The 66,563-nt window shown below is 46.7% G+C and overlaps 2 protein-coding genes and 1 pseudogene across 4 annotated transcripts; 1 reads left to right on the top strand and 2 right to left on the bottom strand.

Moving 5' to 3' along the window:
* The first annotated feature begins 6,051 nt into the window (after positions 1-6,051).
* On the top strand, positions 6,052-28,408 carry Dhrs7b (dehydrogenase/reductase 7B). 2 transcript variants are annotated; one of them, XM_038326571.2, is made up of 7 exons: positions 6,052-6,170; positions 16,004-16,182; positions 19,515-19,620; positions 22,197-22,417; positions 22,834-22,926; positions 25,986-26,138; positions 27,984-28,408. In XM_038326571.2, the coding sequence occupies exons 1-7, from the start codon at positions 6,151-6,153 to the stop codon at positions 28,187-28,189; spliced, it is 978 nt and encodes a 325-aa protein (XP_038182499.1). In that variant the 5' UTR covers positions 6,052-6,150; the 3' UTR covers positions 28,190-28,408. The 2 variants fall into 2 exon arrangements, with proteins under 2 accessions (XP_038182499.1, XP_038182500.1); XM_038326572.2 differs by lacking the exon at positions 6,052-6,170 and adding an exon at positions 6,198-6,924.
* On the bottom strand, positions 6,913-7,384 carry LOC119812154 (annotated as a pseudogene).
* A 5,945-nt stretch (positions 28,409-34,353) lies between the features above and the next one.
* On the bottom strand, positions 34,354-48,552 carry Tmem11 (transmembrane protein 11). 2 transcript variants are annotated; one of them, XM_038329022.1, is made up of 3 exons: positions 48,468-48,552; positions 45,356-45,644; positions 34,354-35,244 (listed from the first exon to the last, which is right to left on the bottom strand). In XM_038329022.1, the coding sequence occupies exons 2-3, from the start codon at positions 45,367-45,369 to the stop codon at positions 34,728-34,730; spliced, it is 531 nt and encodes a 176-aa protein (XP_038184950.1). In that variant the 5' UTR covers positions 45,370-45,644; positions 48,468-48,552; the 3' UTR covers positions 34,354-34,727. The 2 variants fall into 2 exon arrangements, with proteins under 2 accessions (XP_038184950.1, XP_038184949.1); XM_038329021.1 differs by lacking the exon at positions 45,356-45,644 and having other exon boundaries at positions 48,468-48,548.
* Positions 48,553-66,563: the final 18,011 nt, after the last annotated feature.

Below are 66,563 nucleotides of genomic sequence, written 5' to 3'. Positions count from 1 at the left end.
AAAAAAAAAAAAAAAAAAAAAAAAAAAAAAAAAAAAAAAAAAAAAAAAAGAAAAGGGGGATATGTTGGGGACTGCAGACCACCAGACCCTGAATTTCCTGTAAACAACTTGTTTTCCTCTGTTCTGAGCGGATCTCTGTGAGTTCGAGGCCAGCTTGGTCTATAAGAGGTAGTTCCAGGACAGGCTCTAAAACTACAGCAAAACCCTGTCTTGAAAAACAAACAAAACAAAACAACAGGGGGCTGGAGAGATGGCTCAGAGGTTAAGAGCATTGCCTGTTCTTCCAAAGGTCCTGAGTTCAATTCCCAGCAACCACATGGTGGCTTACAACCATCTGTAAAGGGGTCTGGTGCCCTCTTTTGGCCTGCAGATATACACACAGACAGAATATTGTATACATAATAAATAAATAAATAAATAAATAAATATTAAAAACAACAACAAAAAATACCAGCCCACTTGGGTGTGGTCTCCTGTACTATATAAATGTAGTCGTAAAACTTGTGCAGATGAAACACCTGGATAAATTCAGGTCTCCCCAAAGAAAGCCCTGGATAAATCCAGGTTTCCCCCACCCCACCCCCAGCAGGAAGAAAATAGCCAAAAATCTAAGCAGGAAGAGAAGAATCAGAAATCTAGGATTAGCCAGTTCAGTGACTGTGTTTGAGGAACTAGCTGAAGATAAAGTTAGATTGTAATCGAGAATAATCTTGAGAAACAGGGAGTTTCCCCCTTGTGATTATCATTGATATTTTGGAATACTGTGTTTCAGGAACTAGCTGATTATGACCCTGAGAGTGATCTTTTTTTTTGGGGGGGGGGTTTCGAGACAGAGTTTCTCTCTGGCTTTGGAGCCTGTCCTGGAACTAGCTCTTGTAGGCCAGGCTGGCCTCGAACTCACAGAGATCCGTCTGCCTCGAGAGTGATCTTGAGAGGCAGGGAGTTGCCCCCCTTGTGATCATCACTGGTATATTCAGAATTTTCTACACCCTCCCTGCCCCCTTTGGATCACCGGGCTATGGTTTCTTCCCTTAAAAACTCGTTCTACCCATCACTCGGGGTCGAACTCTTCCCCTGCGTGGGTTATGAGTCTCAGCCCCAGTGCACTGGTTCCCATCTCATCTCATCATTAAAACCTCATGTGATTGCAGCAAGGACAGTCTCTCATGAGTTACTGGGGGGGGGGGTCATGTTATCCCAAGACTTGAGTGAGAGTCTCCCCACACTGGGGGTCTTTCACAGCCTCTGTCTCTCGGCTGCTGGATTCTGTTCCTGTTTTTCACTCATGCAGAGGAGTGTGATCTGTGAGTCTTTCCCTAAATAAAGAACCCTTTATTATACTCAATTCTAAGCGAGTGTGGGACAACTTTATAGCATCCATCTATATCTACGTATACAGTGTTCTGCCTGCATGTATCCCTGCCCACCAGAAGATGGCACCAGATCTCGTTATGGATGGTTGTGAACCACCATGTGGTTGTTGGGAATTGAACTCAGGACCTTTGGAAGAGCAGCCAGTGTTCTTAACCTCTTAACCATCTCTCAAGGGGTTCTTCTAGGTTGTTTTGATTGGGTTTCATTGTCTAGTCTTTCAAGGTACAAAGTATCTTGAGTACAAAGGGTGTCTGATTTTGAGGGGCTTTGATTCAATGTAAGACCTTGGCAGAGACACATCTTCACAGTGTACAAAAAGATTACCTCACAACGAGTTTTCTACGTGTTTGGTGCCATAAACTTCCCTTTTGCACTGTCTTTGCTACATCTAAGAGTTCTGTTTCTTGGGAGTCTAAATAATGGCTCAGTAGTTAAGAGCACTGGCTGCTCTTCCAGAGGACCCAGTTTCAATTCCTGGCACCCACATGGCAGCTCACACTCATCTGTAACTCCAGTCTCAGGAAATCCGATGCCTTCTTCTGGAGACCCTGGGCACCTAGCATAGACATATAGGCCGGTGAGACAACCATACACACAGACATTTGAAAAAGAAAGGGTTCAGTTTCTTGATTAAAAAAAAGTATGCTTTTTAATTTTCTTTCTCATGTTGTGGATAAAACTCAGGGCATTGCCCATGCTTACAAGAGCTCCACCATTGTGCTATATCTCTGGCCTAAAGGGAGTGGGTTTTTGACAGAAACCTGGCCTTCTGAGTTTATAAATTCTGAATCCTAGTTCCACTTTGCATTTAAGCTGGACATTACTTTGGAAGGGGAATTTTATGCCTTTTTACTATTGGCAGAAGGGAGTGGAAGTCTATATGTTCCACATTACTGACACCTAGAGGAACTCTTTATTACTGTTTTGTACAAATAGAAGTCCAAGCTCCCAATAGACCTCCACTGACACCTCGTTGGCTGGGAGGGGAGAAGAAAGAATACTTAGTTATTGCTTCTTGCTTGCCTCTTCCCATATGTGGGAAGTGGGCTTGTTGCCAGTAGGGAGTGATCGAAGTCATGACTCTTTACTTGGCTACTGCTGACGTCACACTGAGAGAAGGGGGAGGGGTGACTCCTTACATCTCCCTTGTTGGTCCACTGACACCTTGGATACAGTCTACTGGGAATGGAAGTCCCAGCCTGCCACCTGTCCTTCCCTGAGACTGTACCAGTGGAAAAGGTGGCATGGGAGGTACTCTAGGCTTTCTTCTGAGCAAGCGTGGAGGAGGGCTGAGGCATTTTTCATGGTTTTGGAAAGCACTGAATTGTCATTGTCTGCAAGTTGTTTTCCTTTCTAAGCTGCTGTTTTCCTGGTCCTTTGGCAGAGAGAACAGGCTTTTTCCTGGGACTTTGTGCTTGCCGGCCTCTCTAGGTGGTCTATTCCCTGAGTATCTCGTCTGGGATACATGAAACCACCATGTTATATAGGGGCCCAAGATCCTAGTTGGTCTATCTTTTCCCTCCCTTTTAGTTCTGGTGGTGTTCAGGGGTGTGATTTATGCATAATGGGATAAATAGAAAAAAATGTATTTTGTCCAGCTTCTTGGAAATAAAAGTCCCCTGTCCTGTTTCTACAGAAGGTTATGTTGATCCCTCACCAGAGAGGTCTATTTGTGTAACATCCTGGCTGGAAATTTCAAATTCTTATTCTTGCATATGATAAATCCAATTCAAATGGGCTGCAAAGTACACTGAAATTTATTGTTTTGCTTCTAGAACAGTATTTATAGGAATGAAATGTGGTTTTACAGGAATGAAATGTGGGTTCACTAAGGTTTGGTAGACAGAATCAATCTTTCAGAATGATTATGGATCATTCTGAACTGGCAAACAGGCATATAGAGTTTTCAAAGCTGTGAAGAGAAGCCATGAGGTCACATGAACTTCTGTGGCTATGTCAAAGGGAAAGATACGGAATATATTTGAAAATGTAGCTAACATATATTTGAAAATAGATTTTTCCAGGTGCTCATAGTGATATATAGATGTGTGTATAATATTATATATAATGTATCTCTATCTATCTATCTATCTATCTATCTATCTATCTATCTCCAACTATTCAGGAGGCTGAGGCAGGAGGATGGCTTGAGTTCACTGAGTACAGCCTAGGCAACTTGGAAGATCCTATCTCTCAAAATAAAACTAATAAAACAAACAATATCAACATAAGTATACTACTACATTTCCAGATTTTGTGGATAATTGTAAGGATTTTAATTTAAACATAATTGATTAATTAGAAATAACAGCTGTGGAAAGGCATACGCAGTTAACTGCATTGTGATAGGGAGATAAGAAAGGGCAGGGCACAGAGAATGGAGGGGAATATATTGAAAGTACATTTGTTGGGAACAGGCAAATGCATTTTGTCCTGAGCCCTGCCTCATTTTGCTTGCAGGGGGAAAACAAAATTCAAGTTTCCCAACCCTGGGGGAGCCAAGGACTCCCCGATAACTAACCAGCCCCTCCTTCAACAACAGAAATAACCTGCTACACATTCTTTGTTCTCTAGAAACATGACTCTTCCTAACAACAAAAAGAACAAATGGATCTGATTGGTTGGATTGAAAAGCTTGCATTGTGTGTCAGCTGACAATGATGGAACACGTAAGGAAAGCCTCTAATCTTTCAATTCTGATTGGTGAAAAATTGTAATTGTAGCTTGGCACTAATGTTTGTGACTTTTTGTGCTTAAATACTTGCTTCAGCTGGCATTTGGGGTCATAGGTCAGCTCCTGAGTCTGTTTTGTGCCCCTGATTGATCACTTTTCTTGTTTTGTTTTGCACTGCCCTGTATTAAATCTTTTTGCTGTTGTTGTTTTGTTTTTCGAGACATTGCCCCTGTATTAAATCTTGCCTTGCAGAAACCTCATGTGTCTGCTTATGTTGATTTGGAGTCTTGGACCCACCACACATCATAAACTTGTATAAAAATATCTTCATGTAGCCGGACATTGGTGGCGCATGCCTTTAATCCCAGCACTTGGGAGGCAGAGGCAGGCAGATCTCTGTGAGTTCGAGGCCAGCCTGGTTAGTTCGAGGACAGGCTCCAAAGCTACAGAGAAACCCTGTCTCGAAAAACAAACAAACAAACAAACAAACAAACAAATATCTTTGTGTAACCTCATCTCTTAAATAATGAATATGCAACAATGGAAATGAAATAATTTATTTGCAAGCTTTGTATCTTTCTAAATAAAATTTATTTCCAGATATATTATAAATCTTTTTGCATTCTTATGTATTATTATTTTAAATTAATTTATTTTTATTTCATGTGTACTCATTTGCCTGCTTGTATATCTGAGTGAAGGTGTCAGATCATCTGGAACTGGAGTTTCAGATAATGAGTGATGAGCTGCCTTACGGGTGCTGGGAACTGAACCCAGGTCCTCTTAACTGCTAAGCCACCTCTCCAGCCCCAATTGTTTATTATTACATTTTGTGGCAGGGTCTCTCTGTGGCCCTGGCTGTCCTGAAACTCCCTAAGTAGTCCAAACTAGTCTCAAACTCACAGAGGTTGCCTGCCTCTTTATAGTCCTCTATGTTAATTTTTATCAGTTTTTTCCTTTAGAGTTGGTATTTGTGTCCCACCGTGAACTCCTTTTCCTTTCTATGGCCAAGTTAGTTCGCTATTAGAGTTGTACTTTTTTGTTTTCAGAGTTGTACATTTTACATTTAGGTGTGCACTTTGTCGAGAATTCTTTTGCCTGAGGTAAAAGAGTCAAAGTCACTGCTCTTGCTAGGTGTGATGGTGTGAACCTTGTGACCCCGGCTATTAGGAGGTCGAGGCAGGAGCGTTGAGGAGGATCAGGACAGTCTGAACTACATACATAGTAAAACCCTATCTAAAAAGAAAGTTCCCATCCAAAATTTAAAAAAAAAAACCCTAAACTAAATAAACAAACAAAAACCCAAAACCAAATTCCATCCCTAGTCTCTAAGTCCCCAGTTGATAGACCTAGCACTATTGGTAAAATAGTAGGTTCCTAGTTGTGTTAACTGTGGTTACTAGTTGGTTGGCAGAGTAACTAGCTATGTGTAGGTCTCTCTCTCTCTCTCTCTCTCTCTCTCTCTCTCTCTCTCTCTCTCTCTCTCTCTCTCTCTCTCTCTCTCTCAAAAACTGATAACTGCTCCCCTTCATCTTCTTGTCTTCTTGTGTGTGTGTGTGTGTGTGTGTGTGTGTGTGTGTGTTTGAGACAGGGTTTCTCTGAAGCTTTGGAGCCTGTCCTGGAACTAGCTTTTTGCAGACCAGTCTGGCCTTGAACTCACAGAGATCCGCCTGCCTCTGCCTCCCGAGTGCTGGGATTGTACCAACATCACATCGCTCTTTATGATACTCTAGAGAGTTGTAGCATTTATTTTTGTTTTTTGAGAAAGTGTCACGTAGCTCGCAGGTGACCTTGAATTCCTGAGCTTCCTCCCTCCACCTCCCTAGAGCTGGGATAACAGGGACATGCCAGGACACCCAGCTTTGCAGAGTAAATTAAGATTTTCTGAAAACCAATGGAACCCAAGTCACTACTCAGAATTTCCCTCCGGAAGACTTAAAGTAAAGGACTTAAGCAGGAAGATTTCATTCAGAACTCAAAGGTTAAATTACCCTACGCCTGGCGGCGAATCTCCAAAGCGCATGTGCTCCCCAAGCGTTGTGATTGGGCAGAGCCAGCTGCATTACGTCAATTCCGAGGCGGGAGGATGAAGTTGATTAACCATGATCTCTTCGTTCACTAGGTAAAGGCTGAGGATGTAGGAGCCCCTTTGTGAGAATGAATGAGGGCAGTGTCCTGTCTATAGCTGAGGCGCGCGGTGCATCCGTTTCGAGTGACTCCTAGTCAGGGCGAGGTAGACCAAGCTGCGGGAGGCCGTGGGCCCCAATGGCTTCCGGTTACCCGCGGCGCCCCACTTTGAAGGGAGCTGGGTTCTGGCGCCGAGACGAATGCTGGCCCCGTGTGCTCATCGCGAAGGTCACTGGGTCTGCTTGTCGGGGAGGTCCGGGTCTACGAACGGCACCTGCGCCTGAAACGTGCCTAGGTCGCGTGCGCACAGCTACTGCGGCGTGTGTGGATGCGTGACCCCGGGCTGGAGCGCTCGGGCTTGTGGCTCCCCAGTCCTGGCAGGGTTAGCATTAGCGAAGATCTGGGTTTTCGGAAGGGCGGGCAAGAGACTGACCCTGGAACATCCACGGGAATGACTTTCTTAGATTCGACACTCTTTCAGCCCTAGGTCTGCCGCTTAGCGGGTGCAACTTTGGGCAGATGTCTTAAACATTCAGCGACCGTTTCTTCAGTTAAAACTTTAGGAGTACGGCAGTAGTGAAGTGTAAATGAGATTTCGCTTGCAAGGGCTTAGCTAGTCGCTGCGCGTAGTAGGTAGTCAACACATGGTACACATCCACTTCTCTTCAGATCATAAGCCTTCAGTATAATGATTTGAAAGTTGATACACATTCCTTTCCACACGAACACGACCTTGCACTATCTCTCAGGTGAGTATCTAATTTTATTATTTTTGTCTTTGTGCAATATTTTATTAAATGGCTTTATAGGGCGACTTCCAGCCTCTAGATGCAGCTACCAAGACCCTGTAGGCACTGGCTGGGGCATGGCAGGTGGCTCTGGCTTCCCACTCTTTTGTTCTGAGATGGGGTTGGGGTGGGGTGTGCAGGATCTCATCTTTAGGTTCTAGGATGGTCAGGCAGAGGCTTCTTTGGTTGATCTTACCTCTTGGGTCCCAGGGCAGCATTATCTTTTCCTTTGATGTCCAGCACACTCTGTCTGAGCAACACATGGTACAGACAATGTTAATATAGTAGTTAATAGGGTGGATCTCCACTGTGGATATCCACAAGCTTCATGGCTTTGGCCCTCTCTCCTCAGAGCTTCCCAGACACTACACACAACCTGGAAGCCCTTGGCCCCACTCTTCATAATGAAGCCTAGCACACCATAGCAGCCCCTTGGATCAACCAGTCTTCCTAGAAGTTTGTAACCTAGAGATTCCAGGGGGGTGTCTTTGTGCCCCAAATGTACATGTCCATGCTACTTTTGATGGAAATGCCTATAAGGGCTTTTCTGTCTTTTAACTCTGGAGGGGTGGAGGAAAGCTCTAGAGAAGTAGCAGTTGGGAAGGGGATCTCTTAGTGATACAGTTGGAGTTAGCCATCAAGGGGAGGGGACCTTACTGGAGCATCCATCATGGCGGCTGTTATAGATAGATGCCCATGGTCCTCATTGAAACAGAGTAAAGTCAGTGGTATCGCCTTGTTTCAGAAGTCATAGAAGCTAAGCTGTAGCACGCTAGTGAGGGAGGCAGGCTCTTAGACACATGCCTCTAGGCGAAAGCTGTGCCCATTCAGGGAAGAAGATGGGCTTTGGGTTGGTCATTGTAAATGAGATTGAAAGATTGTTACAAGTGTGTATCTCAGTGCTGTTCACTGGCTTAATATGGAGGCCAGATTCCTCCTCATACCCAGTGTCAGGCACTTGGGGATGCCTGAAGTTCCAGTTCCTCTGAGTCAGGGGATCACAAGGCCAGGACTGGAGGCCAGACCCCAGTGGAGTTACTCTTTCTGGAGACACAAAAATGGCTATTCATTCCAGATAGAGAGCAATGAAGACTAAGAGAATGATCCCACCCACGTCAGGCCTGGGAAACTGGTGAGCCCATGAGGGTGACTTACAGGAGCCTGGGGAACAGGAACACAAAGGCAGCATCATTACTGAAATACCCATCCCAGAATGGCAGGTACATTATTGGCTTCTGTTCAGCTAGTAGGCAGCTGCACCGCTGAGCAGCCTCCTCTCCCCCACAGTTGTTTGCTCAGTGCTTTCAGGACAGGCGTTACTGAGTCCTGAGAATTTCATGAACTTTCAGACTTAGAAGTTTTTATTTCATGAGCTGGACAGCCCCTCTTTGCTTGCTTAGTGTTTCCAACATTTAGAGCTTGTTTGGGATCATTTATTTTTATTCTAGTACTTTGATTAACAGGATAGTAGGAATTTCTTTTTATTAGAGAACAGGCTCTGGAAAACTACTTGCTATATTGGAAAGGATCTTTGCTCACATTTTTTTTCTGAGCTACAGGTTGACTGGGGATTTGGTAAGAGCAGAGAAACAAAAGTTAGCGTGTGCTAATAACACATCCTATGCTTATCTAAGAGGAAATAGCTTAGTTCCTTTTTCTTTTCCTCCTTATTTGACAGTCTCATTATGGAGCAACCAGATTTCTGAGAAATTCCTCTCCCTTCCTATATCTCTGTTCTGCCCCAGGCTTTCTTCCCTCTGTGGTCCATAGTTGTGTAAATTCTTGCTATGGCTCTCTGGTTTCTCATCCCTAATTAACTGGAAGAAGGAAAGAAATATGAGGAGCCTAATGTTTTGAATGGACAGAATGTAACTGGAAAAAGTATGGATCCAGAGCCGGGCGATGGTGGCGCACGCCTTTAATCCCAGCACTCGGGAGGCAGAGGCAGGCGGATCTCTGTGAGTTCGAGACCAGCCTGGTCTACAGAGCTAGTTCTAGGACAGGCTTCAAAGCCACAGAGAAACCCTGTCTCGAAAAACCAAAAAAAAAAAAAAAAAAAAAGTATGGATCCAATTTTTATCTTTCAGTTGTCAATGCAGGAAACACAGTGGGAATAAGAAAGAGTTTATTCTGGAGCCAGATATGATCCAGCATGGTAACAGTTGCATGGTTTTACAGTAACAACAAAGGAAACCATAATTCCAGTCGCTTTGCAAATCCATTGGTGGAAACATCTGGTAGTCGGGTTCTGTAAATGTGGGGAAATCTCAGTTCCAAGCCACAGATGCTATCTGAAGCATTCTTAGCCTTGTGGTTTTTGGAAGCTAGGAGTTTGTACATTCCAAAGCATTTATCTCATGTTCACCAAGACGTTAGGTTCCATACTGAGATGGGGAATAAATGATTGCTATGACCCAAGATAATTTAAACTCTGGACTTGCAACATTCCAACCTTTCCACATCATCAAAGTTCTCACAGTCGGTCAGTCTTTCCAGCCACAGCTTTGTTTCAGGAAGTCTGGACTTGTAGACACTTCCTTTAGGTTTTTCAGCAAATATCACTTCCTATTGTTCTGCTGGCTTTACCCTTAGCTGCTCAGCATGTTATATGTGTGAATAATATATTTTATTTATCTTTTCTGTCTCTCCGAATGCTGTGACATTTCTATGAGGACAGTTTGTTTTGTTCTGACACCAGGCAGCACTTGAAGTTCTTGATGAGTATTGAATGAAGGTCTTCTGCAGCAGCCCTGTCTGGGACAGATGTCCAGCCGACATCTTAGAGTTGATTTGCTTTATTTCTATCCATTTCTGAAACTGATGTCTGTGAGAAGTTCCTGTCTGGATACCTGGCCTAATTTCTAATTAAAATGTCTGTCTGTCATATTGTTCTCTCTCTCTCTCTCTCTCTCTCTCTCTCTCGCTCTCCCCACCCCTCTTCCCCCCTTTCCCCCTTTCTCCTTCCCTCACCTCCCCTCCTCCCTCCCTCCCTCCCTCCCTCCCTCCCTCCCTTCCTTTTTCTTTCTTTCTTGGTGTTTTGGAGGTAGAGTTTCTCTGTGTAACAGTCCTCGCTGTCCTGGAACTCACTCTGTAGAGCAGGCCGTCCTGGAACTCACAGAGATCCTCTTGCCTTTGCCTTCCTGAGTGCTGGGATCACGGTGTGCACCACTACTGCCTGGCTTGTGTCCTTCTTTTAAAAGTAACTAGCCTCCAGGGGCCACAAAACACGGTGGCTCTGGGTCAGATGCGTTAGTCGTTGCGACTGAGCAGTCCTGGCAGTTTGCGTCTTTGTCAGCCCACTCCCAGTGGTTTTACACATGGCTTCTTTAGGCCCACCCTTCCTGGGTGACCACTTCGGAAATTGCATCCTGGGAGCTCTCCGAGGAGCCTGCAGGCAGCTGGGCACTCAGGACGTCTTTCCTTCCACAGTCTATCCAACAGAGTCTCGACCACAGCAGTTCTGTGTTTGTACCGCTTGATAGGGAGTAGCCTTTGAGAGTCATCCAAGTTTCCCTCCTCTTCCTAATGCTCCCGAGTCTCCCGTTCTTTTCTGGGAGGGGGTGGCGGGGAGGGAATGTTTTATTTAGACGGAGTGTGGTAATTTGGAGGGAAATGCCATACAACACATTGAGATCTCAGTTTTCGCCTATGTCGGAGTGTGTAGTAGGCATAGTCTGCCCTGGATTAAAGGTGACCGACCAGCTGAGAGTTTGGACTGTAATGAATGGTCAGGCTCCATGTGGCGCTCCGCCACGATGTGGCGCTCTTTCTCCTTGTGCTCTGCCTCCTCATGGCACTGCCTACTGATCGCTGCTTGATGGCTGCCTCCCAGTGGCCACATTGCAGCGGCTGGCGCCTAACCCTCTTTGGACCCTGTTTGCAGGGTTGCTGAGGGTATGTGCTTCCTGGAGAGCAGATGCTCAGTGTGCTTGCTTTCCAGGACTGGCATGAAGTGCCCTCTAGCCTTGCTTCTTATATTTGCTGTTACTGATGCGGGTCTGCATTCCTCAGATGTGGGGCCCTCAGGCTGACAGCCCCCAAATACAATATACTGTAGTTTGTTCCAGCAAAGTCCTGCTGACCTGAAGGTGTTCCCTGCTCCCTGATCGTAAGCACTGGCACTGGTGTGAGGAGATGTCTTGCTGGATGCTGCTTCTCAGACATGAGCTGGGAAAGAGTGGGTGCCTTTATTCCATTTTTTAAAAAAGATTATACTTTTGGGGGGTGGGGCCAGAGAGAGGGCTCTTCTGAGTTCAGTTTTAGCACCTTCCTTGGCAGCTCACAACTGCCTTAACTGTAGCTCCAGGGATCCAGTGTTTAGTTTTTAAGCTCTTTGTATATTCTAGGCACTAATCTTCTGTCAGATGGATAGATGGCAAAGACATTCCCCTATTCTGTAGGCTGCCTCTTCACACAGTGAACAATTTTCTTTGTAGAACACATTTTCCATTACGTCTTGCTTGCTGCTTGTTGGCCCATTGCCCAAGTGTCTAGAATCCAAGTAAAGTCCTGTGTGTGCCTATGTCTTTAAGTATATACCCAACTTTAAATTGAGGTCTTTGATCCATTTGGAATTGATTTTTGTGTAAGGTAAGAGGTGAAGATCAAGTTTCATTTTTCTAAATGTAAACAGTTTTCCCAGCACCATTTGTTGAAAATGCTTTCCTTTTCATCTTTTTTTTGGGAGTGGGGTGGGATAGGGTTTGAGACAGGGTTTCTCTGTATAGCCATGGGTGTCCTGGAACTTGCTTTGTAGACCAGGCTGGCCTCGAACTCATAGATCTGCCTGCCTTTGCCTCCTGAGTACTGGGATTAAAGGCATGCTCTACCATCCAGCGATTTACAGTTTTTTTTTAAAAAGTATTTATTTTATGTGTATATGTGTTGGAGAATATTATTTTAAGGTGTGTTACTTTTGTTTATGCTGCATTTGATTAACTGTGAAGCTGTGATTCTTTGCCTGTCTAAAACACCTGATGGTCCTAATAAAGAACTTAGTGGCCAATAGCGAGGCCTATGGGGGGCATTCTCATTAAAACCACCACAGACGGCGTCACTCTTCTGGCTCCGCTGCCTGCAACATACTTCTCTCTCTCGGGCTGGTCCCCTTTCTACTTTAGTGGGGGTGTTGGCAGGGTTCAGGAAAGGCTATTGTGGAGGCTGAGGTGATGCAAGGCACCAGGCTCTCTCCCCAGTGGTGGCCCAGCAGTAAGTCATCAGGAAAGTGGAGTGCCAGTTGTCTGTGAAACAGTCGTTTTCTCCCTTAGCGTTATCCTAAAGAGACACCAGCAGTGTAGTATGTTTGTTGTGGTGGTTATGAGTAGAGAAAAAGAAAATAGAAATCACGGTGAGATCAGTGATCGGTAACAGGTTGCCATGTAGAGGAGGGGGCGTATCCACGGGAGGAGTGGCAGATGAAAAGAAAGAAGATGGGGTGGAGATGTAGGAGTTTTGGTTAAAAGGAGACTAAGAAGAGAAGGTTAAAGATGTGCATGAAAACAACGGGGCAGCCTTTTCTCTTTGGAGCTGGGTCACAGAGACGCTAGGGCAGCCAGGATGCTAGGATATAGAGAGAAAAGAAAACACTAACGCCTTTAATTCTAGTACTGGGGAAGCAGAGGCAGGTGGATCTCTGTGAGTTCGAGGCCAGCCTAGTCTACAAAGAGAGTTCCAGGACAGCCAGGGCTGTTACACAGAGAAACCCTATCTCAAAAACAAAACAAAACAGAAGAATATTAAGAAAAAAGGAATAAAACCAACATTGAGGGACTATGATGGCCTGCTACATTGGCTGGGTGTATTTTATAAAGAAAAAAGAGCTGTAGAAGGAAACAAGAGTTAGGAGGAGCCTGGGTGTGAGGCCAAATACTCTACTGACTCCCTGACCTAGTAGGAGACTTCGGATTCGGGCCAAAGTCTCAGTGTGTTCAACTCCAAAGGTGCCTGGGAGCGGAGAGCAGGTGGGCTCGCTAGCTTCAGACGGTGATGCAGGACAGGTGGGCTCTCTAATTGCTAGCGGTTCACAGAGCTGGGGCTGAAGACTGGGCAGGCGGCTGTCGTGGTCTCTCCCTCCCCACTCCTCTTCTCTGCTTGAAGTCCAGTGGGGTCTGCTCTGCTATAAGCTGGTGGCTAATCCTCCCGCTTTTGCCTGAGTACCAGAACTACATTGTGCGCCATTAACCTGCCACTGTTCAGACTTTCGGAAAATAGGTAGAAAGTTTCAATTTTCTTTAGATAAATTCTTGTCTTCCGTTCAGAACCCTGTCTGCCCTTTGGCCCAGTTTGCTTGTAATGAGGCACAGTATCGCATGGTTCCCTTCTTACAGACCTGGACCGATTCCCTCCGAAGCTCTGGAGAGTTCTTAGGTCCTGTCTTGTGGTTTTCAGACTTATGTGTTTAATTTCTGTGCATAGTTTCTGATACAGTTGCCCGTTTTGACTGATGATTTGATGAGAGAATAAAAGGAGTCTTCCGGACAGACTCTATCCCTGACATAAAATGGTGAACTTTGGCCCAAGTGATTGAAAGGAACAATATCATCACGGGTGACATGGTTTCATATCAGAGTTGGTATTCTAGAAGCCATTGCCAAAATACCTCTTGGTGGAAGAGAAAGAGAGCAGCTGACCGTGAGAGCTGGCCCGAGGAACACCTTAAAGGGGTACCCAGGCATGCTTTCCGTGAGTCTAGGATTCGCTAATCTTGTACAAGCAGGTGGCCTTAGCCTGTGAGCCCTTGGCTCTGTCACTTTGTTGTGCCGGCTTATGTGGCTCATTAGTGCTTCCTGGTGGTTCAGAATGGCTGTGACCGGAGTGCTTACTGCCTGGTGGCCTGCACATCCTTCTGGGTGGTCTGTGCACGGTGCTTTCTGTGGAGGAAGCCTTCCTCTTGATTTCTCTCCATTTCCTGCTATAGCCCTGGGAAGACTCGATCCCTTTTTTCTGCCAGTTGATATCTGGAAAATTTCAACAAAGTAAGTTGTGCCCCGCCTCCTTTTGGGTTTTGGTTTTTCTTTTTTTTAAAATATATTTATTTATTTTATGTATATGAGTGCTCTGTCTGTACGCATACCAGCACACAGAAGAGGGCATCTGATCTCACTACAAATGGTTGTGAGCCACCATGTGGTTGCTGGGAATTGAACTCAGGACCTCTGGAAGAGCAGCCAGTGCTCTTAACCTCTGAGCCATCTCTCTAGCCCTTGTTTTTCTTTTTGATTTTCTGAAACAGGGGTTCTTTGTGTAGCCCTGGCTGTCCTGGGGCTCACTCTGTAGACCAGGCTGGCCACAAACTCACCTGCCTCTGTGTCCCAATAGCTAGGTTTAAGGTGTACACCACCCTGCCTGGCAGGTTTTTTGTTTTGTTTTTTTCTTTGAGCAGGGTTTCACAATGTAGACCAGACTGGCCTCAAATTCACTGCCTCTGCTTCCTACTGAGATCCCACTCTTTTTTTGTTTGTTTGTATTTTGTTTTGTTTTGTTTTTTGGTTTTTGAGATAGGTTTTTCTGTGTAGCTTTGAAACCTGTCCTGGTACTTGCTCTGTAGGCCATACTGACCTCAAACTCACAGCGGCCTGCCTGCCTCCGCCTCCCAAGTGCAGGAATTAAAGGTGTGCACCACCCCCCACTTCTTTCTATACTGTCACCCTTGCCTTCCTGGTTTGTGATTTGGCTACATCTTGAACTAGAAGCTAATAAACATTTGGATGTAAAACGTTCATTTTATAAATGTACTAAAGCCCTCTCGTGAGCTACTTTGAAAGGAAACAGCCTTGGTTTTGACCTTGCGTTATCGAGAAGATTTATTTCTTAATCTGGAAATATGACTGCCCAAGACAAAAATTCGGTTTTACTTTTTTCAGCGAGGTTTCCCATACTCTCCGGGCCATCTTCGTCTAGCTATTTCAGAGAGGCCAGGAAGGCCCAAGCAGTCTGGGGACTCATCGGTGTGGTTATGTGCACTGTAGTGTAGAATAGGCTGATGGCTATTTAAATATCTGAAAAATGATCGTGTCTTAGGGTTATCATCGCTGTGATGAAACACCATGACCAAAGCCAAGCTGGGAAGGAAAGGGTTTATTTGGCTTACCCCTCCACATCATGAAGGAAGTCAGGATGTATGCATTTAGACGTGGGATGCAAACTTTTTTTGTGTATATGACAAATTTTGTTCTCTTTGTTCATTTATGATTTATGCAGGTAAAAAAATTAAACTTCATTGAACCCTATTTAGTGAGTTTCTTTGATTTGGAAAGAGCGAGCGTTTCCCAGGTCTCTTTGAGACTCTGCTGTGAAGCGACTTTGAGGTCTGAGATTGCTCTGCCTGAGGCTGCCACTGCTTCCGGCAGCTGCACCCCATGCACGTGCAGCGGCACCATGCGCGCACAAAGGTAGTTAGTTCATCACACCCTCATCACACCCGTGAACAGACCCCAGCGAAGGGGACAGAGGCCTAAGCCGGAGTGACAGTGGGATTGCATCCGCCATGTTAGGGGAAGATGGGTCTTTAGGGCCCTGTGCTGCTGTGGCTGAACCACGTTTAGTGTCTATAAGATGCTGGAGCCTCTAGGTAACTCTTGTTGCTTTGCCCTTGTGGCCTTGGTGTAGCTGTGGTTCAGTCCATGTTGTGGGTCTAGAATGGGGCTGAGACTCTGCTGGTTGTGGGTGTGAGGGGCCCATGAGTGTGCAGTGTGGTCTGCAGCTAACAAGCCTAGCAAGGCTCTGGTCCTTGTCCCAGAGGCTCAGCTCTGCTGTTCTTCCCTGAATAGGGGTCCTCTCCAACCATCTTCTCGTTATCTGGGTAGTGACCAGCTCCTGGGCCATTTTGGACTAGGCAGGGCCATTCCACACTTGCTTGGTACAAGGAGCTGAGATTGTAGTGAGAAAAAAATTTCTCCAAGTTCTCAACTCTGCGGGGTCGAGCCTCAGTCTCCTCCCACCCTTGTCTATACATGGAAAGGCTGGAGTGGAGGCTGCATAGCTTCGACTAATCCCCGGTTCTCCTGTGTTGTCTCTGACTGATTTGGTTTGGTTCTTCCAGGAAGAGCATGCTGAAGGAGAGGGTCATGGACTTGGTCACCCAGACGGCTATCCTGCCCCTGCTGTTTGGCTGCCTGGGGATTTTCAGCCTCTTCCGGGTGCTACAGCGGATCCGCTCAAGGGCTCACCTGAGGGATGCTGTGGTGGTGGTTACAGGTGCCACGTCAGGGCTCGGCAGAGGTAAGCCACGGATCTGTGATGCTAGGAGAGGGATCAGCAGGCTTCCTGGGCATCACAGGACATGCAGAAGGGATCTGCCCTTTGTGGTTCAGTTGGAAAAGAAGGGCGTGTAAGCAATGGAAAAGGCCCAAACCTCAGTGTCGGGGGTGAAAGTGAGCAAAGAGGTGCTGCTGGAAGCAGTGGCCTCCCTTAGCTTGACTGCTTATTCAGAGGGCTCTTCAGATATGGGGAACTCGGTGGATAGGTGTGTTTACCTTTTCCTGGGTTTGGTGATACACTGGCCTTGGTTTTTGGGCTTGGTGCTGGCTTTCATGCTTTCCCCTCCGAGGTCAGGTCCATTAGGCCCATGCTTTCTAAACCCAGGCCTTCCAGCTCAGTGCCCTTGCCCTTCAGTGACACATCTGAGTCTGGGGGAAAAGGTGCTGGATGAAGCTCTGTCAATGACTCCAGCAGCCCAGGCAGAGGCTTACGACAGACTTGCCATGTAGAGCGGCCGCCGGCCCTCTTTCCTCAGCCTCTGTCCCCCAATAGCAGCTCCTTGTGGCTCCAGTGCCATTTCAGGGAGGACGTTGGGGAGCCCTGGGATTGGGCACAACTCTTGCCTCAGTACAGTGCGGCCTCAGCAGCGTGTTCCCATCAGGTGTGGTGGGAGGGACAGTTATCCGTGCTCTCCCTGTGCTCTCACCGCAGAGATTCCGGACACCGTCACTAGAGCTAGGACCTGCAGCAGTAGCTGCAGTGCTAGTAGCCAAAGCCAAGTCTGACTCAGAGCTCAATCCTTAAACCTCAGCTCCCTTCAAAGAATGTGTGGGTCATAGGGGTCATCCAGATGCCCCATCGGTGGGAGCAGAGGGTGAGAAAAGGTGTGGATGGAAGGTGGGTGTTACAAGAACACACAGGAGCAGACAGGCCTGTAGTGTGCGGGGGTGGGGGCGGCTAGGGAAGGCTCTTGGGCTCACTTGTACACCCGATGCTATGGCTGAGGGTGACCCCCCGTGTTTGCCTTTAGATCTTTAGACTTTTTTTTTTTCTTTCCCCCTGAGACAGGGTTTTTCTGTGTAACAGCCCTGGTTGTCTTGAAACTAGCTTTGTAGACCAGGCTGACCTCAGACTCAGAGATCTGTCTGCCTCTGCCTCTGCTGGGATTAAAGGCGTGTGCCACCACCGCCCGGTGATCTTTAGACATTGTAGGGTACAGTGTTCTAGGCCTTATGCCATTGGTCAGGCCACTGACTTACTCAGCTACTATAAATAGGGTAGTCAGCAGCTGCTTCTTGGATCTCAGTGAGAAGGAGCAATTTGGGTCTCTTTTTTGAGACAGGGTCTTACTGTAAAGCCCTAGCTGGATAAGAATTGGTTATAATAGACCAAGTTGGCCTTGAACTTGTGATGGTCTTCTGGCCTCTGCTTCCCTGGTACTGAGATTCCCTATTCCCATGCTCAGCCTGAGAAGAATAAATTTTAAAATCCTTGGAGAACCAAAAGCAATCTACAGATTCAACGCAATGCCCATCAAAATCCCAGCAAAATTCTTCAAAGTTCTCTAAAGAACAGTACTCAACTTCATTTGGAAAAGCAAAAAACCCAGGATAGCCAAAACAATCCTGTACAATAAAAGAACTTCTGGAGGCATCACAACCCCTGACTTCAAACTCCACTACAGAGCTACAGTACTGAAAACAACCTGGTATTGGCATAAGAACAGACAGGAGGACCAGTGGAACTGAATAGAAGACCCGGATATCAATCCACACATCTTCAAACACCTGATCTTTGATAAAGAAGCAAAAAAAAAAAAAAAAAAAAAAAAACAAATGGAAAAAAGAAAGCATATTTAACAAGTTCTGGCACAACTGGATATCAACATGTAGAAGAATGAAAATAGATCCATATCTATCACTATGGACAAAACTCAAGTCCAAATGGATCAAAGACCTCGACATAAAGCCAGCCACACTGAACCTCATAGAAGAGAAAGTGGGAAGTACACTTGAATGCACTGACACAGGAGACCGCTTCCTAAATAAAACCCCAGCAGCACAGACACTGAGAGAAACAATTAATAAATGGGACCTCCTGAAACTGAAAAGCTTCTGTAAAGCAAAGGACACGGTCAACAAGACAAAACGACAGCCTGCAGAATGGGTATTATTACTTATATCTTACAGAGGGGAAATGGAGAAATTGTAATGTAGGTGGCTATCACAGAACCTATAAGCAAAGAAAGTCTAGAGTTGTACACAGACCTAACACAAGTCCCTTCTCCGGAGCACTGGGCTCCACTCTGTCCAAAAAGGCAGATGTTGGGGTACTGAGAGTTAGCTAGGACATGTTTGGGGGAAGGTAAACAAGGAGCAAAAAGCATTCTTCTGCTTTACCTTACTTAATCTTGCTGCCTGAGCCAGGCAGTGGTGGTGCATGCCTTTGATCCTAGCACTTGGGAGGCAGAGGCAGGCAGATCTCTGTGAGTTCGAGGCCAGCTGGTGTACAGAGGGAATTCCAGGACAGACTCCAAAGCTACCGAGAAACACTGTCTGGAAAAACAACAACAGCAACAACAGTATTTGCTTCCTGGACCTCTTCTCCAGCCCAGCAAGGCTATAGGCCCAGCAGCACCCTCCATGGCTTCTCAGATGCTTTAGGTACCAGTTCCCTCTTCCAGCATTTCCTAGGCACTTACCCTTTGGGGTCAGGACTCCCAAAGGGCCCTGGCCTCTCTGCTTTGATTTTCCAAAGAACTGTGCATGTGTATCTGCCAGTTCCATTAGTGATCTGGGGAGCAGCATTGGTGCTGGAACATGAGGGCTAGCACTACTTGTGGAAGCGGCTTGAATTTATTGGGACAGGTCTCGAACTCTGATTAGCCTTGCCGGGCTTCATCAATAACAAATGAGTTGACCACAGGGTTACATAAGAACGCCGTGGAAAGTTCTGAGCATTATACTCACAAACCCGTCCACCTTCCTGGCTTTTCTCTGCCTTATAAATGTATGTCACAGCCCAGCGTTGGTGGCGCACACCTTTAATCCCAGCATTCTGGAGGCAGAGACAGGCAGATCTCTGTGAGTTGGACGCCAGCCTGGTCTACAGAGTGTGTTCCACGCAGCTAGGACTGTTACACAGAGAAACCTTGTCTCGAAAAAACAAAAAAACAAACAAAATGTATGCCACACCTCTGCTGGAAACCCTCCACTGGTCTACTCCAAGCTCCACACTGGTCGCACATAGGTGTCATTGTGTGAGAAGCACTACTTGTGCGGCACTGGGCGACCTTGCACTGCTGGAGGGAAGTGGCACTAGATAATTTCAGCTGTCTTTTCTTTTTCCCTTAGAATGTGCCAGAGTCTTCCATGCTGCGGGGGCAAAGCTGGTGCTCTGTGGTCGAAACTTAGAAGCCCTTGAAGCCCTCACCAGTGAACTTGCTGGTTCTCGTACTCCCAGGTGAGCCTAGCAAGGTTTACTGATGGGGAAGGAAGTTTGAGAACCATCCACATTTTATACCCAACATCGCCACCCGATGCCAGCCGCCACTGCCTAGTCCTCCATACTCATCTAGTAGGGTGGTGGACTAGAGAGGTGATGACTTTATTTTTTAAAAAATTATCTTATGGGCTGGAGAGATGGAACAGATGTTAAGCAGCATTGGCTGCTCTTCCAGAGATCCTGAGTACAATTCCAGCAACCACATGTTGGCTCACAAATGAGTTCTGGTGCCCTCTTCTGGCCTGAAGCATATAATAAAATAACTAAGTTGGCATCAAACTCAAAGAAATCTGTCTGCCTCTGTCTTCCAGGTGCTAGGAGTAGAGGTCATGTGCCACCACCACCAGCCAGTGCTGATCATTTTTAACCTAAGGTGGGTTTTATTCTTTGAGAAATTCACACATGCATACAATGTATTTCAGTCTTATTTGCCACCTACTCTCTTCCAGCTCCTTCCAAATGCCCCTACTCCACCTCACTCCTTTAAAAAATAACCCCACCAATTCCGGGCAGTGGTGGTGCATGCCTTTAATACCCAGCACTTTGGAGGCAGAGGCAGGCAGATCTCTGTGAGTTCGAGGCCAGCATGGTCTACAGAGTAATTTCCTAGGATAGCCAAGACTGTTTACACAGAAAAAACCCTGTCTCAAAACAAACAAACAAAATAACCACCAAGTCCATTTTATGCTGCTTTTTCCTATCAACTGCATGAAGACCCCTTAGGGCTGGCCCCTGCATTCCTTGCAGGGCAGGCTCATGGGCCCTGGGAATGCTTATCCCCTTTCACTTTTGAAGGGCTGTCATGCTATATGATGACTTAGTGCTTCTTGTAATTTAGATCTATCAGCCTGCTTTTGTTAGCCTTCAGGGTTTCTGGTGAAATGAAAATGAGGTGTGCTCTATGTGAGGAGTCGCTTCTGTTATTCTCAAGACTCCTGTTGACGTTCAATGACCATTTGTCCCGTTGTGGGTCACTGGTTCATCTGGTTAGTGTGGAACGTCTGAGGTGGCGTCGAGTCATGTCTTTGGTGGGCCATTTCGTTGTTGAAATAACTTCTCAGAGCTCCACATTTCCTACGCTGGCTTGCTTGATAGAATACTATAGATTTCTTAGGCTCTGTCTCGCTTTTTTTGTTTAGATTTATTAATTTAAATGATAATGTTTTAGGTTCATAGATTTCTTCTTTCCTCACCTGCTTTTAAACGCTAGTGTATTTACCTCTTCACTTATTGTACTTAAGCTCTAGAATTTTTTTTTTTTTTTTTTTTTTTTTTTTTTTCAAGACATGGTTTCTCTCTGTAGCACTGGCTAGCCTCAAACTCACTCTGTTAGACCAGTTGTCCTCAAACTTAGAGATCTGCCTGCCTCTGCCTCCCCAGTGCTGGGATTAAAGGTGTACACTACCACTGTCTGACTAGAATTTCTTTTTGTAATTTCCCCTTTATTGAAATACTTTTTAAATTCATCTATATCCTGTTGCTGCCAGTGTCTTCCTTCATTCTTCCAGCATTGCAGAGATAGTTGTTTTAATGCCTTTGTTATTAAATCTAGCATCTCAGCCGCCCGGGGATTCTTTTTGGAGATTTATTTGTAGTTTTGATGTTCCAAAGCAGCCTGCTAGCAGCTGTTTTCAGTGGCGGCTGTTGAAACAGAGCCCCCTGCACCTGTCAGCCGTGAGTGGAGGCAGAGTTCCTGCTTGCCCGCTCTGGGTGCCCCAGGCTGCACCAGAAATACAGTCTGCCACAGTCGCATGCCAGGTTTTGGTGGCAGCAGCTACCTGGTGGCTGCAACCCGCCCCTGTTAGCTGTGACTTGCCAGCCAAGCATTCCCTTGGTAGTTACATTCAGGTACCTGGAGCTTCAGGTCGCTTCACGGGGTTTCCGCTAGGATAGCTGTCCAGATGGCGATGGGTCCCTGAGCTTCCGGCTCTTGCTGAGCTGTGCGGCAGAACCATGCTGGGCCCGATCCTCTAGCACCTGGGACTTACTCTGCAGCAGTTTTGTGACTGTAGAGGTGAACTGCCCTCCCCTTCAGACTTGGTCAGCAGCCATGTCTGGCCCCCTTTCTGTGTCCCAGGGCCAGGCCTTCCGGGAACACATGGGTAACATGTCATAAACAGATGAGCAGACGCAACAGCCAGGGATGGACGGCACCTGTGACTGTTGAGTGTCATAATGTACAGTGTGGAGCAGCAAAGGCAGCTCTTGTTAATAACTCGTGCGGTAACGTACACGCCATACATGTATGTTCACACCATACATGATCCTGACCTGTGGCTGGATCTCTAAGTTTGGCTGATGAAGGTAAGAGGGGCCCTTGGTCACATCTGGTAGAGTATAATAGTCACCTTCAATCTAGGAGACATTTGCCCAGATAGATGTGAACACCCCAGGCTGGAAACTTCACAGGCCACGTCTTTGGAAGAGGGCTGCCACAATTTACAGCATTTGTCCCAGCTGGACCTGTCCCAAAACTGAAAAGCAGGAACATGGCTGCCACTCATGAAGTACACTTTGTGTTTTTTATTTGGCCAGGGACAGACGTACAAACCTTACACGGTGACCTTCGACCTCACAGATCCTGGGGCTATTGCTGCAGCAGCAACTAAGATCCTACAGTGCTTTGGCTATGTGGACATCCTCATCAATAATGCTGGGGTCAGCTACCGCGGTAGCATCAGTGATACCATAGTGGACGTGGACAGGAAGGTGATGGAGATAAACTACTTTGGCCCTGTTGCACTAACGAAAGGTAGGGGCATCTTGGGGTAGGACGTGTGAACACCAGTCATTAGAATGCCTGTTAATCTTGCTTGTTTTCTTTTTAATGAGACACTGTCCCTGTCCATTCTGCCCCTTGCAGTTGGTGTGGTCATTAGAGTCTGGGTGTTTTGCTTTTTCTGGGTTTACATTTGCATTGCATTTGTTTTGCGTCCTCATGTAAGTGTTGGTCTCATTGATGCAGCTCTGCATTTCTGCTCCACGGTACCTGCACCCCACAATGTATTGATGTACAGATACAGACTTCAGGTCAGAGGTTAAGCTCCCGGTAGGACAGGGAACTGTGCTGTTTGTATGGTTCTCCGTGGAGAACTATAGCGCCTCCTCCAGCAACACCAGGCACAGTGATTAGGAGACGCTGTTTAACTTTCCACCCTGTCCCCTCAGCACTCCTGCCCTCCATGGTCAAGAGGAAGCAAGGCCACATCGTCGCCATCAGCAGCGTCCAGGGCAAGATCAGCATTCCTTTTCGATCAGCGTGTAAGTACTTTGGCCTTCCTTTCCCAGAGCATTTTATTTTATTTCTGATTATAAAAATGATGTGTTCAAGCCGGGCGGTGGTGGCGCACGCCTTTAATCCCAGCACTCGGGAGGCAGAGGCAGGCGGATCTCTGTGAGTTCGAGACCAGCCTGGTCTACAAGAGCTAGTTCCAGGACAGGCTCCAAAGCTACAGAGAAACCCTGTCTCGAAAAACAAAAAAAAACAAAAAACAAAAAAAAATGATGTGTTCATTAGCTAGATTCATATACTGTAGAAATGCCCTACATATACATGAGTAACTTCATCAGAATGTTCTTTCTGGGTTTTTGTTTTGTTTTGTTTTATTTTGGGACACAGTTTTTCTACTTAGCCTTGGCTGTCTGGGAACTCACGCTGTAGGTCAGGCTGTGCCTCAGCCTCCCAAGTGTTAGGGCCAAAGGTGTGCGCCACCACACCCACCAATGACCAGAGTGTTTTAAGCAGTCACAGACGCCAGTCTAAATCCTAGCCTATTCCTTATCCCTTAGGTGACCTTGGGCAGGTGTCCCTCCCTACGCTCACCCTTACTCACTGTTGGACACAGTTCAGCCTGAAGGCTGTTAAGACCAGCAGTGGCCCTGGACTGAAACCCTTCCAGTACGTTGGGGCATATGGCTCCAATTTTTTTCTACTTAAAATGAAACATCCAAAATGGGATTACATTTTATATAGCATTTCTGACTTGTTCAGTCCACTAGATAAGCATATAGGTTCTTTTAAGTAGATATAATTCAGTAATGGCTATGACATAATTAATTTAGTCATTTTCATAGACGCTGGGGAATCCCCCTATCCCCACCTCAGACTTTGGCCCTCAGTAGTGATTTATGACAGAATATTCTTGACTATTAATATCTCTAGTAGCTCACAGAGAGATTAAGATAAGCCCTAAGAAGTAGAAACATCAGGTAACATCCCAACATTAAAACCACCTAGATGGCGTCTAGTTCACAATCTGACTTCTTCCTTCGAGAGTGGCGTGCTCCAGCCTCGGGTGTCTTTCCACCTGTCTGTCCTCTGTCACACATGCAGACACACACAGAATGTAGCTTCTAGTTTGGGCGGGGACGGGCTGCTTAAAAGACTTGACAGGTAATCTCACAAACTCTGTACTTATCTTCGTCCATGTGTCATTCTCTGAAAGGAAACACTGACTTGGTGCCAGCCTTTGCCCGTCCACCTCCAAGGACCGGTGCGATCTGGCTAGCCTGGCGAAGAAGGGGCTGGGCTGTCTCAGCACTTGGAAAGGACAGTGACAACAGAGGGTAGCTGACCATGAAAAGCATTTTCCTCCTCCCAGGTCCTGGACCTCAGTTCTGCCTTTTGGCTCTCCATGTGTGTCCACAGTCCTTCACAAACTTCCGACCCTAAGCTTTCTACGCCACTCACAGTCGTCCTCTCGTACGCGCCTCCCGGGCTGGCTCCGGGATGCAGCGAGATGTGCTCTGTAATTGAAGACCGTGCAGCCTGATGTTTCTATGACGATTTCTCTGTTGTCTCGTCTTTGTTTTAATTCTGACAGCATTGGACAGTCACCTAAGGCTGCTCAGATGACTGCAGAAAACCAAAACCAAAATGCCATAATCAGGAATGACTAAGCAACTAAGGCCCAGTGTTATAATGGGTAAATTGGAGTAGAGGTTTAGAGAGTATGTAATGAGTTATACTCCACATTTGACTTATTCCCACTAGCCTTCTCTACTTGCCCACTGACTGCAGCAGGTATACACAGTGGTCTGGAAGTGGTCTGGTAGGGTTAACCCAGTGATGAACAGCCTTTTAGCAGTGGAGTGGGAGAAATGGCCTTATCCCCTTCTGCTGTTAGACTTCTGGGAAGTTCACAGCAGAGTACATATATTGGGGAGTGGCACTTTGTGTGCCCACAGGAGGGGCCAGCTTATTTTTTTTTCTTTTCTCTTTTCTTTTTTTAAAAAATATTTATTTATTATGTATACAATATTCTGTCTGTGTGTATGCCTACAGGCCAGAAGAGGACACCAGACCCCATTACAGATGGTTGTGAGCCACCACTCCAGCCCCCTTTCTTTTTTCTTTTTCTTTTCTTTTTTCTTTCTTTTTTTTTTTTTTTTTTTTTTTAAGCTAAGGCCTGAACCTAGGGCCTTGTGAACCTGGGGCCTTGTGAACCCGGGGCCTTGCTAGGCAAGTGCTCTACCACTGAGCTAAATGCCCAGCTCCACGGAGGGGCCAGCTTTAACTGGCAGTACTGTGGGCTTGGTGTGCAATGCTAAAAGCCCATGGCCTGGGAGCTCTGGAGTGACCCCAGCTATCAATATGGGCTTCTGCTTTGAAGACCCAGAATGGCTGCTCTCCTCAACCCTTGAGCTGCCTCCCGGAGTCACAGGCCCTGTCTGCTCATCCCTGCCAGCTCCACTACTCATACTGCCCCGCTGCCTCCTTGAGTCTGCTGTGACGCCTTCTTTGCCCTTCCAGTCTGCCTGGCTGATGGGAGCTCCTGTTGACTCTGGACTAGAGGAGACAGGTTTTCTGTGGAGGCGATGGCTTGTTTCCTGAGAGCTTCACTTAGGGTTTCAGAGTCCCTGAGCACCTGACCCTGGACTGGGGAGCTGCTGCTGGGGAGCAGAGGAGCATGTCTCCTAGGCAGAACAGGCTTAGTTCCTCCATATGGAAGCAGGCTTGAGTCTGAATAGCCCTCCATGAGGGAGGCTCCCTGAGGCCATCAGCAGCGACAAAGAGTGGAAACAGCTTGCTAAGGCTCCTGTGGGGTCCAGTCTGTCACTGGGGGATCCCCTCCCCACACAGGACTTAGACCCACTTGGCAGAGTTAAATATGTGAATATGTATATACACACCATACACATCATACACACACACACACACACACACACACACACACAATGTTTTTATGAACCATTTGAGGATGCTTAAGGGATGGCAGCACTTTATTCCAGGACAAAGCAGACTTGTCAGAATCAGGACATGAACATGGCTGTAGTGCTGTAATCACCAGCACCCTTTCTGCCTCTGTCCACACCTACAGATGCAGCCTCCAAGCATGCCACCCAGGCATTCTTTGACTGTCTGCGTGCTGAGATGGAGCAGGATGGCGTCGAGGTGACTGTGATAAGCCCTGGCTACATTCATACCAATCTCTCTGTAAATGCTGTCACTGCCGATGGCTCCAGATACGGAGGTAGGTCTGGCTTCTCTCCTTCATCAGGAAAGGGACAGACTGACTGTAATGCAGTGAGCGCTCTGCTGGCCTGAGTGTTGGCTGCAGATGTGGACTGCTGTGGATCTGGCATTTCCCCACCCAGACCTCCTTGGCCTTATCACAAATTCAGCTTTTAGAACAAGATCCCCCATAGGTAGAGAATTGGGACATAAAATCCTTCACCAAATTTCCACTAACTCATCTGCAGATCCCAAGGCCTAAGGAATATTATAATTAAGACTAAGTAAATTGAACTCAGAGCTAGTAGGGGCGGGGGGGGGGGGGTCAGAGGAAGAAAGGAGCACTTGGCATGATCAGCTCCTGCCCAGGGTGTTGGAGAAATGACTAGGGAGAGTGTTCAGGTGAGACTAGATGAGGTGGGGCAGTATCAGTCCCTAACCTACTCAGCCAGAAGCTGTGCTGAGCTGACCTCAGGTGCTGCCCATGGGTTGAGCAGCCTGACCCCTGCTTATACATACAGGAGCAGACAAAGAACAGTTGCCTTCCATCTTGGGTCAACTATTAGAGCCAGCCTTACCTTCCCGAGCTTGGAGCAGGCCTGCTATCTGTCTGTCTAGCAGACTAACACTAAGCCCTGCCCCTAGGCTGTGATCTGTGTTCTGTGGTCTACACTGCTGCTGTTGTCCAGGTCCTGAGGGTCTCGCATCCATCTGGGCAGGCCTGAATCAAGACCACCCCAATCCGGTGGCTGCTTTGCCACACACAGCAGTCTCCTCACAGAAAGCCACAGTGGTAGGAGCCAGACAGCTGCAAACCTGTTCATCCTAGAAAATTCACCTCAAGCTGTTCTTTCTCTATTTCCCATTCTCCTGTATTGAGCACACAGAAGGGACAGATCCCCGTGGGAGCTCGGGTTATGGGTGGCGTGTGCAAATGGCCTCTTCTGTCTGTCAACTGGTTCTGCTCCGTCAGTAAGATGGATGAGTGACCAGCAAAGAAGGAACATTAGATGCTGTTACCCTACACCCGCCTAACTGTCCCAGCTGTTCCTCCTCCAGCCCTTGCATGCCACCGGGAACTGGGACAGCTGTTTATTCCTGTCTCAGTGCACAGGGGTGCACATGGGGTCAGATGGTCTCTACCATCTCTCTCCTCTTCTGCTGACAACCTTGTGAACCAGCCAGGACAGAGCAGATAATATACCATCCCCTAGTCACTGCTTTTGCCCAGATGCAGAATATCCAAGGTCAAGAAAACTCTCAGGCCATTAAATGGCTCATGGTTAACACTGCCACCAAGCCTGACCCTTCTCTCTCTCTCTCAGGTTTCTGTATGTATGTATGTATATATATATATATATATATATATATATATATATATATACACACACACACACACACACACACACACACACACACACACACACACACGAATGCTCTGTCTTCATGCAGGCCAAAAGAGGGAATCAGATCCTGTTATAGATGTTGTGAGCTACTATGTGGAGGCTGGGAATTGAACTCAGGACCTATGGAAGAGCAACCAGTGCTCTTAACTACCGTGCCATCTCTCCAGTCTTAGCAATCTTGAGATATGGGGTGGGGTCCACTCTGAGACCTGTCTATGCTGGCTTTTGGCATCTGTCACAGACCACCAAGCAGGCACTCTCTCTAGTTAGTTGGTACCACACACTAACTGGTATACCGTCTGCCATCCTGTCTGTATCTCTGCAGCCCCCATTTACCTGCTTTGAACCATGAACAGTTCATTCTCTCAGTGTTAATCGTCTACTTCCAGGAGGGGCTCTGGGAAGCTGGCCTCATGACTCTTACTTATCCTCATGTTCTTTCCTTTCGTTTGCTGTAGCTCTAGACAAGAACACAGCCCAGGGCAGAAGCCCTGCAGAGGTGGCCCAGGATGTCCTTGCTGCCGTGGGTAAGAAGAAAAAGGATGTGATCTTGACTGACTTACTGCCATTCTTGGCCGTCTATCTCAGAACTCTGGCTCCTGGGATTTTCTTCAGAATCATGGCCTCTAGGGCCAGAAAAGAGCAAAAATCCAAGAACTCGTGATGTTGGTCAGAGCTGCTAGCCTGGATCAGCCTGAGTACCACCCCTTCCTGGGCTGGGATTGTTCTGCAAAGGATTCATGGCTGAGACCTGACAGGCTGTCTTGCACTCTAGGGTGGACAGAAGCACTTCTGTTCTCTCTGGGGGTGGGTTAGCCTGTAAGAACTAAAATGTGGAGTTGGGCTGGGACTCTACAGATGTAAAATAAATGATTGAACAGTAGATCAGAGTTCTCTGTAGAAGAGCCGCATGTCCTCTGAGGCCTGGACCTGCCAGATTCCAGAAGTTGTTCTGGAGGTTTGGGATCTAGGTCTCCTCATTGCACCAACTCCATATCTGTTTTTTTGATTTGTTGTTGTTTTCTGAGATAGGGTTTCTCTTGTGTAGCCCCGGCTGTCCTGGAATGCCCTCTGTAGGCAAGGCTGGCCTCAAACTCAGAGATCAGCCTGCTTCTGCCTCCAAAGTGCTGGGATTAAAGGCATGCACCATCACCGTCCAGCCACCTCTGACTTATTGAAAATGGATTCACTGAGCATGTCAACTTCATTTCCAAGTTTAGAAAGAGATTTTTCCTGTTACAGAAACTGAAAGCTGAAATCATAGGAAGTCCATTGGACATTTTCCCAAATCAAAGTAAATCTCCCACAAAATGCTGTCATCTTCACTCAGCTCTGGGCCTGCCAAACTGCCTTTTAAGGTCACTTAATAGATATAGGTCTGCTCTTAGCTCACTCCTGCTCTCACCCATCAGCCACCTTAGGTCCCCATCCCTTTCATTTCTATTTTAATGCATATCATTTTAAGTAGCTGTATGAAATTTAAGAACCACAAACTAGGAAACATGTGATACTTATTTTCGGAGACTGGTTAATTCATGATATTGTCTCCTGTTGGGTTCATTTTTCCACAGATGTACAAAACTTCATTCTTTATGGCTGAAGAAAACCCAGTGTATGTGAGATTTTCCTTATTATCCCTGTTTCGTGTCTGATGCTGGAGACAGGCTGGTGGCATAACTCAGCTACTGTGAACAGTGCTGCAGTGCACACTGTTCACAGGTGTCACAGTGCTGCAGTGCACACTGTTCACAGGTGTCACAGTGCTGCAGTGCACACTGTTCACAGGTGTCACAGTCTGACTACGTCCTTGAGGTAAACATCAAGGGGTGGTATAGTATGTGACAGATCTAGAGTGTTGCTTGTTTTTGTTTGCATGTTTTTTTGAGACCAGGTTTCTCTGTAGCTTTGGAGCCTATCCTGGAACTAGCTCTTCCATGCTGGCCCCAAACTCACAGAGATCCACCTGCCTCTACCTCCATGTGCTGGAACTAAAGGCGTGCGCCACCACTACCTGGCAGATCTATAGTGTTATGAGAAACTTCCATACTGGTTTCTGTGAGGTCACAGTAGTTTAGATTCTATTCAGCAGTGCATGAGGGTTCCCTTTTATCTACATCCAAGCCAGCATTTGCTGTTTTTTTTCTTAGTTTTTAGAGACGGAGTCTCTATGTAACCCCTGGCTGTCCTGGAACTCCCTTTGTAGACCAAGTTGGCCTTGAACCCAGAGATCCCTGAGTGCTGGGATTAAAGTTGTACACCACCACTGCCCAGTGCATTTGCTGTTTTGTTATCCTTTCCTCTCCCCCCCCCCCTTTTTCTTAACAGTTTCGCATCTTACATGGAGGTATCTCATTTGGAATTGACTTGTGCAGGGTGAGTTGAAAATCTGGTTTCATTGACCATGTGGATGCTCAGGCCTCAAAACACCATTTGTGCATTTTTGGCATCTTCGTAAAAAATGGTTTTTAATCTGTCTTTTATTTTGTTCCATTAATCTATGTCTGTGTTCAATGCCAATACTGTGCCGTTTTTGTTACTATGACTCTGTAATATAACTTGAAATCAGGGGCTAGAGAGATGGCTCAGAGGTTAAGATCACTGGTTGTTCTTCCAGAGATCTTGAGTTCAATTCTCAGCAACCACATGGTGGCTCACAACCATCTATAATGAGATCTGGCGCCCTCTTCTGGCACGTAGGCAGAACATTGTATACTGAAGTCATTTATGGTGATAACTGCCCACATTTTTTTTTCCTTCCTTCCTTCCTTCCTTCCTTCCTTCCTTCCTTCCTTCCTTCCTTTCTCTCTTTTTTTTTTGTGCTTCCAAGGTTAGTTTTTCTAGTTTTTATTTTAGTATTTTTTAAGAACGGCTTTTGAATTTTGGTGCAATTGCATTGACTCTGTAGCTATCATTTGATATGGTGGCCAGTTTCCTTTCCTCCCTCCCAGACTGTATCTCAATCTGGTCTCAAACTCACTGCGGTAAGGATGGCTTTTAACTCCCCCCTTTATTTATTTATTTGTTTGTTTATTTATTTATTTGGTTTTTCAGGGCAAGGTTTCTCTGTAGTCTTAGACCCTGTCCTGGAACTAACTGTTGTAGACCAGGCTGGCCTTGAACTCAGAGATCTACCTGCCTCTGCCTCCCCAAGTGCTGGGATTAAAGGTGTTCACCACTGCCTGGTGGCTTTTAACTCCCAATCCTCCCACCCCTCCTTCTCAAGTACTGGGTTTCCATGCATGTGTCACTATGCCAGTTTATGGAATGGTTAAGATCAGACCTAGGGCCTCATGCATGCTAGGCAGTCACTTACAAACTGAGCTACATCCATTACCCCAAAACAGTCATTTTTACAACATTAATTCTCCCAGCCCATTAAGAATGGAGATCCTAGCTGGGCAGTGGTGGCGCCCACCTTTAATCCCAGCACTCGGGAGGCAGAGGCATGGAAGATCTCTGTGAGTTCGAGGCCAGCCTGGTCTAGAAGAGCTAGTTCCAGGACAGGTACCAAAACTAGAGAAACCTTGTCCTGAAAAACCAAAAAAATAAATAAATAAATAATGGAGGCCCTTTCCTTGTTTACTGTCTTCGCTTTTTTTTTTTTCTTCAAGACAGACTGTGGAACAGTCTATTTGTAGATCAGGCGGCCTTGGACTTGGCTGTCCTGGAACTCCCTCTGTAGACCAAGTTGGCCTTGAACCCAGAGATCCACTTGCCTCTACCTCCTGATTACTGGTATTAAAGGTGTTCATCACCACCCCAGTCAGTTTCTTTCTGGAATGTTTTAATGTTCTTTGTAGAGGTTTTTAACCTCTCATACTGAGGATGCTTTTCAGTTACTTTTCTGGTGGTGTCTTTAGAGTCATGTAGAAGCCAAATTTGCAAACAAGGATACTTTCCTCCTTTCCTGTTTAATTTGCCTCTTATTGAGCTGTATGGGTGTTTTGTCTGCATGTGTATCTATGTACCATGTGCAATGCCTGCTGCCTGTGGCGGCCAGAGATGGTACATCAGATTTTCTGGGACTGGAGTTACTGCCAGGTTTTAAGCTGCCATGTGGTGCTAGGAATGGAATGGATCCTCTGGAAGAACAGCCAGTACCCTGAGCCGTCTCTCCAGTGACTTGTGCTTCTCTCTCAATCATGATAGGTGATTAAAATGGCTGCAGATAGCTAGGGTCAGTATTGGAGGCTTTCAAATTCCCCAGGAGAAGGAAGTCGAGTGGGTGATTAGATCTGTGGCTTATTTACCCTGGCTCACACATTGTCCTGAATGGTTCAACAGCTGTGGGTGAAATGTGGATACAGATCATAGGTGGCCTCCCATCTTCCACAGGTGCCTTCCACCCTCCTGCCAGGGAGGATGCCAGCAGCAACTGTACCAGGGCTGCAGCCTAGTCCCTGGTAGCGTGAAGCTACAAAGCACCCTGCATATTCCTAGTGAATTGCAGCAAGAACACTTTCTCTGACACTTGTTGGCTGGCACTTTGAGAAGGGTCACGTCCAGCTACCATTCTTTCCACTAAATAAAGTGGTAAGCCATAGCAACAGCACACTCGGTCATCAGAGGACAGACATCAAACTGGCTGAGGGAGGTTAGTTTAGGAGACACTGTGGTAGGCAGTTTAGAACCACTGAGTCCTCACTCACAAGTGAGGGTACCAAGGATCCGAGTAACCTGCGCATTCATGGACAATAGCCATGTCCTTTGTTTCCCATGCAAGATGATGATCTAAGCCCTAGGCCTGAGGGCAAGAGCACCACTAGCAGCAAGGTTACATAATACATGACTATTCCAGCCAAGCTGAGTCCCCTCTTCCTACCTGCTGCCACCCAGGAAGCTGGACGCTTAGAAGCCATTGCCTGCCTTCAACTCGTGCTCTCTTGGACGAACTTTATTCCTGACATTTCTGCCCAGTAGCTGAATGTGAGAGCAGCTGCCACCCAAGGTTGCAGTGCTGCAGCTGTCCTGACTTACTGTTCTCTGGAAAAGTGTCCCCTATCCTGAAATTCCTTAAGGTATCCTGGTGGTATCCAAGTTCAATCTTGTTCTTTAAACCTTGTGGTGTCTGGTCACTGGTGCTTCTCGACCCAGCTGCTGACCACCCTATAGGGCAAGAGAGGGGGTAAGCTCATGCCTCATGGGCTCCAGGGCAGTCACTGAACCAGATGTGTAATCAGGGTGAGACCCAGTGGAAGAAGCTCCCCACGATCTGCCGCTCCATGTTTCCTGTTAACTGCTCCTTTACAGAGCTTTTTGCTCCTCAAAGTGGATTAAGTGGGTAGACAGTTAAGACTAAATTGGTTTGTTAGATTCATTCCATGACCCATGCCTTAAAAGGGCCACACAGAACTGCATCCGGTGGCTTTCCAACAGGGTCTAAGCCATGCAGCTTTTCTTTCTTCTCAACAGAGAAAGCTTTTGTGAAAATATTGTGACTATCACCAGAAATGAGGTTCACAGGCTGCCCCTCTCAGAGCCCAGCCCAGGCACACCCAACCCTACCCTGCTACTAGGGGCCAAACCAAGATGGCATTTCAGAATCTGGGTTAGTCCGCTCAACAAGAGTCACTTTGTTCAGTACAGCTTGGGAAATAGGAAGGAGCTGTTTGTACCTGGTTTCTATTTTGGGCAAGGGCATCTGCTCAGCTGAAATGAGGTTCCCAGCCCACAGTCACCCCCCCCCCCACACACACACCATGCAATCAGATGTGCAGAAAGAACACAGCCAGACCAGGTGATGCTTGTTACAAAAACCCCTCCCAGGCTATGCATGCCCGTCAGGCTCAGAGCCAACCTTCAGGCACTCGGTGCTCTCAGAGGCCCCAGATACAGCTGGGATTGCTTGTGGCTAAGGCAGCTACCTCTTCACCATCCTGATCCAGCACACTGCCACACAACAATACTCTTTGTGTAGATAACATCATCTCATCACTGAGTACTCACTGAGCCAGCAGGATTTCTACAGTACGTGGAATGAAGTCAAAGTTTCTTGTACTTCTGGGCTTTTGAAAACAATGCCCAAACTCTGATCTCTTCTATCACAAATGTCCGGATTGCCCCGGGAGTTCTCGAAAACCTCGTTTCCCTTACCTCCAGGTTAGGACCCCTTCCTAAGGCTGGGTGTCAGAACTTCCTGTGGAGAAGCCAGCTTGGCTATTTACTAAAGACCACAGAAGCGTTATGCCTCAGCCTTTGTGCAGGGGATCATTTTCCACTTACTGAAAGCCTTAGAAAAAAGACACAAAACTGGGCGTGGTGGCACATGCTTTAATCCCAGCACCCAGGATCCAGACAAAGGATCTCTGAGTTCCAGGCCCAGCTGGTCTACACAGCAAGTTTTAGGACAGCAAGAAAGACTGCCTCAGAAAAACCAAAACCAAAAAACAATAAAAACCAAACAAACAAACAAAAAAAACCCACACTGTAAGACTCATTGCCCTCAACAGAGGCATCCTCCACAGCCTGGGGCACTGGGGGAACTCAGGGGTACATAGGAAGAGCAGATTTGTGCTTCCTGTGTTCTCCTAAGTCCGTCTTTAGAGAAGGGCTTCTGGGCTTGGCATCCCCAGGTGAACTGAAGGAAGACCAAGGCCATCTTAGCCTACTGTGTCTGGCAAACAGCCAACTGAGGCCATGACTAGACTAGACCAGCAGGCCAGAACCATGGTAGCTAGTCCTACTATGGTGTGCATTCTCTTTCTGGCAGGATGACAGCTCTAGTGCCACTGTGCTGCAACAAGCTGCAGCAGCAGGGTGTCTGCAGCATGTGCCTGTCCCAGATACAGCAGCAGCTGCAGGCAAAGGCATATAAAGAGAGAACAGAAGTTGAAATTCTCATAATTTTAATGGTCAATAGCTTCCGGTTGGCTTCTGAATGGTATAGTTAAACAATATACTTAAGACACCCCCACAGCAAGTTCACACCCCTCAGTAAGTAGCGTTGGCTCCATCCATATTCCACTGCCCAGTCAGACTTCCACAGTCTGGGACCCACTCCTGGGTTATGGAAATAGACTTCTTATTGTAATGAGCTGAATAAACCCATACCCATGATCTGTTATTTCTGTTTAAAAATAACAAGTATTAAACCAAACACTTTCCCAGGTGCTGTTGCCTCACGGAGAAAACCCAAGGTGTTGCTGTAGGGGTCTGAGTCCTGTAGGCCCTGTGGTTCTGCTTCGCGTCCCACTCTCCTGCAGTCATACAGCGTAGAGCTCATAAATCTTCTTTACACAGTACACCAGGGCAGCCAGTGCTATTGTGTTGTGCAATCTCTTTCTGTGCAGGTCGTCCTTCCGAACCAGCACCACTGGTGTGGAGGAGGTGAGCGTATGCAGAGGCAGGCGGGACAGTTTATAGGCATCATACTCCACCTGGTACTTGCAGCAAGGGTCAAACTGCCAGGAGATCCCATAGAGGGTACAGCAGGTCAGGCTCAGCACACCAGCGGGCAGGGAGATGTAGTGGGAGTAATCCAGGGGCAGTGCCAATGGGGTGAAGAGGCAGGCAGTGCCAGCCAACACGGCCGTCTTGTGTAGGCAATTGCCCACAGTGATCCAACGTGCTGTCTCATCTCCAATTCGAGTGGGCTCTATCACAATGTACTTGTACTGGGCTTCCAGCGCCTGCTCCAGCTCATACTCAAACTGGTCCTGGGCATTCTCCCCACTGTAGATTTCATGCACTATGTAGCAGTCTGTGGCTGACAGGCTAACCCTTTAGTGGAGGGAAAAAGACAAGGAGGTTAGGTTGAACAGTCTAGCTTATTTGGACACGTGGGGTTTGGACAAGTGTTTGCCTCAGCCTCAAGGATATCCCACTTACAGGTTCATTTGCTTCAGAACCCAACCCACAAGACAGCAATTTTCCCCCCTGAAAGAAACAGGTGAAACAAAAAGGTCACAAAGGTGGCCTGGCATGGTTTTTTGATCCCAATACTTGTGAGGCAGAGGCAGGCATATCTCTGAGTTCAAAGCCAGTCTGGTCAACACAATGAGTTCCACACAGCCAGAACTACACAGTTACAATACTTTGTCTCGAAAATACCTCCCCCTCAGGCTGTACTCCCTGTACAGGGTAGAGTGTTGGGGGGGAACCCCATACCCAGACCAGCACCCCTTAATTAAAAAAAAGAGCACTGACTTGGATTCAGGCAATGCAAATGCTTTACCCCAAAACAGTGACTGTAATTAAACTGGGCTCAGGTAAGGATTAATTAAATCATATGCCCCTAGTCAGCTGTGCACCAGGGAGAAAGCTATTCTCTGGGGTGGAACTAAAAGCCTCAGCATGGGGAATGGAAATGGCTCAGAGGCAGAGCTTGCCTAATCTGCACAGGGCCCTGGCCTCCCCTATCACCACAAAAATAAAAAGCCACAACATGGGACATGGCCAAAGCAGCCAGCCCACTGGCATGCTATACTGTGTGCTGCCTGAGACCTCCCAGGGTGCTGAAGATCCCAACTGGAGAGCAGTATTTCCCCATTAAGGTCTTCTGTAGGATGTCTCCATCTAGAGCACATTCCAAGGGGAGGAAGGTGAGCAGGAAGCCTGCAGTTTGTTCACAACATGACACACTTATTTTCAGACACTTTAGCAAATAAGTAAGCTTGAGGAAGGGGTCAAAGAGTCGAGACCAGACAAGGTGGCACAAGCTTGCAATACCAACACTCAGGAGCCTGAGTCAGGAGGGTAAGAGGTCTACGTTATCTTGAGCTGCACAGGGAAACCCTGCCTCAAAACAACAACAGGTAGGTTTGTTTTGTTTTGTTTTTTAACACAGGGTTTCTCTGTGTACTAGCTCTTATAGACCACGCTGGCCTATAAGACAGAGATCTGCCTGCCTCTGCCTCCCTAGTGCTGGGATTTAAAGGTGCGCGCCAACACCACCCAGCCTGGTAAGAGATTCTTTAAGCGGGTGCACTCCTGGTCAAGAGATTCCCTTTGTGATCTCATGGCCATAAGCCAATAAAAGTCAAAGTGCCAATTTATATGTCCATCTGTGAAACCATGACTCTAGCCAGAGCTACGTCCAAGTCATCCACAAGTCCTGCCGCTTTCAAAGTGGACACAGGGCACATTCCTGTGCACAGAGAATCTGAGGCAAGCCCTCTCCCCTGTGGAACACTCAAGACAAAATGTAGGTTCAAGCTGGGACTGCAGTGCCCTTACAATGCCAGCCAACTTTAGTTTCATGGCCTTCTCTACCCTGTAGGCACGTGACCAGCCTGAACACAGGGAAACAATTTGTGTCAGTAAAGCACACTCAGCACCTCTGACAGATTGCTTGTCATAAAAACGTATCACTAGGCAGATAGCACTTCTGACCTCTGCCTGGCCAGTCCCCAGCACCTTCTGCATGCCTAGCCGGCACCCAGTCTACCCAGGCCAGGTTGAGAGCCCAGTCCTTGCTATTTGTCAAGGCAGATGAATGGGCATGTTCATGATTATAGACAGACATGTCTAGAAACACAAGGCCAGTGGTCCATAATATGGGGTGCCATGAAGCAAATGCAGCCAGTGAAGAGCTGAGTCAGTGGGTCAAGACTCTCAAGGTCCTCACCGCAGGCAGTTTTTTTTTTTTTTTTTTTTTTTTTTTTTTTTTTTTTTTTTTGGTTTTTCGAGACAGGGTTTCTCTGTGGCTTTGGAGCCTATCCTGGAACTAGCTCTGTAGACCAGGCTGGTCTCGAACTCACAGAGATCCGCCTGCCTCTGCCTCCCGAGTGCTGGGATTAAAGGCGTGTGCCACCATTGCCCGACACCGCAGGCAGTTTTGTGAACGTCATAGCCTGCAGCAGTTATAGACAGCCGTGCCCACCCAATCCTCACGTACTGAGCTGATTCTGTAAACATGCTCACCAACGCCTTTTCCCACCCACTCTGGACTAGGCCCAACTACACAGCATGAAACAAAAGCAAAGCAAGTCAGCAGAGGAAGCAGGAGTCTCTGCAGTTACCAGAGACATCAATTCTATAGGAACAGTCATTTAAGAAAAGTAGTCCTGGGCATCCTTTGGGATGATAGAATCCCGGAAGAAAATGGTTACATCCAAACCAATCATTCATGAAGCCCAGGTCCTCTATGTTGAAGTGCATGGGACCAGACAAGATGCCAGCACCTTACTTTGTTATGCACTGGTAAGAGGGAGTCCTGCAAACCATGGCTGGTGTGGTTTTTTTTTTTTATCGTTTTTTTTGAGACAAGGTTCCTCTGGGTAGCCCTCATCACGAAACTCAGAGATCAGCCAGCTCTGCCTTAAATGCTGGGATTAAAGGCCTGCACCACAACCTGCTCCATTTTTATTTTTTTTTAAACAGGGTCTCTCACTGACCCTGAAGTTTGCCAATTGGCTTGACTGGCTTCAGGGATCCACTTGCCTCTTCCCCTCCCAGCACTGGGGTTACAGGCTGCCACATCCAGTTTTCATCTCGGTGCCCCTCCTGCAAGCAGAGCGAGCACTTTATCCACAGAACCATCTTCTCAGCCTCTGTAGGGTATTAATTTAGTTATCTACCTGTTTACATAAAAGCACCTGAATATCTAGGAGGCAAGGAGGTCTGAGAATAAGGCTATCATTAGGAGGGAACTGGGTGGCCAGGAGAAGGAAAGGGAGTCACTTTTCACTAAATGGCCTACACCTGGTCCAACCTCTGGAGCTTAATTAAGAACACTGTGCTGCCGGGTGGTGGAGGTACACGCCTTTAAGGCCAGCACTCGGGAGGCAGAGGCAGGTGGACCTCTGGGAGTTCAAGGCCAGCCTGATCTAACAAGAGCTAGCTAGTTCCAGGACAGGCTCCAAAGCTACAGCAAAATTTTGTCTCAGAAAGAAAGGGGGGTGGAGGGAGGAACACTTTGCTGACACTTGAGCCTTCAGTGGAGCAGGTGGCAACCTTGCTCCAGGACCTCAGGTCATGGGTCTGGACGCCCAGGGTTATTAACCAGCGTTGGGAAGGGGAGAGGGATAGTTAGCAGAGGAGTCACTTGGAAATGCTGGCACTGCAGCCAGCTGTAAGGAAAACTCTAAAGTCCATATTCTGTCCTCTCTGGGATACAGGTGCCCTGAGAATGTCTGGTAGGCTGTGCAGAGGGCTCTGTAATCCCTGTCTCACTCCCACCCAAGGTCAAATCTCAAATGTCAATCTTCCCAAGTCTAAAAACACCTGTTCAAGAGCTGATGCTTGCTAAGTGAGAAAGAACTAACTGGGCTGCCCACTACCCAGGCAGAGGACGGCACAGCACCCTGAAATGGGGGTGCAAGCAGCAGGCTCCTCTCATGCATCACTTGGCACAAAACTAGTAAGCTCTGTCATTCAAGCCTGTCTTCAATTGTCAACCATGAAGAGTAAGGAAATGAGGCTTCATAATCAAGGAGCAAGGAGGGCTCCACTTGAGGGGACTATGTGGGGCAAGGCAGTTAAGTGGTAAGTACAAGTTTTTTTTTTTTTGGGGGGGGTTCTTGTTGCTGCAAACACAGTATCACTGGCTGGTCTTGAACTCACAGGGATCTGCCTGCCTCTGCCTCCTGAGTTCTGGGATTAAAGATGGGAGTCACCAGGCCTGCTTGGCTTAAGTACAAGTTTTATTATCTGTGATAAAATATACATAACAAAATGTAGTGCCTTGTTAAATACAGCTACATTATTAAAAGACTAATCTCCATAAGGTGTAAATCCAAAGTCAAACCCACTGAACTAGTCCCTAATACCACAGCCCTGGTAGGTTTTCTTCTTTTGGAGACAGGGTCTCACTTTGTAATCCTAGTTGTTCTGGAACTTGCTATACAGACAAGGCTGGCCTTGAACTCTGCCTCTTGAATGCTGGGATTAAAGGTGTACACCATCAAGTCTGGCTAATACTTCGTTGTTTTGTATAAGTGTACATGCATGGAAGTCACAGAACAATTCACAGGTATCAGTTCTCTCCTACCCTTATGTGGTTCTAGGGATAAACCTCTCATGGGGCAAATATTTTTACCTGCTGAGCCATCTATTTGCCCACACCATTTCCTGTTTCAATTTTTTTTAAATTTATTTTTATTTTATGTGCATTGGTATTTTGCACACACACGCGCGCACACACACAAACACAAATGTGAGGGTGTCAGATCTTGGGAATTGAACCCTCGTCCTCTGGAAGAGCAGTCAGTCAGTGCTCTTAACCGCTCAGCCACTTCTGTAGCCCTGCTTTCAATTCTTTTGGACAAACACCCAGAGTTGCCAGGCACTTGTGAAACTTAAGTAAAATGTGCTGTCTTTTCTGTCAGAGGAGTAAATGAAACAAAGGAAGTTTCCATATTAGCTACACCAGCATCTTTTGTTCTGGGCTTGACTTTGCCCCCCCACGGGGTCCTGCCTGTGAGCTTACTCTTTCTAGTTCTAGAGCTGTGGGATGACAAGCCCACACCTAACATATGACTAAAATCAAAGTATATGCTCTAAGACTGTGCGCCTCCTGTTCTCAAAAATTACACTTCCCTTATCAACAGTGTTATGTTTACATTACCAGATGCCGTAATGTGAGGCTCTGCTGCCTATGCTTGCCTGCACATCTGGCTCGATATGCAGCTGGACACCCTTCTGCAGAAGCTTTTTTTTTTCCACTGTATGGTCATTTCCCTGAGACCCCAGACCCATTTTTAACACCACCAAACCAAAAGTTTGCCATGTGACTAGGTTGGTTGGCTAACAGGCCTTGAGAATTTACCTATCTCTCTGCCTACCCCTCCAAATGCTGAGGGAACAGGTATACACAGTCATGCCCAGTCTTTTATGTGAGCGCTAAGAATCTGAACTCAAGTACTTATGCTTGCAACAAAAGCACTCTTACCCACTCGAGCTACCTCCCCAGCCCACGCTTCTTTCATAATAGAAAACAAATTTTTCTTAAAAAGAAAAATCTTAACTGGGCATGGTGGAGACATAATTGTAGTACCAGCTATCCAGAGGCTAAGGCAAGCAGATCTCTTGAGTTTGAGGGCAGCCTGCTCTACAGAGCGAGTTTCAGGACAGCTAGGGCCACAAGGAGAAACCCTGCTTCAAAACAAAACAAAAAACCCAACAAATAAAAAAAAGACGATTATGAGTTCCAAGCCAGTCTGGAGATACATAGCAAGACTCCTTTCCCAAGGAGAAACTAAAGTCAAGCTGGGAATGTGGCATGGTGGAGAGAGTACTTGTGGAAGGCCAGGTAACCTCTGCCACACAACCAAGTTCAATGCAAGAAGCCTGGTTACAGGAGAACCCTGCCTCACAACCAAACAAAAGTCAACAAATCTTGTACCCCTTAGCACAGAGACCAGATACCAATGGAACTACCACTGCTAAGGCAAGCAACAAGTGGCTAACCTCCCACCCTGGTATCTGTTCTGTGCCTAAAGCCACAGAAGCAAGCTCCCAGGGTCTCCTAGCTATGTTATACTGGCCTCATCCCACAATCCTGATAAGAGGACAATTTTGTATCCTGGGGGTGGGATGGGGTGGTGGGTATCTCTCTAGACCTAGAACTCAACCTGATGTTCCACTTCCTAGACCCCAGATTCCCAAGCAGGGCTCAAATGGAAAGTCACACCTAGGCTAGCAACTGGTGCTTGTTACTTTTTTTTAAACAACTGAAGCCATTCCCATCAAAGCATCCCTATCTAGCTCTGCCTGAATGAAGTAGGTGCCCAAGAAATGTCTGTAATGAGGGACAGGAGAGAAAAACTATTGTGGCAATTACAGTGTCTGGGGCCTGATAATGTATAGCAGAGCCAGTGGTCAAGCTGCCTTTTGTTTGTGTTCAGACCTGGCCTCACTATGTAACTGTCTCCCCAACGCTGGGATGACGGGTATGTGCCATCACAACTATCACACCACTTTTTTTTTTTTTTTGGTTTTTCGAGACAGGGTTTCTCTGCAGCTTTTTTAGAGCCTGTCCTGGAACTAGCTCTTGTAGACCAGGTTGGCCTCGAACTCACAAGAGATCCTCCTGCCTCTGCCTCCCGAGTGCTGGGATTAAAGGCGTGCGCCACCACCGCCCGGCTATCACACCACTTTTAACCACTGAGCCAAAACAGATTTTTAAAAATTATTGTTTATTTGTGTGTGTGTGTGGTAGTCTGTATATGTGCATGTATCTGAGGTTAGTGCTGTCCCCTGGAGCTAGAGTTCCAAGCAGATGTAGCTGCCTGATGTGTGTGGCTAGGAATTGAACTCAGGGTCCTCTGCAAGAATACATGTTTTTAAAACAATAATGCCACCTCTCCAGTTTCAAAGACCGATTTTTAAAACACACATATATATGAATACATTTTATCTTTTATGTATGAAAGTTTTGCCTACATGTATGTCAGTGCACCATGTGCGCAATAACCCAAGGAGGACAGAAACCATGTGATATGGGATTTCCCTCTGTATGTTATGATTACCATTAATGAATAAAGAAACTGTCTTGGGGGCTGGAGAGATGGCTCAACGGTTAAGAGCACTGGCTGCTCCTCCGGAAGTCCTGAGTCCAATTCCCAGCAACCACATGGTGGATCACAACCATATGCGGTGAGATCTGGTGCCCTCTTCTGGCATGCAGGCATACATCGAGGCAGGGCGTATATATACATAATAAATAAAATTTAAAAAAGGAAAAAGAAAAAGAAACTGTCTTGGGCCTGCGCGCAGGGAATAGAGGTGGGGGCGGAGAAGGGGGACGGGATACAACGACTAAACTGAATGTTGGGAAAAAGGAAGGATGGGGTCAGAGAGAAGCCACAGCCACATGGCAATACACAGATTAATAGAAATGGGTTAAATCAACACGTAAGAGTTAGCCAATAAGAAGCTAGAGCTAATGGGCCTAGCAGTGACTTAAATAATAACAGTTCTGTGTGATTAATTTCGGGGGCTAAATGGCTGGGAACAAACAAGTGGCCTTGGCCAACAAACTGGCACACCAACATGGTGGACTAAAATCCACATAAAACCTGAGAAAGCTTGGAAAGGAATCCTAGACACAAAAGAACAAAGTCCTGTGTGATTATTTCGGGGCTAAGCAGTCATGAACCAACAAGCGGCCTCCTTACAATAACCGTGGATGCTCGGAATTAAACATAGGTCCTCTGAAGAGCAGCCAGTGCTCATAAATTTAGCTGAGCCATCTCTCCCCTTGGCATGTGTGTCCCCAACACTGAGGCAGAAGAGCTTCTCAGTCACCAGACCACGGGGAGACCTCTCACAGGAGCAAAGTGTCAGGTTCCCTTTGAAATAGCCTAGTCTGGGTCTCCCTGTTGTCTGCAGCACAGGGTCAATTGTTTGATCTTTCTGCATTCTTGTTTTTTTAAATTTTGTTTTGTTTTTCAAAGACAGGTTTCTTTTTTTTCCTTCCTTCCTTCCTTCCTTCCTTCCTTCCTTCCTTCCTTCCTTCCTTCCTTCCTTTCTTTCTTTCTTTCTTTCTTTCTTTCTTTCTTTCTTGAGACAGGGTTTCTTTGTAGCTTTGGAGCCTGTCCTGGAACCAGCTCTTATAGACCAGGCTGGCCTCGAACTCACGGGGATACACCTTCCTCCGCCTCCCAAGGGCTGGGATTAAAGGCGTGCACGACCACGGCCCGACTCTTTCTGCATTCTTTCATTCCCAGAAAGTCATGTTTGGTTATCCAGAAATGTGTTTTCTGGACCTGGGGGCGGAGGTGGAATGCAATATCATAAGAAACTGCACAAGTGATCATGTTTTCAGAGCAAAAAGTAGTGAGTTCCAGGAGAGTTTGGGCTACCTTGAGAGACCCTGTCTCAAAAAAAGCAAAACAAAACAGAAAAGCAACCTGACCAACGACTCTATTTTCAGGTCCTAGATACCTTAAATGTCACAAGATTTTCTCTTCCTATCCCTCATTACAAACATTCTTGGGAACCTGTCACTCACAGGGAGTGTTAGATGGGGATGCCTTGATGAAGAAGACATCCTCATTTGTTTAAAAAACAAACAAACAAACAAACAAACAAAAACCAAACAAATACCAGTTGCTAGTTTAGATGTGAGTTTCCATCTGAACCCTGCCTGGAAATCTGGGGCCTAGGAAGTATACCGTCAGATTGCATTCTTCTGGGTCTGGAGAGACCCTCTCCCTACCAAATGGCACAGAGTTTGCGTGAATAAAACAAGGAAACAGAACCATCCTCTTCTCAGCAGGACTGTAGGATGAGGAGACCATTAACTGTCACAATAGTGCTGCCCTTGCAGAGAACACCAGTTCCCAACACCCACATGAGGTTGCTCACAACCACCTGCAACTCAAATTCAAGATCAAATGGTTTCTTCTGGATGCCACAGGCACCCACTGGAACACACCATTAAAACAAATCTTGCCTGGCAGTGGTGCACGCCTTTAATCCCAGCACTCCGATGGTAAACTTGGTCTACAGAGTGAGTCCCAGGATGGCCAGGGCTACACAGAGAAACCCTGCCTTGAAAAACCAACCAAACAAAAACATCCAAAACCAAAACCCCACAAATCTGTGTTTTTACAATTATATTTCATATAATACTATTATATGAAAATCTCCTGTCCCTCCACCTGCCCCACTTCCCCTAGCCTCCCCCACTGTTGTCCCTCAAGTTTACTCTCATTTAAGCCCAAGGGCAAAATACTTTGCTATCCTGAGTCAATTTCCCTGTTTTCCCAAAGCACTGAATAATCTGGCTGGGCGCAAAAATCAAAGAGGGCAGTAGTAAAACACTTGCAGCTGTTTAAATGTAAATTAATTACTCAATAAAGTAAAAACCTCAACTCCTCTGGCACAGTAAACACTTCAAGCACTGACAGACAGGTAACTAGTGTTAACCCCAATGATCAGCAGAGATGCCAGACTGCATAGCTTTCATCTGAAGAATGGTGGGGAAAATTTGTGGGCTACTGCCTTTTCCCAGGAGCTCTGTGCCCATCACAGTTGCTGTCGGCACCAGGAGGCAGTAAGAAGGTTCCCTCTGTGTACGCTGGCTCCTAAATCACACTTCCCACCCCACCCACAGCTCTTCACACACTCAAGAACAAATCATGCCCAACCCAAGCTAGGCAAGCGCAGCCTCAGCCCTTCCTCCTCTTAGACACTATCAACTCTGCTTTTCTCAGAGGTGGGACCCACTGAGATGAGCCTGCAGAACTTGACTTGTCCACAGAAGCAGAAATCAAGGCAACTGGAACCCAGACTGCTTGAGTAAAACCCAGGACATCAGAAATAACAGCCCAAAGGCTGGACCAAGGCACAGTGGTCGACTTACACAATCAGATCTGTGAGCAGAACATGTGGCTCAATCGTAAGTGCTGTCACCTCTCACTAGCCAACAGAGCTAGCAGAGCCCCAACCCTCACACGGGGGCTATACAGCAAGAAACTTTGGTGTATGACCCAGGCCTGCTTACCTCACCCAGACCAGGAAAAAAGAAAACTGCCATATACCCGAGCCAGCATGGGAACCTCTTAAAATAGGAAATGCCTCAAATTCCTGGAGCCCCTAGCTCTAAAATGGAAGATCAGAACAGAAAGGGGGGTCTATCACCCCAGAAATGTAAACCAACCTGTCCACATGGCTTTTTAGGTGGAGTAGGCACTAACTCTACATGGCCCCTGGGACCTCATATCCCTGTGATCACAAATATGACAGTCTTCCAAGAGGTGGAAAGAATGTGGAGGGAACACTGTAATAACGGACTGCCTAGCAAATGCACAGAACTGGAGCCTAGCAAATGCACAGAACAGGAGAAAGCTTGAATATCTCAGGCTGTCCTGTATCAAACACATATCAAGTATCTTCATAAGATCAGAAAAAAAAAAAGGAATTCAGAGTGCAGGGCTATACTCACATTCCAACAATCATGGAGATCTCAGGGATGCTCAGGGGCCCCGAGAGCAGCACCAAGAAGCCCAAGAAAGGATAGGCAGGGCTGTCTGAGAGCTTGTCCAGGCTGGCACACAGGTGGCAGAATACAGATACCTGCTCTGCTTTCCTAGATGGGTAAGTGTGCCTCAAAGAGGCAGCAGGACAAACGGCAATCTGTTTGCTGTACTTGCTGTCAGTATGCTCAATTTTGGACAAGAATTCAGGTTACAGTTCAGAGTTTGATGTTCTTCATTACAAATACTGTTGTTTCCCTAGATTTAATGAAGTGGAGAGAAAAATCAACACATAAGCAGCTCTCAGTTTGCTCCTTTCCCCCTCCAATTTCAGTCTAGATCAGCACTGTCCCTAGCTACTTACTGAGCTGATGGAAAAGTTTTCTCTATGCTTAGCCATTAGTCCAAAGTGAGTACCGGGCAACCAAAACATGGTCTGTGATTTAAGAGCTAAACTTTTCATTGTATTTAATTTTAACATCAGTGTAACCATCATATATGTATGGCTAGCAGCTACTGAACTGCTGCAAGGGCTGTCACTCAGCTCTAGTACTAGCCTGTGTTTCTGGAATTAAGAAGCAGGCAAAGCAAGAACCACTGCACACTATGCTGCCAACCAGCATCAAGCAAGGAATTAAATACAACATATGCTCGAGTATGCAGCCACTGGCAAATACATCTGTTCAAAGCAATGCCCACTCCAGCCCTTGCCACAAACCACACAGCAGCTCCTTCAGTTTCAGCAGAGGGCAGGCGGCAAGGTGTGTGCAACTCTAAAGTACTTTTTGTTTTCTCAAGACAGGGTTTCTCTGTAGCTTTGGAGCCTGTCCTGGAGATAGCTCTTGTAGACCAGGCTGGCCTCGAACTCACAGAGATCTGCCTGCCTCTGCCTCCTGAGTGCTGGGATTAAAGGTGTGCACCATCACCGCATGGCTCTGAAGTACTCTTAACATGAAGCTGAAATTTGAGTCAGTCCAAATGTGACATGGAACAAAGTCACTTAGGAGCCATAAACAGTTTACTTGTGTCATGAGAGCCAATAATACACTCAGTCCTCACAATCTATGGTGCTGAGCATACAATTATTCTGGTCTGTTCCACCCAGTCAGGCCGCCAAGTGAGCAGGAATGGAGGTCTGCCCAGAAGTCAGCTTGCTAGCCAGGGGGAGTTATGTTTCCATACACTGCTCAGAGAGGGAGGACCTTAAGGAGATGGGATCCTGAGAACAAGTCCTTTGGAAGGGCCTTCCCACAAAGGCAGACAGAGGGGTAAGCCTCTAGTCACTACACATTACCTACCAGGAGGGCAGATGGTAGTGACTCTCACATCATAAAATCTGATGCCCCATTCCTGGCAGACACACAACATCTGCATGCATGGGTAGAACCTGCAGTTCCTGGCCAAAGGTCACCACCTGTACACCTACAGGACCCCATGCAGTTAACCTCAATTAGTCAAGTTCTCAGGTGAGGAACTAAACAGAAGTTGTTCTGAAGAGAGTCAACTACTATCTAGTTTAACAGTGAAATCTGTCAGCATTTGACTTAAATTCCCTTAAAAGCTGAAGCTCAATCAAGGACTGGACTCCTACTATGGGAAGCTGGCTGACAAACTGGTTTAAATTAATATTTGCTTCAAGTCAAAGGAAAAAAAGTTCTCTATTTTTTTAGGTAGGCTATATAGCACAAAGCTCTTGTCCCATGCTTGAGGTATCCATATGTGGCCCTTTCAGTCTGTATCCCAGAGTAAGAGTATAGTAGGGTGTGGTGACCCACACCTTTAATCCCACACTTGGGAGGCAGAGGCAGACTTAGCTCTGTGAGTTCAAGGCCAACCCTGTCTATAAGGCGAGTTGCAGGACAGCTAGAACTACATAGAGAGATCTTGACTCTAAGAAATGAGTAGAAGTATTTTTATCTGACATTGGGTCTTCTGGGAAGGTTCTTTCCTGTTACTAAGGGGCTGAAATTAAATATAATGAAAGTGTTCCTTAGGGTTTAAGGACATGAAAAACAACAAAACTGTCACTTTTGGTGTTCTTATCTAAGAAGTAAGTGAAAGTTAGAAAAACCACTCCTTGCCACTGCTTTCCCAAGGAACGGTAAATGCAGACTAGATTATTTTTCATAAGCAAACAAGAATAAAACCAAGGCTATCACTACTGCCAAGCATGAAGAATCGTGTGGGATGGGAAAGCTCTATAGGCAACAGCAAGGAACATGGGATGCACCAGTCAAAAACGAACAATGCAGATTAGTTGAGACAGAACTTTTATGTTTAATAGTATTCATCGGAAAAGAAAAATATAGCCAGGTTTACTTTTCAACATCCACAGTAAAATGCGAAGGCTTTTGCAAAACGAACTGGGCAGTTTAGTAGTTTCATCGATATACAGTAGCCTTCTCCCCAAACTTCTAGTGGCTGAACAGTTTCTAGTAACCTATTAGCTAAAAATACTCCCCAGGAGGAAAACCCCACAAGTTCAACATGAAACACGCCAACTACTCTCATCTTCGGGCAATCACCGGGACGAAACAAACCCCTAGCGCCCCCAAACGCCTCCAGTAGAAAAGGTCACTTTAAAGGACTCAGGGCAGAACCGCTTGCTGAGAACCCTCAGGAGTGGCGATGACGGCCCGCTCCGAAGGCGTCCAGGCGCAGGCCCTTGGAGGCGCGCCCGGCACGCGGCTGCTCTCAGCAAACGCCCCTAGCAGCACACCGCCCGGCGAACCTCTGCCCTCGTCCCCTTTCAGGAGCCCCTCCACGCCACGTCGGGCGCCCAGGCCCAGACAGCCACGTGCGCGAGCCAGCGGCCCAAAGCCTGCACGCCGCTCCGTAGGACAGCCTCGCGGCCCTGGGAGTCGCTCAACCCCGGTTCACGGACCGCCTATCGCGAGCCGCCACCCCTCCTAGTCGAGCTCCCCGCGCTCCCCGGCCGTCGCGCCGGCCTGCTCCTCCCACACCAGGGCCCCGCAAACTGGGCCCCGCGCGCAGAAGGCACACGATTCGGAGTCGCGCGTAGCACAGAAGCTTCGCCGACTCTAAGGTCGGCGGCCGCCCGCAGTCGCGAGCCCAGCTCACCTCTCTCGGGAGCCACCGCCGCCCGGACCCAGACGCCTCCTTCCCCACGCGGCCATCTTGGAGACTCTCGGCTTGTCGGGGGCTGGCGCCGACGCGGCTCGGGGCGCGCGCAGGCCGAAGGGAAACGTAGTCCGGTGAGCTGCTCGTACGCAGTGGCAGGCTGCGAGAGGACTACAATGCCCACAATGCCGCGCGCCGGAAGCCTGCTGCAAACTGCCGCGCGCAAGAGGGCGAAAGGTGGGCTCTGCCTGAGGAAAGAGTCTCTCGGTCGCAGTGTGCGAGTTGCTGCGCCCACCGCCTGAACGTCCTTGGGCGCCCTGAACGAGTGACCGAAGGAGAACAGAAAGAAAGCGCCTACTACTCCCAGAGCGCTTCGCGCGGCGACCCCGCCCTCACGGCCCGAGAGGCCCAACCCTTGGCCTCAGCCTTCTTGCCCTTCACTGTGGCCTCGGGCCGCCGGGGGCCTGGGTTTCTCTTATCTCACACTTTACAATGGCTTGAGCAGTTTAACCTCCTCCGTTTCTCTCTTCTCATCTGCAGACTAAAACTCGTGCGCCCCCAGTTTGAAGGTTACTCCTGCTTATGCAGTATCAACTGCTCCCCCCGCCTCCAGTCTGGCAAATTCAGAGATTTTTGAGGATCTGTAGATGTGCTTGACCCAAAATGCCTTTTCCTCCCAGCCAGTTTTTATGCTTGGATCTGTGTGGTTTCTAGCAAGTTCCTGGTTTTTAAATTGAATGCTGCAACCCTTCCGCCAAGTGCCAAACTCTAGCACAGTGCAAGTGTGGCAAAAGATTAGGGATGTGGAGAGAGAGAGAGAGAGAGAGGGAGAGAGATCAAAATAAGGTATGAGGGCCTACAGAGATGGCTCAGCGGTTAAAGACACTGCACTTCAGGGGACTCAGGATCAATTCCTGGCACATGGCGGCTAACAATAGTCTGCTACTCCAGTAACGTCCGAGGCCCTCTTCTGGCCTTATGAGCACTGCACACACGTGCTGCACAAAACACAGGCAAAGCACCCAGACACATTAGAAAAAGGAAAAAAGAATAAGGCGTGGAAAAGCCAGTGCTAGTGCCTGGAAGCCCTTCCCTGCCTGGGCTACTCGTAACGTAGGAGGAAAAACTTGGCCTAGAGAAAACAGGAGGTGTGGGAATGGCCTTGAAAGGGTTCACGAGATTACGGCTAAAGACTGGAGTTTCTGCGTTTTTCCACTAGTGTATTCCCAACCTCCCGAGTATCTTTGCATTTTTTTTAAAAAACAAATTGCCTCTATTGTTAGCTATGTATCTCGGATACAATTCATTGTCCTGAGATTCAAGAACCTAGAAATCTAAGCAGGTGCCCCCTGTGACTCATCCAGGAGGTAAAATCTGTGTTATTTCTTATTTCTCCTTTCTCCCTTCCTTATCTACGCTACTCTTTCACTTTCGCAGGAACATTTTGTTTTGTTTTTGTTTTTTGTGTTTTGTTTTGAGACAGGTTTCACTGTAACTTTGGAGCCTGTCCTGGAACTAGCTCTGTTGGCCTCGAACTCATAGAGCTCCCCTGCCTCTGCCTTCCCGAGTGCGAGGATTAAAGGCGTGCGCCACCACCACCCAGTGGGAAAGCTCTCAACTCTCGAGGAATCCTGATAATAATGCAGGGACATGCTCCTTTTCCCATCATCCTTCGCTTTTCTGTGTTTTTGCCACCTATAATGTCCTATACTCATGGTCTAGGGAAGCCTGGATCCTCTTCTCTGCCCTGCTATGACATGAGCAAAAAAAAAAAAAAAAAAAAGTGCATTGACCAGGGACTTCAACACCTACCTTTGAATGGGGAGGCAGCTGGCCAGGAAAGTCTGTCTTCCCTGGGATGCCTGTGAGGTTCTAGTGTTCCAGTGCCAAGTCTGAGAAATGGTGGATCCCATTGGGGATTTATGTCCCTGTCTTAGTTTTGTTTCCCATTGCTGTGATAAAAATACTCCGACACAAGCCACTTAAGGGAGCAAGGGGCTTATTTTGCTCACAATCTATTCAGGTTACAGTCTGTGGTGGTTTAATGAGAATGGTCCCCATAGGCTTGTATATTTGAATGTTTGATTCCCAGTTGTACTATTTAGGAAGAATTAGGAGGCGTGGCCTTGTTGTAGTAGACGTGTCACTGGGGGTAGGCTTTGAGGTTTCAGAAGCCCAGGCTAGGCATGGTCTCTCTGCCTGGTGGTTGTTGTCTCAACACGTAAGCTCTCAGCTACTGCTGCAGGGCCATGCCTGCCTGCCTGCCGTCATGCTCCCACCATGATGCTCATAGACTCACCCTCTGAAATTATAAACAAGCCTCGAATTAAATGCTTTCTAAGTTGCGTTGGTCATGGTGTCTCTTCACAGCAATAGAACAGTAGCGAAGACACACTCCGTCATGACAGGGAAGCCATAGCAGCAGGAGCTTGAGCGTGCCTGCTCACAGCACATCCAGTCAAGAGCAGAGAACAATGTATTAATTCAGGCTATGCCCAGTTATTTCTCTGCTTGTGTATAGGATTTCTTGCCACCTGTAATGGATAGGTCTTCCCATCTTGGTTAATTAAGATAATGCCCCACAGACATGCCCACAGCCCACCCTAGCCTCTCTAGGCAACCCTTTTCTCAGACCCTCTTTCCAGGTGAGTCCAGTTTACATAAAGCTGACAACAGAAACTGACAACTCCACCTCCAATAAAATTGACACATAAATATATATCTCTTTTTTAAGCTTTTTATATTTATGTTTTATATATATATGTGTGTGTGTGTGTGTGTGTGTGTGTGTGCGCGCTTTGGTGTTTTGCCTGCATGTATGTCTGTGTGAGAGTGTCAGACCCTGGAGTCATGGACAGTTGTTAGCTGCCATGTGGTTGCTGGGAATTGAACTCCGGTCCTCTGGAAGAGCAGTTAGGGCTCTTAAACACTGTGCCATCTCTCTGCCCCCAGCAAACACATTTTTAAATCGATAACCTTAAGCTTTTACTCCTTCTCAAAGTCTCATATTTAGCTCATGATATAAAATAACAATTCAGCTTTTAAAATCTCAATACTTTAAAAGTCCAAAGCCTTAACTGTGAGCTCCAATAATAGTAAATAATACTAAATATTACAATACAGTAATACTAAAACTTCCATCATATACTAGAAGAGAACAAACATTCCCATTTCAGAATGGAAGGATCAGGGCATAGCCAGAAATGATTAAGGCAAAACAAATACCCAGCAGAGCAAACACCGAATCCTGAGGCTCCAGGTCTAGCATCTGGGACTTGTGATAAAATTGTTTGGGCAGACCCCCACTTTTCAAGCCCTGCTACTGGTAGCTCACATAGCTTACCTTTCAGGCCAGCTCCACTCCACACCTGCAGCCATTCTTGTCAGATGTCCCTTGGTCCTGGCAACTCCGAAATCCTAGGGTTTCCGATGTGGCTTAGGTTTTGACTTCAAGACCGGGTGGTGGTAGCACCGCCTTTAATCCTAGCACTCGGGAGGCAGAGGCAGGCAGATCTCTGTGAGTTCGAGGCCAGCCTGGTCTACAAGAGCTAGTTCTAGGATAGGCTCCAAATCTACAGAGAAACCCTGTCTCGAAAAACAAAGAACAAAAACCAAACAAAGAGTTTTGACTTCATAGCGTCACCCAGTGGCCATTTAGGGACACTAACCCTGCCACACAATAGCTGGCTTTAGTAGTTCTTCATGACCTCCTCAATCTTTGCCTTCTTTGCCTTCAAAACCAGTACTACCTGGGTAGTACTGCCAAACTATGCTGCCGGCTTGAGCTACAGCCCAGCCTTCTTGGACCACAGTTGCATCCGCTTCTGTGTGCTGACCCTGAAGGAATAATATTTTGTTTACACAGTGCAGAGTGCCAGGTTTCTCCTCAATGACTCCATTCAGTCTCTAACAGTTAGGGCTACTTTGTTATCTGCTCTCTTCTTCTCTGAAACTTTAAGCCTGCCTAATACTTTCCTTCTGTCAAGGAAATTAGTCCACTATCTCTAAATTCAGCTTCACTCAGGTTCTTGGGACATGAAGCCAGATGTTTGCCCAAAATATCACAAGAATGGCCCCTAGCATAGGTCCCGGCACAGGCCTTGTTCCCCTTGAAGTCTCATGGGGTAGTCCTCTCCCATTGTGTTTCAGCATTGCCATAACCCCCGCTCCCACCAGAATGACTCACTAATCTCTTCTTACAGCGTCCAGCGGGTTTTCTATCCTAAAGTTCCAACGTCTTCCATCCGCTCCCCACAAAACAGGTCCAAGGCCGAAAAGCCACATGTTCAGGTTTATCACAGCAGCATCTCCACCTCTGGTACCAATTCCTGTCTTCACTCCATTCCTTGTTGCTGTGATACCTTGATAGAAGCTCTTCTTTGGTTCACAATCCAGGTTATAATCTATCACGGCAGGGAAGTCACAGAGGAAGGAATTTGAGAGAACCGGTCACATGACTCCAGTCAAGAAGCAGACAGCAATGAATGCATACTTCTGCTCAGTTCCCTTTCTCCATTTGTACAGTCCAGGATCCCATGCAGGGGATGGTGTCACCCACAGTGGGTAGGCCTTCCCACCTGTGCTGACTAGTTTTATATCAACTTGACACAGGCTAGAGTCATCTGAAAGGAAAGAATCTCCAATTGAGAAAACTCTACCTCATGATACTGCTGTGGGGAATTTTCTTAATTAGTGATTCATGGGAGAGGGCCCAGCACCATTGTGGGTGCTGCTTTCCCTGGGCTGGTGATCCTAGGGTCTATAAGAAAACAGATTGAGCAAGCCATGTGGAGCAAGCCAGTAAGCAGCACCCCTCCATGACCTCTGCATCAGCTCCTGCCTCCAGGTTCCTGTCCTGTTTGATTTCCTGCCCTGACTTCCTTCGGTGATGAACCATGATGTGGAAGTATAAGCAACACATCTGTTCATCTTTCTAATTCCCGCTCTCAAACAGGATTTCTCTTTGTTACAGCTCTGGCTATCCTAGAACACTTGGTAGACTAGGCTGACCTTGAACTCAAAGAAATCCGCCTGCTTCTGCCTCCAAATGCTGGGATTAAAGGCAAGTGCCAGCACCACCTAGCCCTTTTCTTGCTTTCAATCACAGTATTTCATCAAAGCAATATTAACCCTAAAACATCACCCATCACATGCCTATAGGCCAAGCGAGGGAATCCCTAATTAGGATCCCATTTCCACCTGGGTGGTGGTGGCACACACCTTTAATCCCAGCACTCCAGAGACAGAGGCAGAGGCAGGCGGATCTGAGTCAGCCTGATCTACAAAGTGAATTTTAGAACAGTCCATTTTCAGATGAGTGTAGATTTCGTGAAATTGACAATGAAAACTACCATAGCCCTCATTGAGAAATGGGCCAGTGCTGGCACACAACTGACTGCTGACCATATGGGCAATCAGATATGGCATGGCCACAACGGTTCTAGTAACAGCCATGCACACGTGCCAGCTCCAGGCCCTGCCACCCTGATGCAGCCATTTATTTTGCCCACTTCTTTATTTCTTCCACCCTTCCTTCTGTCTTCCTAGATGATGTCTTTCCTAGGGAAAGGCAACTCTGGTGCCTTGCAAATGCTGACTGCTTCTTGCTTGGTCCAACACCTGTTGGCTTCACATGCTGACCCAGCCAGACTATTTCTGGCTGACTATGCTCCCCTCCTCTCTAACACTATGATTTGTTTACTCCTGCTTTATTACACTGTAAGTGCTAACTCCTCCCTGTCTAATTACAGTAGGCAGTGCTACCCCGTGGGTATGCAGATAATGCCCCAGCTAACGAAACAACCCTTGAGCATTAGATCCAAAGAAAAATTCCCACCTATTTGGACTTTTTACTTGAAGAGTGACTTAAAACGAAAAGGTAAATGCTATTCATACAAACATGTCTCTTTTTCTGAACTTAGCAGCTTAATAATTCTATTTATTTATTTATTTATGGAGAACAATCTCATTCCACTGAGATAAAAACCAGTCCCACAGCAGGGAACAACATTACAAGTTTTGTGACTGAATCCTGTAAGGAGGACAATGTAGGTAATTGGTTTAAAGTCCATTGGGTAAAGAGTAATCCAGAAGCATTTGGGATACAAACCAGTGCTTCTGATTTTCCTATGGCTATTCTCAGACATACCAGCAGAAGCTTAGGGGTCAGAAGACAGGATGGTTGATTCCTGTTTGGGGCCGAAGAGATGACTCTGTGGTTAAAAGCACTTGTTGCCCTTGTAGAAGATCCAGGTTCAGTTTTCAGCACCCACAATATGGAGGATTTGACATTCTTTTCTGACCTCAGAAGGCACCAGGCATATGTGTGGGGCACATATGTACATGCAAGCAAAACACCAATACAAAAAAATCTTTAGAAGAAGATAGAGGAGGAGGAGACAATGACAGAATGGAGAACAGCCTTTAAAGGCTCAACATGGGCAAGAGAGATGCTCTCTGTACTCGAGAGTCCTTGGTACTTGTCTCTCCACTTAGCACCTTTTGAACTGCACTGCACCTTCAGGAATCAGAGTAATGTTGTTCTTTTAAAATCTTTAACTTTGTTGCCAGGTGGTGATGGCGCACAGCTTTAATCCCAGCACTCGGGAGGCAGAGGCGGATGGATCTCTGTAAGTTCAAGCCCAGCCTGGTCTACAAGAGCTAGTTCCAGAACAGGCTCCAAAAGCCACAGAGAAACCTTGTCTTGAAAAAAAAAAACAAACCAAAACCTTTTTGTTGTGTGTTCGGTGTACGTGTGTGTGCACATGAGCATGCAGAGGCAGGAGGTAGATGTCATTTCTGCTACTCCTGCCATCTTATTTCTTACAACAGTGTCGTTTAGTGAATCAGAATGTCACTAAACTGGTTGGTCACCGAACTCCAGTAATCTGCGGGACGAATGGTTCAGTGGTTAAGACCTTCCTGAGGACCTGAGTTTGACTCCCAGCACCTACATAAGATGGCTTACAACTGCCTGTAAGCCCAGCTCCAAGGGCATCTGACACATTGGACCTCTGTGGGCCCTTGCATTCACGTGCACATGTGCTCCCATAACTAAAAATAATAAAAAATAAACCTTAAAAAGTTATGATTTTCAGAAACCAGGCCTTTAAAAGCTTAAAGGTAGAGACTGAATAAACAATAAGCATAATAAAAACTCTTCTTTACATCACTAGAAATAGCTTAATTGGGAACCCACTGCACCTAGGGCTGTACCTGATATCTGGAACCCAGTGACATCATTTACTCAAGATAACCAGACACAAGAATGTGTAAGCAGACAACTCCATGACTGCCACCTAACAGTATCTAAGCAGAGACCAAAAACAGTGCATCTTCAGTACTGCCAGAGACATCAGAGAGACACCACCTTGATCTAGCCTGCTGCTGGAGGGTCTCCCCTAGAATCCTGACCCTAGAATGGGAGACAATGGTTAGACCAGGCTGGCCTCAAACTCACAGAGACCCAGCTGCCTCTGCCGCCTGATGCTGGGATCAAAGGTGTGCACCATGGTACCATCCACTTGAAAATAGACAATCTTACCACCAGGAGACCTTTTGAAATTAAAGTTAAGAAAGAGCTGTCTTGAAAAACAAAAACAAGCCAGGCAGTGGTGGTGCACACCTTTAATCCAGAGGCAGGTGGATCTCTGTGAGTTTGAGGCCAGCCTGGTCTACAAGAGCTAGTTCCAGGACAGGAACCAAAAGCTATGGAAAAACCCATCTTGAACCCCCCCCAAAAGAAAAAAAACAAAACCAAAACAACAACAAACAAACATAAATAAATAAATACATGCATACATACATACATATGTACATACATACATAAATACATAAATAAATAAATCAGACCAGGAACCATTTGTCACTTGGACACATGGGCTAGATATATATAAATCAAACCTGGGAAATAAGAGACCCAAGGGATGCTTTTCTATTAGTTCAGTTACCTAACCTAGCCCCACCTCTAATCCAAAGATTCTTAAAGGTGACAAAAGGGTTCACATCATAGAAATTAAAGTTTTAGCTAGCCCAGTGGTAATGCACACCTTTAATTCCAGCACTTGGGAGGCAGAAACAGGCAGTTCAAGGCTAACCTGGTCTACAGAGAGAGTATCAGCACAGTCAGAACTACACAGAGAAACCCTGTCTAGAAAAACCAAAAAACAAGAAAGAAAAAAATTATTAAAGATTTAAGACAGACTATAGAGGTTGGAATGGGGTATAAGGAAATGAATACATAGCTGGAATGGATCGATATTCAGTGAACTAAATAAGAGTGATTGTTATACACGAGTAGCAAGCAGGCCAGAAGCTCAAGTGGTCCTATTCTTGCTGCATTGGACCTCAGATGCCTAGGGCATCCTTGTCCCTTCGGTTCCTGGCCACAAAGACAGAGGCAAAGTCCTCCTCAAACTTTTGATATCTCTTGATCAGAACCAATTACATGGCCTGCTTCAAAAGGTGTGGAGACAGTCGGGCAATGACGGTGCATACACCTTTAGTCCAAGCACTGGGGAGGCAGAGGCAGGCAGATCTCTGTGAGTTCAAGACCAGCCTGATCTATAAAGTGGGTTCTAGGACAGCCAGGACTGTTACATAGAGAATCCTTGTCTAAAAAAAAAAAAAAAAAAAAAAAAAGGTGTGGTGAGGAATTTGAATTCTCGGGCAGTGTGTCTGGATAGAAGAACCTCTGTGCCTTTGAGATGTGACATCACTGTAGCCTGAGCATTGCTAGAAAAGATGTCTGGTGGTATTGTGGTAGACCATTACTCAAAATCTTTCCAGCCAATTGGAGTAGGACCTGCGCTTTAGTCAACTGGCTATCTGTTTCATTATTACATCATCAACACAACCAAGGCCAACTTCAATTGTCACATAGAAAAAGAACAAGGGAGCTCGTGACTCCAAGAGGGTCATTTGGTCCCTGTGTTTATACAGAGTCCACCAGAGTGCCAGGAGGAGGCCCTGCTGAATTGAAGTCAAGGAACCGAATAGCACAGGCTTTAAGGCACCGTGTTGTTACCATATGATCTACCATAAATAAAATGTAGACCAGATAAATTACATACAACCGACACAGTTTTGTGAATTACACTAGGGATGCTATCAAGGGTATAGCAGATCACCTGGATGGCAACTGCAGAATCGGGGAGGGGAATGGACTGGCCCAAGACATGATATTACCAGGAACAGGTGGAGTCAGGTGTGTGATGAGAGATGGTCAGCACTTTCATTGGTGATAACATGGCTCCTGATGGCAGGCAGCATGACAAGGGCTCTTCCAGGACTATCTGTCTGATGAACTGAACGTTCAGGAATAAATGACCCCTTTTCTCCCTTTTCTAATCTTAAGGAACAGTGGTTTGCAATGCGGTAACGAGCCCAGTCCTGACCTTCATTGTTATGGTACTAGGAGTGACAGCTGTAGGATGTTGGATGAGCCTGTGTATACAAGGTCTAGTTCAACAATCAACTGACATCACTACTTGATAAAATTCCTACATCTTATCATGTATGTTACTGATGAGAACCTCAAAGCAGGAAAGTCTGGCAAAATTAATTAAACTAGAAGAAAAGAATAAAATGATATTGTAAAAAGGGGGAGATTGCGGGAAATAGAAATGAAATGCATTATCTTTTCTACTAAAAGGTTATATGAGACCAGGCAGCACCTGTCTAAGAGTATGCACCCAAGGCTACATCCTGTTCACCAAAATTGTCCTTTGGCACCAGCTGTGCCATCTTAAGTTTGCCAACCATATAAGAGTGTGAGGCCAAGTGCTGATCACTCAGACAGAGGCGAAGGAATAAAAGTCCCAGTGGGATTCAGAGTGTGGTGACCCACAACTCTAATCCCAGCAGTCAGGAGACAGAGGCAGGTGGATTTCTGTGAGTCTGACACCCTGGTCTTCAGAGTGAGTTCCAGTATAGCTACAATGGGCTATACAATGAAACCCTGTCTTGTGAAAAAGAAAAAAGAGAAAGGAAGGAAGGAAGGAAGGAAGGAAGGAAGGAAGAAGAAAGAAAGAAAGAAAGAAAGAAGAAAGAAAGAAAGAAAGAAGAAAGAAAGAAAGCTAAGCAAGTCATGAGGAGCAAGTCAATAGCAGGATAGCAGTGTTCCTGCCTTGAGCTCTGGCCCTAACTTTCCTCAGTGATGGACTGTGACATAGGATATGTAAGCAGAAATAAATTCTTTCCTCCCTGTCAGGTCCAAAAGAAACTGGGCGAAAAAAAAAAAAACAAACAAACAACAAAAAGCCGGGCGATGGTGGCGCACGCCTTTAATCCCAGCACTCAGGAGGCAGAGGCAGGCGGATCTCTGTGAGTTCGAGGCCAGCCTGGTCTACAAGAGCTAGTTCCAGGACAGGCTCCAAAGCCACAGAGAAACCCTGTCTCAAAAAAAAAAACAAAACAAAACAAAAGAAACTGGGGACAAATGGCTAACTGTGGTGTCTATTGGCAAACCCAAGAGCATGCCGACATGGCTCAGCATCTCAAGCGCCTGTTACAGAGTCTGTGCCGACTCCTCTCGTTCTTCTCACCATGCCCCTACCCTTCTCGTGGTCTCCTTTGCTCTCTTCTTGTTCACTCTCACCCTCTCTGCCCCCCTCCCCTCTCATGGTCCAGTTCCGTCTGCTGGTCATGTTTAGTCTACTGCTTTCTCTCCCTGCTCTAGAATCTTCTAGATGCTTCTGACTGTACTCTCCTTCAGAGCCGCAATTGAAAACCCTCTCCTCAGGCATACCTTGGAGCAGCCATGTCTTATTTCATTCACTTCCAAGTTCATTTTGGCTATAGTGTTTTATCACAGCCAAAGAAACCCTAAGACAAGAAGCGAGTAGCCGGGCGGTGGTGGCGCACGCCTTTAATCCCAGCACTCGGGAGGCAGAGGCAGGCGAATCTCTGTGAGTTCGAGGCCAGCCTGGTCTACAAGAGCTAGTTCCAGGACAGGCTCCAAAAAAGCTGCAGAGAAACCCTATCTCGAAAAACCAAAAAAAAAAAAAAAAAAAAAAAAAAAAAAGAAGCGAGTGTGGTGTGGGCTTCAGCCTCAGATATTCTTCAGCTGGAAGACCCACACACCATCACTGTTGAGACATTAACTGGATACAAGCCTTTGTCTGCTTATCACAGTGCTAGGGCATTATTTTCCAGTGTTGGGGATGGAACCCAGGGCCTCACACTTTCTAGGTAAGCACTCTGTCTTTGAGCCCAGCCCCCTTGCTGCTGTGTCAGAGTGGGCTCCCTCTGACCACTAACCTATACTTGTTTATAGGGAAAAATCAGGCCACCCAGGTGGCACAGCTATACAACAGACTGCTAATCCAGAAAGCAACAATAAGGGGAGCCAAGGCACTGTTGTAAGTCCTACCTCCTCCCTTCTCTTGGGGCCTAGGCATTTGGGGGCTGATGAGGAGGCGGGTCTGTGGTCTGTGGCCAAACCCCTGCACTCTGTGGCTGGACTGGTTGCTCCATAGAAGGCAGGCACTTCCCGTCAAGGAAAGCCTATATTCTGGGCTTTACTCTGCTAAAGAATGTCATCTTGAAGACAAATGGTTCTGCACAGCTCCCCAGGAAGCCAGGAAACAGTACAGTATTGCAACAGTACAGGCCTGCAGGCCGACGCATCCTGTTGTGAGATGGAGACTTGCCCTCCATCTAGGAAACCAAGTATGTCCCCTCACTTGGATGCCTAGAACTCGCAGGAGATTTGGAGGCTGCTTACAAGTCCCTGGAATCTTCTAGAGAGGGTCCAGACAGTCAGTGAAACACAGAGAGATGTCCAAGCTAAGAATAGCGGAAGGAGGCTGGGACTTGAGTCTTGGGTTGAGCACTAACTAGGTCATGTTATTTATATATTAAAAAAAAAATTCTACTTCTGGATGGTGGTGGCATGCGCCTTTAATCTCAGCACTTGGGAGGCAGAGCCAGGCAGATATCCGTGAGTTCAAACCCAGCCTGGTCTACAAAGCAAGCTCCAGGACAGTCAAGACTATTACACAGAGAAACCCTGCCTCAGAAAAAAATTTACTGAATCTGGGGCCTAGCTCAGTATGAGAATACTTGTCTAGCATGTACAAGGCCTTGGGTTTCTAGGTTCATCCCTGCTAACTCTCTCTCTCTCTCTCTCTCTCTCTCTCTCTCTCTCTCTCTCTCACACACACACACACACACACACACACACACACACTGCCAGGTATGAATGATGGATGATGCACATTTGTAAACCCAAGACTTTGGAGGTAGAGTTAGGAGGATTAGGAGTTCAAGACCATCCTCCGCTAAGTTCTAGACCAGCCTGGGCTATGTAAGATCCTATCTCAAAAACCAAATCAAACAAAAAGGATCAAGACGATGACTAAGTAGTTAATTTGCTAAGCACTGTACCAAGGCTGTGGGTTTTGGCAATGATCAAGATGGCTGTGCCTCTACCCTGGACGATTGGAAGTGCAGTGACCCAACATAGTCAACAAACAAGAAAATTCCAAGTAGTGAAATGAGATCAGAGTCATTTGATAAAGACTGCCCAGTAGTCAGTGTTAGGTCAAGAAGGCATCGTTTGAAATACAAAGGTGACACTGCCAGTGTCCATAGGGGAGACAGAGTTCCACACTGTCACGCTGTCACTGGTGTGGCCTGAGTTCTTTTCAGAGACTCCCACCCAGGATGAACTGGGATCTGTGGTTTTTACTCAAAAATAACTTTAGGATGAACTAATATGTAGCAGGACTGGAGATATTATAAACAGGGAGACAGTGGGGACTGGAGAGATGGCTCAGCAGTTAAGCGCACTTGCTGCTCTTCCAGAGAACCTAGATTCGGTTCTTAGTGCCCATGCTGGGCAGCTCATAACCACCTGTAACTCCAGCTCCAGGGTATCTGATACTCTCTTCTGGCCTCCGTGGGGTACCATACTCACACACATACATGTACATATAAGTAAGCAATAAAATAAATATCTTTTTAAATGGAAAAAGACGAGGAGGAAAAGATGGTTTAGTTGGTAAGGACCAGAGTTTGGATTCCTAGCATCTACATAAAAAGCCAAGTGAAATTCAGGCATGGTGTGGTGGTGCACACCTTTAATCCCAGCCCTCTGGAGGCAGAGGCAGGCGGATCTCTGTGAGTGGAGGCCAGCCTGGTCTACAGAGAGAATTCCAGGACAGCCAAGGCTACATAGTGAGACTGTGCTCCAAAAACCAAAATAGTCAACGCAACAGTGTGCCTGCAATCTCAGCACTGGGAGGCAGATGGGGCCCTGGGGATCAATGGCTAGTGTAAGCAAGTCAGTATCTCTAGGTTCAGTGAGAGACCTTGTTTAAAAAAAATGGGGCAGAGAGCAACTGAGAAAGAAACCTGATTTTTTTTTTTTTTTTCGAGACAGGGTTTCCCTGTAGTTTCTAGAAAGAAACCTGATTTCATCTCTGGCTTCTACACACATGTACACATATGAATGCATACCACCAGACACATATACTCACACAGATGTACATACCTGTGCATGAAAATACCCACACTGACACACAAAGATAAAATGAAAATTAAAAAAAATAGAAGAAAAGTGTCTACAAAATAGATAAAGTACCTAACGGTGGGGCTGCAGGCTTCCCAAAGAGCAGCTTCACCCATGTCCTAAATGGACCAAGCACCTTGAGAATCCTGGGCTTGGGACTTTGTTCTCAGAAGGCTGGCACAAGCAAGCAGGCAGCCATACCTCAATGACATGACTGTAAGTTGGCACCAGCAGGAGAACAGGCTAGAGAAAGTCACATCAAGGCTAACATAGAGAAGAAACCGTGGCAGAAAAACTAACCCTCTTTATCCACACTTCCCATAAAAGAGGAGACTGGAGAGAAGGCCGTGTCACAGAGGTAGGAGAGAAAGGTCCTGTGTAAACAACAAAAAAGGTCCTAAACCGGGCGGTGGTGGCACACGCCTTTAATCCCAGCACTCAGGAGGCAGAGGCAGGCAGATCTCTGTGAGTTCGAGACCAGCCTGGTCTACAAGAGCTAGTTCCAGGATAGGCTCTAAAGCTGCAGAGAAACCCTGTCTTGAAAAAAAAAGGGGGGGCCTGGCCTCAGAGTCAGCGCCTTGGGACATTTGTAACTATGTTGTTGGTGCACTCCAGACACAAGGATCTGGAATTCGGTGCCGTCCAAACTCGGATCCACGCCTGTAACAAAACTCAAATGTAAGATACTAGCTTAAAAAAATAAATAAATAAATAAATAAGGTGTCTGTTAAAATTACATGACGTGAGCTTACCTACATTTCGCATGTGATGACTTGTTGGGATTGTATATCCTGTAATTTCCATTATGAAAAAGGAATAAGATGTAAAAGCTAGCCAATAAGAACTTAGAGCTGATAGGCTAAGCAGTGACTTAGTCAATACAGTTTCTATGTGGTTATTTCAGGAGTCTGGGAGGCCAGGAAATGAACAAGCGGCCTCATACAACAGGCATGCACCACTACTGTTCAGTTTAAGCCAAAAGTTTTAATTAAATTTTTTTTACTGTTTTATTTTGTGTGTGTGTGTTTTACCTGCATCTATGTCTATGAACCATGATCAAGTAATTCTCCCAGAGACCAGCAGAGGGCTCCCTGAAACTGGAGCTCCAGACAGTTGTGAGCCAACACGTGGGTGCTGGAAAGGTACCTCTGAAGGAGCAGCCCTTGCTCTGAACTGCTGAGCCATCATTGCTCCATTCCTTCAACTATTAAATCGATTGTTTTGAGGATAGGATCTTACTATAAAGCTGTCGATTTATTTTTTATTTTTATTTTTTTGATGTTTGAGACAGGGTTTCTCTGTAGCTTTGGAGCCTGTCCTGGAACTAGCTCTTGTAGACCAGGCTGACCTCAAACTCACAAAGATCCGCCTGCCTCTGCCTCCTGAGTGCTGGGATTAAAGGCGTGAGCCACCACCGTCTGACTTCGACTTTTTTTTTTTTTTTAATTTGTAGCAAAACCAGCCTGGTCTTCAGAGCTCCAGGACAGCCAGGACTACACAGCAAAACCCTGTCTCAAAAAACTGAGAGACAGAGAGAGAGAGAGAGAGAGAGAGAGAGAGAGAAAGAGACAGAGAGAGAGAGAGAGAGAGAGAGAGAGAAGGGGAGAGAGAGAGAGAGAGAGAGAGAGAGAGAGAGGAGAGAGAGAGAGAGAGAGAGAGGAGAGAGAGAGAGGAGAGAGAGAGAGAGAGAGAGAGAGAGAGAGAGGAGGGGAAGGGAGGGGAGGAGAGGTGAAGGGAGGGGAAGAGAGGTGAAGGGAGGGGAGGGGAGGGGAGGGGAGGGGAGAGGAGAGGAGAGGAGAGGAGAGGAGAGGAGAGGAGAAGAGAAGAGAAGAGAAGAGAAGAGAAGAGAAGAGAAGAGAAGAGAAGAGAAGAGAAGAGAAGAGAAGAGAGGAAGAAGAAAACAGCCAAAGACACTTCCCTGCCAACACACACACTTGGACCAGGCAGCACTAGCCTGACTTGAGTTCCCTGACCAGGACATCACAGGCTTCTTCAACATAGCCATTTTCCTGCCATCTGAGCGTCCCCAAAGTCAGGGTGGCTAATTTCCTTCCAGGTGGTTTTGAGACCTTCCCAACCTGGATCAGACATCATCAGGCAATCCAGTGTGGAGTGTAAAGACATACACACAAAGAGGCTGGGCTTCCAAGCACTTATGAAATAAGATCTCCCCGAGTTTACATTTACTCCTTTTGGCCTTGAAAGTAATATAAGTAATGTCAGAATTAGAGAAGGGGCAATCAGAGCCCCACAAGGAGACAACAAACTGGTACAGAACTGGGAAGAGGCCAGCAAAACATCCTTTCTGGCTGTTAGCTTCGGGAAGGGCAGTTTGAGTGACAGCTAGTGTGTCCTTATGTAGTAGATGGGAAAAAGCAACACAGTCCTTTTGGAAAGCAGAGAGGCGGGTCAGAAGAGATTGCCTATCAAGAGAGAGCATAGGGGGGTGGGGAGCTGGAGAGATGGCTCAGTGCTTAAGAGTACATACTTCTCTCTTGCCAGGCGGTGGCGCACGCCTTTAATCCCAGCACTCGGGAGGCAGAGGCAGGCAGATCTCTGTGAGTTCGAGACCAGCCTGGTCTACAAGAGCTAGTTCCAGGACAGGCTCCAAAGCTACAGAGAAACCCTGTCTCGAAAAACCAAAAAAAAAAAAAAAAGAGTACATACTTCTCTTGAGGACCTGAGTTCTGTTCCCAGCACCCAACTGTCTGTAACTTCAGCTGGAGATGGGGCAGGGGATCTGACCCCTCTGTAGGCACTTGTATTCATGGGCATATACACACATCCATGCACATAATTAAAATAATAAAAACAAATCTTTAAGAAGAGTGAGAGCATAGAAATACCCATGCCATGTGTTTCTTGAGTCCAGGGAATGCTGCTTGGGGCAACTTCTTCAGCTTTAACCCCAAGCAAGGTTGGTCTTTCCCTGGCAAATCATATATTATTCCATTTCAATCAGGAACAAGGTATGGAGTTCTACCTTTGGTGTCCGCGACTATCACCAGGGAGTAAGTGGATCCTTGGCTAGAAAATGAAAGCAAAGAAACCAACTGTTTTGTAAGCAGCAGTAGATGAAGAGGCAGCAGTTGTCGAGAAATTGCTCTAACGACAGTGCTGGACGGTGGTGGCACACGACTTTAATCCCAGACTCAGGAGGCAGAGAAAGGTGGATCTCTGTGAGTTCGTGGCCAGCCTGGTCTACAGAGCTAGTTCCAGGATAGCTAGGGAGGGTTGTTGCACAGAAAAACCCTGTCTCGAAAAACAAAACAAAATAAAACAAAAAACAACAAAAGGAAGCTTTTCTTTTATTAATCTCTAAGTGTGCAGAGTGATTTCTTTCTTTCTTTTTTTTTTTTTTTTCGAGACAGGGTTTCCCTGTAGTTTCTAGAGCCTGTCCTGGAACTAGCTCTTGTAGACCAGGCTGGCCTCGAACTCAGAGATCCGCCTGCCTCTGCCTCCCGAGTGCTGGGATTAAAGGCATGCGCCATCGCCGCCCGGCCTGCAGAGTGATTTCTCACAGTGAAGGTGTGTGAATTCTAAACCAATTGCTCTACGGATCTTCAGCACAGGGGCTACTAGAGAGGTGCTCTGGGGAAGAGTGAGGCACGTGGGCATGGGTTCCGCTGAGACGGCTTTACTTACAGGATTCTGGTGGCTTTCAAGTTAGACCTCTAAAAGTTGCTAAGAATGCACCGCCCCTTAAACATTGCTCAGAGTGTAACTCACAAGGTTAAAAGGTTATGAGGGAGTTGTGGAAAGCGACAGATGAGAGGTTACATGTCATTTGAGCCCGAAGTAAACACAGGAGGCTTTAGATGGCTTGTTTGTGTCTGGAGGCAACCTTCCCTGTCACAGTGTTTGAAGGTTCCTGGCTCTGTGATAGCCCCAAGGAAAGGCAAGCACATTCTAGAGGAAAGAGCGCCCTTCCCTCCATGCTGTTCCTACTGTCTTACTGTAGGTTTTCCAGCCTCAGTATCTGGAGATGCTGCAGCTGCCTTGTGAACATGAGGTAGGAAGCACAGAGACAAATGACAGCACAGCAAGGCTGACGCTGGGTTTCCAGACCGGGCAATCAGTACAATGCAGGAAATGCACTGTAGGTTCGATTGGTTTTGAAAATTGATGTGTAAGAGTGCTTTTGTCTGCATATATGTATGTGCACCACATGCATGTCTAATGCCCTTGGAAGCTAGTGTGAATTGAGCTTGGGACAAGCACTGTTTGTGTGTGTGTATTTGTTTTTGTTTTTTGTTTTTCAAGACATGTTTTCTCTGTTTAGCCCTGGCTGTCCTGGAACTCACTCTGTAGACCAGGCTGGTCTCCAACTCATAGAGATCCACCTGCCTCTGCCTCCTGAGTGCTGGGATTAAAGGCATGGGCCACCACTGCCAGGCTCAGAGAAAGTGTTTTTAGCGTTTTTAACTGCTGAACCATCTCTTCAATCCCATGACTTGTTTTTTGTTGTTGTTTAGCTGAACATCTCCAATAGTGGCGGTTCACGGTTCACGCCTTTAATCCCAGCAGCTCCAGAATTTGGGAGGCAGAGGCAGGCAGATTTCTGTGAGTTCAAAGTCAGCCTG

Source organism: Arvicola amphibius, chromosome 4, assembly GCF_903992535.2.
Source record: "Arvicola amphibius chromosome 4, mArvAmp1.2, whole genome shotgun sequence".
Lineage (NCBI taxonomy): Eukaryota > Metazoa > Chordata > Mammalia > Rodentia > Cricetidae > Arvicola > Arvicola amphibius.
This window is presented reverse-complemented; position numbering and strand designations above follow the sequence as displayed.

Excerpts from the sequence above, each read along its gene's own strand:
- Dhrs7b (XM_038326571.2), top strand. The coding sequence starts at position 6,151 with ATGATCTCTTCGTTCACTAG. Across the intron at positions 22,927-25,985 it reads CATTCCTTTTCGATCAGCGT|ATGCAGCCTCCAAGCATGCC; the intron begins GTAAGTACTTTG and ends CCACACCTACAG. Across the intron at positions 26,139-27,983 it reads CGATGGCTCCAGATACGGAG|CTCTAGACAAGAACACAGCC; the intron begins GTAGGTCTGGCT and ends CGTTTGCTGTAG.
- Tmem11 (XM_038329021.1), bottom strand. The coding sequence starts at position 48,523 with ATGGCCGCGTGGGGAAGGAGGCGTCTGGGTCCGGGCGGCGGTGGCTCC. Across the intron at positions 35,245-48,467 it reads GGCGGTGGCTCCCGAGAGAG|GGTTAGCCTGTCAGCCACAG; the intron begins GTGAGCTGGGCT and ends CCTCCACTAAAG.